Consider the following 72,089-nt stretch of genomic DNA (forward strand, 5'->3'; position numbering starts at 1 on the left):
ATGTTGCCCACTATCCAGTTCTATAAGAATCAAGTCATTAGCCACTGCAGATGCTGACCTATAATACACCCTGAAAAGAATTCAGAGTGACAATCAGGATGAGGCACTCTGTGCTCTGGGAAAACTGGCAGAACTGGCCTTCAGACAGCCAGAGATTTTCAGGAGAAAACTTTAAGAACTCAGTTTCTTGCATCCTCCCATACGTAGAAAAGCTCTAAAACCATTAACTAAGATAGCTGTTCCTCACAAAGGGCAGCAACCTTCTACCAAGATGTGATTGATGGCATGTACCCTCCCCAAGTGACTAACATTTTTAATGGTTCCTTGTAATCTCTCTGATATGGAAACGTATGCAAGTGCATGTGCACTCAAAAAGATTCCTTCTTTCTTCTTTTCATTCCTGTGTGCTTTAGTCAGAAGAAGAAATGTTTTAGGAATGAAGGTATAGTGAGAAACTCGAGAAACCATTGATATTACCTGAGATGAGCTGTGGTTGAGGGGAACCCAAAAGAACGACATGAAGTAGTTCTTTCTTTCCAAGTATAGCCAAATAATGATTAATACATTTATTTAATTCCCTTTAAATGAATCAGGTACCCCTCTTCCATGGGTAAACTGTTGCACCGCCTTTCCCTTGTTTCTCAAAAGACTACAATAAAACCATTCTCCTGAGAGGTTTACTTGGTATATTTCACTACCTTTTTTTTTTTTTTTTTTTTTTTTTACTGCTTTTTATGTTAGATGTACACACTTCACATAGTGGTTGAACATATAAGAAAGATATATCTTTATGATGGCTTGATGACACTCTGCCATCCTTACAGGAGATTGCATTTATTCAGAAACTATGAAGCTGTCTATTTGAAATGATCTCTAATAAAGTTTGTTAAAATATCAATACAGGGACTTCCCTGGTGGCACACTCGTTTGGAATCTGCCTGCCAATGCAGGGGACACGGGTTTGAGCTCTGGTCCGGGAAGATCCCACATGCCGAGGAGCAACTATGCCCTTGTGCCACAACTACTGAGCCTGCGCTCTAGAACCCACGAGCCACATCTACTGAAGCCCGTGAGCCTAGAGCCCGTGCTCCACCACAAGAGAAGCCACCACAGTGAGAAGCCCGCGCACCACAACAAAGAGTAGCCCCCGCTCGCCGCAGCTAGAGAAAGCCCGCGTGCAGCAATGAAGACCCAATGCAGCCAATAAATAAATAAATGATAATAAATAAATTTATTAAAAAATAATTAAATTAAATTAAATTAAAAAAAAAACAATACAACAGATCCATTTGTCAAGCTGCAATCCTCCCCACACCCCAGCCTCTACCCCCGCCTCAGCAAACTTAAAAAAAAATGGAATTGTTATAAAGTTCAGTAGATTCCCAATAGGGTAATGCCCTAGGAAGATAACATAAATAGAATCTGATATATCTGTCTCAAATGGTTTTACTGAATTATGCCCCAATGATTTTGGAATCTTGATAATAATTTATGTGAATTTTATGTGAATTAATTTTATCAGAATTTAAGCTAAAATATTTCATTAAATGATACAATATTCTATAATATACAAATAATAGTGCTTCCCATATGACTTTTGTATTTATATCCATTTATAATATATCAAGGCATAACTCCAGGTTATCTGAAGAACATTGCTTGATAAAGAGCAATGAAGACTTAGGGGTTTATGGAAATTCTGATATTACTTCCACCATCTTCCCCTACCACTGCTCTTATCATCCACAAGAAAATAGTTTGTTCATGACCTCAATTTGAAGTCTTTTACTCAGGTATATAGCATGTACAACAGGTATTGTAGTGTTTTAAAGATGGCAAAATTGCTTTGACACTCCTCCCACCAAGAGGTTGTGTCCATGTCCTTCTTTTCTAGAGTCTGCATACACTTTTTGACTATTTTAACCAAAACAGAATAGCAGAAGTGAGCTGTGCCAGTTTCTGGGACCAGGTCGTAAGAGACTGGCAGTTTTCACTTCCTGTCTCTTGGAGCACTGTCTTGGATCTCCACCTCTGGGAGAAGCCAGCTGCCGTGCAAGAAGCCTGACTATGCTGACACAGTTGTGAATGCCAGGAGTACCTGCTAAGTCTTTGCTGGTCCAGCCATCCCAGCCTAGGCACCAAGACAATCATCAAGGAACCATTTTAGGCCTCTAATCCCAGCAAACACCCCATGAAGAAAAATGAAGATCTCATACATATATCCCCAATCTAGCCATCCCAGCAGCTCCCAGCTATTCAAGCAACCCAGCTGTGGCCACAAACATCATGTATCAGACACAAGCTGTCCCCACTGTGCTTGCTCTAATCCCTGACCCACAGAATCATACGCATCATGGGTACGGGCATCTCACCATTATCTTGATTTTGGTGAGAGTTTCACAGGTATGTATGTATTTGTGTGTATCAAATTGTGCCCTTTAAAAATATGCAGTTTATTGTACATCAGTTTTATAACAATAAGGCTATTGAAAAAGAAGAAATTTAAATTATTGCTGTTCTATACCACTGAGTTTTCAGGTGGTTTACGATCTGATGATAGATAACATGAATATGCACCTTCTATATTTTATGTTTATTTTTTTCTGCTATTTAGTAAAATTAAAAGTATAAATTTGGGACTTCCCTGGTGGCACAGTGGTTAAGAATCTGCCCGCATAATGCAGGGGACACGGGTTCGATTCCTGGTCTGGGAAGATCCCACATGCCAAGGAGCAACTAAGCCCACGTGCCACAACTACTGAGCCTGCACTCTAGAGCCCACAAGCCACAACTACTGAGCCCACGTGCCACAACTACTGAAGCCCACGCATCTAGAGCCCGTGCTCTGCAACAAGAGAAGCCACAACAATGAGAAGCTCACGCACTGCAACGAAGAGTAGCCCGCACTTGCCGCAACTAGAGAAAGCCCATGCACAGCCACAAAGACCCAACGCAGCCAAAAAATAAAATCAAATAAATTTAAAAAAAAATTTTTAAAATAATAATAAATAAATAAATTTGACATATACACTTAAAAGATATATCAAATACTGTTTTCTATAATACTCAATTTGTTTTTATCTAATGTCTATGTGATCAAGACTGTAACATAATTAAATGTGTTTGACTTAAAAAAATCATATTATGGATTGGTAGTAGTAGTATTGGTATTGTTTTTAAGTTGAGTGGTTTTCCCAGCAGAACAGATTCTAGGCATGCAGTATATTCAATCCTATGTTCCTAGATCCCAGTCCTTTCTCTAGACCATAGCAGGTGTTCAATAAATATTTACTAAAATAATAAATGAAGTATGAAATAAACACTTAAGTAGAAAATTGTCCTTTTGTTTTAATATCTTCACCTTGGACATCTTAATTAAAACATATTGCAAATAATTGCAGTGCACCAGCAGAGTATCAGAGGTACTCAATATTAAACCAAAAATGCAGACACTATGGAGTACATAACGATAGCAAACATTGATTGAATACTTCCTAAATGCCAGACATTAGACTTGGTGTATTCATTCCTACTATTTGGCATTCTTTTCATTCTCAGTTTTACACACGAGGACACTAAGACTCAGATAAATAATGTACCTAATATTGTAAAAAGTTTGCATGTGGCAAAGCCAGATCCTTTTTTTTTTTTTTTATAAATTTATTTATTTTATTTTATTTATTTATTTTTGGCTGCTGTAGGTCTTCTTTGCTGTGCGTGGGCTTTCTCTAGTTGCAGCAAGTGGGGGCTATGCTTCGCTGCCCTGCACGGGCTTCTCGTTGTGGTGGCTTCTCCTGTTGTGGAGCACGGGCTCTAGGAACACGGGCTTCAGTAGTTGTGGCTCACGGGCTCTAGAGCGCAGGATCAGTAGTTGTGGCGCACGGAATTTGTTGCTCTGCGGCGTGTGAGATCTTCCTGCATCAAGGATCAAACCCATGTCCCCTGCATTGGCAGGCAGATTCCCAACCACTGCACCACCAGAGAAGTCCAAGACAGATCCTTTTGACTCCAGAACCTAAGTGCCTAATCACTACTTCATTCTTGTGCTTCATTAGAAAATAACGTTATGACCACAAGTCTAACCAACAAGATAAGACCTATAGAAGAACACAAAAGCAAGAAAAGTCAATAATCTTTATTCTGCCCATTTCTTTTTTATTATAGGCCAGATGTGCATGATGGTTATTGCAACTGCATGTTATGAAAGATTACTCAATGGTAAAAACCAAATTAAAGATTCTCATGCAAAGAATTTTTAGAGAAATCAACTTCTGGTCAAAAAAAGTCTTCCTTTAACCAAATCTTAAACCTCATTCCATCATTGTTCTCTATAATCTTAGGAAGCATTCAGAAGATATGATAATATTTTCCAAATACCTCAGGTAGCAAATGAGGGAGATGAACAATTAAATATAGAGGAGATATTTTGTTTAAAAATTTTAATATTAATATTAGCAAGCACACTTTCAGATTTATGCCTGATTTATATATATATTAGATTTATATTAGACTTATTAATAATAGCGAGCATATTTGTATGCTCGCTATTATTTATTATATATATATATAAATTAATATATTGACTACATATGTATTACTTGTAAATATACTTTTGATAACAAAATCGGTATCCAGGACAGTAAGAAATTAGGGAGGAAGTATGCTTTATGAACAACTAGTTGTAATGAGCCTTCTTGATCTAAACCAAAAAATATCAAAACTTTTAATTTTCTCAATAAATATTTATTCTGTTTTAAGTTATGGCAGAAATGTTTCAAAAGAGCTATTCTTAATTTACTGTTACTATGACTATATTTTTTACTAATTGTACTAAATACTTCTTTGTCCACTAAACATTCATAAGCATGAAAAATCAGATTGGTTCAAGATGGCAGAGTAGAAGGACGTGCGCTCACTCCCTCTTGTGAGAGCACTGGAATCACAACTAACTGCTGAACAGTCATCAAAAGGAAGACACTGGAACTCACCTAAAAAGATACCCCACATCCAAAGACAAAGGAGAAGCTGCAATGAGATGGTAGGAGGGGTGCAATCACAATAAATTCAAACCCCATAACTGCTGGGTGGGTGACTCACAGACTGGAGAACACTTATACCACAGAAGTCCACCCACTGGAGTGAAGGTTCTGAGCCCCACGTCAGGGTCCCAACCTGGGGGTCCGGCAACAGGAGGAGGAATTTCCAGAGAATCAGACTGTGAAGGCTAGCAGAATTTGGTTGCAGGATTTGATAGGACTGGGAGAAACAGAGACTCCACTCTTGGAGGGCACACACGAAGTAGTGTGTGCACCAACCCAGGGGGAAGGAGCAGTGACCCCATAAGGGACTGAACCAGACCTACCTGTTAGTGTTGGAAAGTCTCCTGCAGAAGCGGGGCAGGGGAGGGCAGCTGTGGCTCACCGCAGGGACAAGGACACTGGCAGCAGAAGTTCTGGGAAATACTACTTGGCCTGAGCCCTCCTGGAGTCCGCCATTAGCTGCACCAAAGAGCTTCTAGGGTTGAGTGCTGGGTCACTTCAGGCCAAACAACCAACAGGGAGGGAACTCAGCCCCACCCATCAGCAGACAAGCGGATTAAAGTTTTTTTTTTAATTAATTAATTAATTAATTAATTATTTTTGCCTGTGTTGGGTCTTTGTCGCTGTGCGCAGGCTTTCTTTAGTTGCAGCGAGCGGGGACTACTCTTTGTGGCGGTGTGTGGGCTTCACATTGTGGTGACTTCTCTTGTTGCAGAGCACGGGCTCTAGGTGAGCAGACTCAGTAGTTGTAGCTTGTGGGCTCTAGAGCACAGGCTCAGTAGTTGTGGAGCACAGGCTTAGTTGCTCCGTGGCATGTGGGATCAGACCAGGGATCAAACCCATGTCCCCTGCATTGGCAGGCAGATTCTTAACCTCTGTGCCACCAGGGAAGTCCATGGATTAAAGTTTTACTGAGCTGTGCCCACCAGAGCAACATCCAGCTCTACCCATCACCAGTCTCTCCCATCAGGAAGCTTGCACAGCCTCTTAGATAGCCTCATCCACCAGAGGGCAGACAGCAGAAGCAAGAAGAACTACAATCCTGTAGCCTGTGGAATGAAAACCACATTCACAGAAAGACAGAAAAAATGAAAAGGCAGAGGACTATGTACCAGATGAAGGAACAAGATAAAACTCCATAAAAACAACTAAATGAAGTGGAGATAGGCAACCTTCCAGAAAAAGAATTCAGAATAATGGTAGTGAAGATGATCCAGGACCTTGGAAAAAGAATGGAGGCAAAGATCGAGAAGATGCAAGACATGTTTAACAAAGACCTAGAAGAATTAAAGAACAAACAAACAGAGATGAATAATACAGTAACTGAAATGAAAAATACACTAGAAGGAATCAATAACAGAATAACTGAGGAATAAGAATGGATAAGTGACCTGGAAGACAGAATGGTGGAATTCACTGCCACAGAAGAGAATAAAGAAAAAAGAATGAAAAGAAATGAAGACAGCCTAAGAGACCTCTGTGACAACATTAAACACACCAACATTCACATTATAGGGGTCCCAGAAGGAGAAGAGAGAAAGGGTCTGAGAAAATATTTGAAGAGATTATTGTCGAAAACTTCCCTAACATGGGAAAGGAAATAGCCACCCAAGTCCAGGAAGTGCAGAGAGTCCCACGCAGGATAAACCCAGAGAAGAAACATGCCAAGACACATAGTAATCAAACTGACAAAAATTAAAGGCAAAGAAAAGTTATTAAAAGCAACAAGGGAAAAATGACAAATAATATATAGGGGAACTCCCATAAGGTTAACAGCTGATTTCTCAGCAGAAACTCTACAAGCCAGAAGGGAGTGGCATGATATATTTAAAGTGATGAAAGGGAAGAACCTACAACCAAGATTACTCTACTTAGCAAGGATCTCATTCAGATTTGATGGAGAAATCAAAAGCTTTACAGACAAGCAAAAGCTAAGAGAATTCAGCACCACCAAACCAGCTCTACAACAAATGCTAAAGGAACTTCTCTAAGTGGGAAACACAAGACAAGAAAAGGACATACAAAGACAAACCCAAAACAATTAAGGAAATTGTAACAGGAACATACATATCGATAATTACCTTAAATGTGAATGGATTAAACACTCCAACCAAAAGACACAGGTTTGCTGAATGGATACAAAAAGAAGACCCATATATATGCTGTCTACAAGAGACCCACTTGAGACCAAGGGACACATATAGACTGAAAGTGAGGGGATGGAAAAAGATATTCCATGCAAATGGAAATCAAAAGAAAGCTGGAGTAGCAATACTCATATCAGATAAAAATAGACTTTAAAATAAAGAATGCTACAAGAAACAAGGAAGGACACCACATAATGATCAAGGGATCAAGCCAAGAAGAAGATATAACAATTATAAATATGTATGCAACCAACATAGGAGCACCTCAATACAAAAGGCAAATGCTAACAGCTATAAAAGAGGAAATAGACAGTAACACAATAATAGTGGGGGACTTTAACATCTCACTTACACCAATGGACAGATTATCCAGATGGAAAATTAATAAGGAAACACAAGCTTTAAATGACACATTAAACAAGATGGACTTAACTGATATTTATAAGACATTCCATTCAAAAACAGCAGATTACACTTTCTTCTCAAGTGCACATGGAACATTCTCCAGGATAGATCTCATCTTGGGTCACAAATAAAGCCTCCGTAAACTTAAGAAAATTGAAATCATATCAAGCATCTTTTCCAACCACAACGCTATGAGATTAGAAATGAATTACAGGGAAAAAACCTAAAAAACACAAACACATGGAGGTTAAACAATACGTTACTAAATAACCAAGAGATCACTGAAGAAATCAAAGAGGAAATCAAAAAATACCTAGAGACACACGACAACAAAAGCATGACGATCCAAAACCTATGGTATACAGCAAAAGCAGTTCTAAGAAGGAATTTTATAGCAATACAATCCTACCTCAAGAAACAAGAAAAATCTCAAATAAACAATCTAACCTTACACCTAAAGGAACTAGAGAAAGAAGAACAAACAAAATCCAAAGTTAGTAGAAGGAAAGAAATTATAAAGATCAGAGCAGAAATAAATGAAATAGAAACAAAGAAAACAATGGCAAAGATCAATAAAACTAAAAGGTGGTTCTTTGAGAAGATAAATAAATTTGATAAACCTTTAGCCAGACTCATCAAGAAAAAGAAGGAGAGGACACAAATCAATAAAATTAGAAATGAAAAAGGAGAAGTTACAACAGACATGGCAGAAATACAAAGCATCCTAAGAGAATACTACAAGCAACTCTATGCCAATAAAATGGACAACCTGGAAGAAATGGACAAATTCTTAGAAAGGTATAACCTTCCAAGACTGAACCAGGAAGAAATAGAAAATATGAACAGACCAATCACAAGTAGTGAAGTTGGAACTGTGATTAAAATTTTTCCAAAAAACAAAAGTCCAGGACCAGATGGCTTCACAGGTGAATTCCATCTAACCTTTAGAGAAGAGCTAACACCCATCGTCTCAAACTCTTCCAAAAAATTGCAGAGGAAGGCACACTCCCAAACTCATTCTACAAGGCCACCATCACCCTGATACAAAAACAAGACAAAGATACTACAAAAAAAGAAAATTAGAGCAATATCACTGATGAATATAGATGCAAAAATCCTCAACAAAATACTAGCAAACAGAGTCCAACAACACATTAAGAGGCTCATACACCATGATCAAGTGGGATTTATCCCAGGGATGCAAGGATTCTTCAATATATGAAAATCAATCAATGTGATACACCATATTGACAAATTGAAGAATAAAAATCATATGATCATCTCAATAGATGCAGAAAAAGCTTTTGACAAAATTCAACACCTATTTGTGATAAAAACTCTCCAAAAAGTGGGCATAGAGGGAACTTATTTCAACATAATAAACGCCATATATGACAAACCCACAGCAAACATCATTCTCAATGGTGAAAAATTGAAAGTAGTCCTCTAAGATCAGGAACAAGGCAAGGATGTCCACTCTCGCCACTATTATTCAACATAGATTTGGAAGTCCTAGCCACGGCATTCAGAGAAGAAAAAGAAAAAAAAGAAATCCAAATTGGAAAAGAAGATGTAAAACTATCACTGTTTGCAGATGACATGATCCTATACATAGAGAATCCTAAGATGCCACCAGTCAACTACTAGAGCTAATCAATGCATTTGGTAAATTTGCAGGATACAAAACTAATGCACAGAAGTCTCTTGCATTCCTATAAACTAACAACAAAAGATCAGAAGGAGAAATTAAGGAAACAATCCCATTCACCATTGCAACAAAAAGAATAAAATACCTAGGAATAAACCTACCTAAGGAGGTAAAAGACCTGTACTCAGAAAACTATAAGACACTGATGAAAGAAATCAAAGATGACACAAACAGATGGAGAGATATACCATGTTTTTGATTGGAAGTATCAATATTGTGAAAATGACTCTACTACCCAAAGCAATCTGCAGATTCAGTGCAATCCCTATCAAATTACCAATGGCACTTTTTACAGAACTAGGAAAAAAAAATCTTAAAATTTGTATGGAGACACAAAAGACCCCGAATAGCCAAAGCAATCTTGAGGGAAAAAAACGGAGCTGGAGGAATCAGACTCCCTGACTTCAGACTATACTACAAAGCTACAGTAATCAAGACAATATGATACTGGCACAAAAACAGGAATATAGACCAATGGAAGTGGATAGAAAGCCCAGCGATAAACCCACGCACTTATTCTTAGCTAATCTATGACAAAGGAGGCAAGGATATACAATGGAGAGAAGATAGTCTCTTCAATAAGTGGTGTTAGGCAAACTGGACAGCTACATGTAAAAGAATGAAATTAAAATATTCTCTAATGCCATACACAAAAAGAAACTCAAAACAGATTAAAGACCTAAATGTAAGACCGGGCACTATAAAACTCTTGGAATAAAACACAGGAAGAACACACTTTGACATAAATCACAGCATGATTGTTTTTTTACCCACCTCCTAGAGTAATGGAAATAAAAACAAAAATAAACAAATGGGACCTAATGAAACTTAAAAGCTTTTGCACAGCAAAGGAAAGTATAAACCAGATGAAAAGACAACCCTCAGAATGGGAGAAAATATGTGCAAACAAATCAACGGACAAAGGATTAATCTCCAAAATATATAAACAGCTCATGCAGCTCAATATTAAAAAAACAAACAACCCAATCAAAAAATGGGCAGAAGACCTAAATAGACATTTCTCCAAAGAAGACATACAGATGGCCAAGAAGCACATGAAAAGCTGCTCAGCATCACTAATCATTAGAGAAATGCAAATCAAGACTACAATGAGGTATCACCTCACACCAGTTAGAATGGGCATCATCAGAAAATCTACAAACAACAAATGCTGGAGAGGGTGTGGAGAAAAGGGAACCCTCTTGCACTATTGGTGGGAATGTAAATTGATACAGCCACTATAGAGAACAGTATGGAGGTTCCTTAAAAAACTAAAAATAGAATCACCATATGACCCAGCAATCCCACTACTGCGCATACACCCAGAGAGAAACATAATTCAAAAAGATACATGCACCCCAATGTTCATTGCAGCAGTATTTACAATAGCCAGGTCATGGAAGCAACCTAAATGTCCATCGACAGACAACTGGATGAAGAAAATATGGTACATATATACAATGGAATATTACTCAGCCATAAAAAGGAATGAAATTGGGTCATTTGTAGAGATGTGGATGGACCTAGAGACTGTCATACAGAGTGAAGTAAGTCAGAAAAAAACCAAATATCGTATATTAACGCATATATGTGGAACCTAGAAAAATGGTACAGATGAACCAGTTTGCAAAGCAGAAATATAGACACAGATGTAGAGAACAAACGTATGGACACCAAGTGGGGAAAGTGTGGGTGGGTGGGTGGTGGTGGGATGAATTGGGAGATTTGGATTGACATATATACACTAATATGTATAAAATAGATAAGTAATCAGAACCTGCTGAATAAAAAAATAATTAAATTGAAAAAATAAGCATGAAAAATCATTGTGCTCTGTGTAAGAATGTTGAAAAATATAGATTTTTCTCAAGAGATATGAATGACAACTTTCATTATAGTTTTGAGAATAAACTCTAGTATTTGCATATTATTTTGTTTGTTTGAAATAAATACATCATTGGAGTGCTGACAAATTTCACTTCTGGATCAAATGGAATTTTAAATTTAGAAGGTATATACCAATAAATTTTTTAAAATTCTCATTAAAATTTTTAAAAATTCTCATTCCAAAATTTCTACCAATAACTTATGTTTTTAACATATCAAAACATATATGTTAAAAAGAAAATAAGACATTATTTGTACCAGTTTATTCCAATACTTAAACTATAATAGTGCCCCAGAAATGGGAGGAAAATGACATCGTTAAGATAATTAATTTTTCTAGTTAAAAATTAATATTTGGTAATATGACCTGACCAAGTCCATAGGCTTCTTTTCCTTTATAATTTCACTGTGTTCTCATATCTGTTGAAATGTTATCTATTTTAAATACTCAATTGCCTCATCCAGCGCTTGCCAATTTTTTAAAAACCTTATAATAAGTAGCTCTAGTTGGTAGTTTCCTTGAAAGAGAATATTACCTTACGGTACTTAAATTCAACTTCCTCAAAACTTCTGTATAAAAGCAGCCAATTAATCCTGCCATAGGGGGCTCTGGGCTCTACAGTGAGTATAATTTTTCTTTAAAAATTGCCAGTTTCACTGAGCTATGCTCCATCACAGATGTTTTAGTATTCTGCCGGGGAAATTAGTAATGCCTGCCGACCAACATGTTATATTTTGTGTACCGCTTCATCAAGCGCTAAAATGTATGTCTCCATGACTAGTGATTGCTGAGGCTCCTCAAGCTTGTAAATTTCCAGACATGTTTCTTACTACATGGAGTAAAGGGTTAAGTTCATGTATTTTGATGACATTTTAAATGATTACCCAGCAGTAATTATCGGGTAAGAGAAAAAATTGCAATGCTTCCTATTTCTTTGAAATTATGTAAACAGAAGCCTTCTCGACATGACACCTCAACTAAAATTTAGGGGCATGCCCACATTTAAATATGTAAATCCAATTCATTTGAGTAAATATCGAGTTCCATTTATTTTTTGCACACTCCCAAGTAGCATCTTAATAAAATTTAAACTGATTGCATCTACTGAATTCTGTAACTTTAAAAGATAATCTACCATGAGTCAATCAGAGCATTATTTACATTGCTTATATCAAATAAGCTTAAATTGATGAATGTGTAAGGATACTAAACAACAAATACCATCACTGGTCACCTTTGGAGGATATTAAGGAACCAACTCATTATTCCGAATATCAGTAAATAGAGGGAAAGAATCAAACATTTATTCTGCCTTTCCATAAAGAAATGTGCCTCAGAACAACCAAATGGTTGATGAAGGAAAGTTTCTTTTTATAGAGTAGCTGCACAAATAATAGAAAAAGGAAAGACAATTAGAGTAATGCCATTTTACAACTCTAAGTTAAATTAATGGATTTAAGCAAAGATAAATGACTTCAAACATCACAAAAAGAGAAACAACCAGGCATATGTGTCTTCTGATAGAAATATATGCCATCACCTATGATATAGTCCTTTGAACCTGAATCTGACCAAGCCTCTAGATCTATTGATCAATTTACAGAAAATACAAGAAGTACAGAAAAGAGGAAGGAATGTATTAAATGACAGCATGAGATGCAATTGGCAAAATTCACACTGGAAATTATAAGACAAATAACTCAGTTTCTTGCACAAATAAATTGCAAGGAAAATACAAAGAGATGGATAAATTCAGACATAACATTACATTGTATTTTTAGACAATATTTTTTTACTATTCGTGTTTCAGAGATTTTTCCCATCAACTTACTAATAAAGAATTAAGATAGAGATGTAATCTATCTTTCTAATTTTGAAACTATTGTTTCTCTTTTCTAGGGTAAAACAATAATAATAATTATAAAAGTCTCAAGCTAGAAAGTAGTCTCTCTTCCACTGAAGGAGGAGAAAAAGCAAGCCTGTAAAATTCTTTACAACTTCAGCTAAGGACAGACAATCTTTCCATTCTTACCCTGGAGTCCTGTATTTGTTTGCTAGGGCTGCCATAAGAAATACCAGACTGGGTGGTTTTAACAACAGAAATTTATTTTCTCACAGTTCTGGAGGCTAGAAGTCTAAAATCAAGGCGTTGAGAGGTCTGGCATCTTCTGAAGCCCCTCTCCTTGACTTGCAGATGGCCACCTTTTGTTGTGTCCTCACATGGTCTTTTTTCTATACACATGTGCCTCTGGTGTCTCTCAGTATGTCCAATTATTTTCTTCTTATAAGGACATCAGTCACATTAAATTAGGGCTGACCCTAACACCCTTATTTGAACTTAATCACCTCTTTAAAGACCCTGTCTCCAAATACAGTCACATTCTAAGGTACTGGAGGTTAGAGCTTCAACATGAATTTCGGGGGGGGTGGGACAATATAGCCCATAACAAGTTCTTTCAAAAATATAACCATGTTTATTTGTAACATCAATGCCATATTAACTGCTTAAAATTGTTTGAAATCTAGAAAAAACTTGATGTTCAGTAGAGAAACAAATGTTGACTCAAAAGCTAAGCCTTTGAAGCTCATGGAATTAATTACAAAGCTACACTTTGCAAATAGTCTGTAGCCCAACACTTCTAATCATTCCTTGACTCTCACACCCTAATTCTCCAGACATGTGCCCTCCAATATGGTAGCCACATGTGGCCAGTAAACATTTGGAATGTGGCTGGTCCAAACTGAGATGTGCTGTTAGTCTAAAATCACTGAATTTCAAAGACTTAGTAAGAAAAAAATATATAAACTATCTCAGTAATTTTTATATTGATTACATGTTCAAATATCTTGGATATATAGATTATTGAAGTTAATTTAACCTGTTCCTCCTTATTTTTAAAAAATTATGGTTACTGAAAAAGTTTAAAATTACATATGTGTCTAGAATTATATTTTTATTGGATGGTGCTTTCCCGAAATGCAGGTATGTGTCATTTGAATTAAGACTTGCTTTGAGGGCTTTCTTAGACTTCTGATTTATAACTCTCCCCAAGGATCCCTTTCCTTTTCTCACCCCCACTAATTTACCCAGGTACAGAATTCTAGCACTTTATCCAGTCCATAACACACATTTCAAAACTAAGGAACACTTGCCCAATTGTTAGGAAGACAATCTGTAATGCCAACTTAACAAATTCAACTGAAATGTTATATTCATTGAAATTTTAAGTGATGAGTAATCCTGTTGCCTTTCACCTTTCCCTGGAAATGAGAGAAATTGTAAAAAGATCAATTGACAAAGATATTCTCATTTCGCATTTACTAGTAGTACGAAAAAGTGTTATGCTCTAGTTTTATCAAAACACTAGAACTGAGGACTTCCCCGGTGGCGCAGTGGTTAGGAATCCACCTGCCAATGCAGGGGACACGGGTTTGAGCCCTGGTCCAGGAAGATCTCACATGCTGCTAAGCCCGTGCACCACAACTACTAAGCCTGCGCTCTAGAGCCCACGAGCCACAACTACCGAGCCCCGTGCCACAACTACTGAAGCCTGCACGTCTAGAGCCCATGTTCCGCAACGAGAGAAGCCACTGCAATAAGAGAAGCCCGTGCAGAGCAACAAAGAGTAGCCCCGGCTCTTTGCAACTAGAGAAAGCCCGCGCAGCAACAAAGACCCAATGCAGCCAAAAATAAAATAAATAAATTTATTAAAAGAAAAAAAAACCCACTAGAATTGAGATTATCAGGGTTTCTAAAAATTTTGAAGGAATTATTTTACATACTTTCAGCTGCTAGATCTTATGATGGAATAGATATTTTGGTTTGTTTTAAAGTTGATGTTGAACAGTTGGGAGGAAGAACTATAGATAGGAGTATTTCAGGATCAGGAATTTATCACTTTTTCAGGAACATAAAACATGATTAACATTCACATCTTTTAGAAGTATTTATTTTCCATTTTTAAAATAGCATTGTTGGGTGTAATTTAAAGGAGTGCTAGAACTTGAATACCCAGCAGGGACTGGAGCATTTGAAAGCATTTTAAAATTCCTGTTTGCTACACCCTGCTTTAAACATTTTCATATAGCTGGGAAGTGGAGAGGGAAAAAAATGCTCAATTTGCACAGTGAATGATTAAAGGAAAGATAAAAGCTAATAGCCCTGTTACTTAACTAATTTTTTAATTTTCAAAGCTAACTTGGGCTATGTTAAACTACATGCCCCTCCCAGTTGGACCTACCTAAAATATATAAAAGCAAAAAGCACCTTCCCCCAAATCCTTAACTTTAACTGCAGAGTTTTATTAAGTTTATATTCATATAAGGGGAAATATAAATAAATTACGTTTTCTCAAATATATTATCAAGTTCTATCATTAAAATTTTTATTTGACTTGTGAGCATTTTAACTCACCTTCAATGGATATAATTTTATATCCTAAGTATGTCAAGCATACCTTCTAAATTCCTTAAATTGAATAAGTTATACTTACCATCAACACTGAAGATTTTAAAAATTTCTCTAAAACTTGCATTTTAAAATTAAATTTGTAAAAAATCCTATTTTAGCAAGCTTGATTATATCAACTGGTAAAACTTTATTTTACAAGCAATAGGAATTGGATCAAATGATTATTATAATTCAGAGGAATTATTTTATAACCATAGCAAATGCCATTATACATACTGCCAAAACAGATTTAATAGACAATACTGAACTGTACAAGAGTTATTTATTTTTCCTTAATCTCAAAGCTATTTTAGTAATACAAAAAGCCATATTAACATTTTTCCATTAGAAAACAATGTGATGTACAAAACTTTGGATGAAAAGATATATGTCAAATTTCACTGAATCATTTGGTGGAAAACCCACCACTCCATCAATACCACCCAAAGTGTTTTAGGCAATGATTAAAATCAAAGTAAGCATCTTAATCAATTCCAGCTGTTAAAAAAACAAACCTAGCAATATAGTTTGCTACATAGTATTTCTGACTACTCAGGAGTTACTTTTTAAAATCTATTTTTTTTCTGAGTCCTACCACACACCAAGTGCTATACGTGTCCAAGTGGGTATTTGAGAAGAAGTTGGTAAGGTGGAAGACCACATAAAGCGGTCCTTTGGTTACCAGATTTGACTTTTAACTTTCCAACATCCTCCAAGATCAAGAAACACCAACTAAAATTACACACTCCTCCAAGTGTTATTTGATTTTATTAGTGGGGAGGGTAATAGTGGGGAGGGTAAAGAGGTCATGAACTATTATTTATAATCCATTATTCCAATTAAAACCGTATGTCAAAAGCTAATTTATTTTTCTAATGAGTTTAAGATTTGACATTCAGTTATTACAAACGTGGTTCACTACTCACTTGTGAACCCTACAAGGCACACTGCTCAAAAACAGCAAAGCAGGTGTGCATAAACGTTTTTCTTTGCATTTAGTGAAGTAATGATATTTGATACCCATCTTTATCTTAAAATTCCATTCAGTTTAGGGTCCAGTGAAGAAAATAAATCCAGTTATGGGTGGTAAAGAGCAAAGAAGGTAAACTAGTAAGGATTATTACTATACAAGGAAATTTTATTCTCTATTTTTTCCTTTGAATAACAAGATGCTAACACACTACTTTCATTAAAAAAAAAAATGCTTGCAACTATTGAATTGAGGCAAGTACTAAAGGCCCATAAACTGACAAAGTCGTCCATTCACCACCATTACTTCTTTACATAAGCTTGTTTTCCTAAGTATAATGCATACTCTAAGCTATAATTTGGAAATTAGCCAAGCACTAAGCAATTACAATGGCAGGTAATACACCATCAGTTTTTGAAACACATTTGGTCACTTTTCATGACCCACCTGCAGTTTGGATTAAATAGACTCTCACTCAGTATAAATTTGTTTTGGGATCTGCATGACAAAAAAAAAAAAATATAGTTTTATGACATTTTCACATAAGACATTTGAACAGTCTCTGGATCATACCACTTTTGTATTAAGTGATTCATCCTGACATGCTATTAACTACAATAAAAATAATTGTTCAATTTTTAAATGAAAACTAAATGCAGATAAATGGTAACAGATTTGACATGGAATGTTGTAAAATATTCCTGTACGTAATCTGATACTACTGATTACAAATTTCTGAGTTTGAAAACTTCAGATTAAAAACCACAAGAAAATTTACTCTTGATGGCATGCGAGATCTTCTTCAAAATGAAACTAGAACCTCAAAGTCTCAGTATTTTATCAAAACATAAAGAAACACAACAAATTTGTACATTTTATTCACATTTATTTTTCGCTTTTAGTGTGCTCACAGAAAATTAGAACACCTTAAGCAGGAGTTTAATAGCAATTTTTGTAAGCAAAGTTACATTCCATCTCTAAGTCAAATTGGTCAAAGCTTCTCCAGTATTTACAAAACATGATAGACAAGATGCTACACAAAACCATTGCATCTGAAGATTTTTTCCTTATTCTCAAAGACGACTGGAAAAGAAAGCATTGTCTGCTGTAATCAAAAACATACCACAGTATAAACAGTAACCATTCCACTTATCACAGCTTGGTTGAGTTTAAAATTTGTGTTTAAAAGGTCCAAGATGACTGCAGTTTTACAAAAATGGGCAGGGTGGAAAGTTGCAAACTTCATGTGCTTCTGGATATCAAGATTTGTTTTTATACAATAGTCACAGTTAAAAACACCCTGCTGGTAATACATAATTACACTTTATTAAGGTCATAAACCAGCAATAAACAATAAAGCCTATACAACTTGTAGTTCTACTTAATCACTGACTGGTACAGCTAACATGAGATAAGTGAAAAGTTCCTATGGTTTAAATGAACTCCTAAGACTATGATCTTTTTAAAAATCTGGGTATTGGTTTTGTTTTTTTTTTCTCTTTCCTTCTTAATCAAGACTTGTAGTGTTGTAAACCTGCCTCACAAAATACATCGTAATAACTTTTCTTTAAAAAAAAAAAAAAAAAGACTAAGCCTTTACACCATCCTTTCTAGTGGTACATTATCTTGGCAATGTTATGCACCACTAAATTTCTCCATCGTGGCTCCTATCACTTCATTGGATATCCCTTTTTGACCCACCCATCTCCTTCATATATGGGCATGTCCATAGATTGACAAAGAAAGTTTACATTTTTGAATAAAGATGCAAAGTATGCAAAAAACATTAATACTGATGCAAAAAATAAAAATAAAAGAGAAACGAGGCAGAGGAAGGTAACTAAGCTCTCCTCGACCTGTTGGAATGGTGGTAACAGAATGATCTGAGATGGGATCTGTGGGTAGGTGGTTAAAAACAAAATTTGCTGCTTAAAAAAAAGTAAAATAAGAAAAGACATCTTTAAAATCAATCCCTGGTTGTAGACAAGTTCTCCAAAACCAGTACCTGGCACCACTCCAACAAACAAACCGGGGGGGGGAGAAAAGTTCTTCGATTATCTCAAAAAATCTTGCCCTTTTACTCTGCCGCCTCCGCTGGGGGGGCTTCTGGACTGCACTCGGGCTGGGCCTCCTGTGTGGGAGCTGCGCAGGCTGACGACGCCGCGGCGGCCGCCGCCTCCTCCGCGGGCGCCGCCTCCTGCTCCGGGGGCGCGCCGGGCCCCGCGGCCGAGGGCGCCTCGCAGGTGGCCGCGCTGGCCCCGGCCTCCTCGGTCTTCTCCTCGGCCTTGCTGGGCTCCTCGGCCGCCTTGGCCTCCTCGCTAGCGGACGGCTTCTCGGGCGCGACGGCGGCCTCCTCGGGCTTGGCCTCCTGCGGGTCGCCCCCCGCCGCCCCCTGCTCGCCCGCGGCCGCCTCCTCGCTCGGCGCCGCCGCCGGCTCCCCGGAGGCCGCGCCCGCAGCCTCGCCGGCGGCCGCAGCGGCGCCCCCGGCGGCCTCGTCCTTGCCGCCTTCGGCGGAGGCGCCGGCGGTGCCTTCGGCTTCACCGCCCTCTCCCGCTTCCTTCTTGTTCTTCTTGAAGGAGAAGCCGCTCAGCTTGAAAGACTTCTTGAAGGAAAAGCGCTTCTTTTTTTTTTTCGGGGTCTCGTTGCTGGGCGAGGGCGTGGCCCCGTCCTCGGCCTTGGGCGAAGACGTCGAGGAGGCGGCTGAGGCGGCCTCCCCCTCCGCGGCCGTGGGCGAGCCGGGCTCGGCGGCCTCGCCCTCCGCGGGGGCCTCCTTCTCCGCAGGGCTGGCCCCGGCCTCGGGGGCGGCGGCGGCCAGCTCATCTTTCTCGGCCGCGGCGGGCGACGCCGCCCCGCTCCCGGCGGCCGCGGGCTCCTCCTTGTCGGCGGCCGGGGCGCTGCCGTTAGCCTGCAGCTCCTCCTTGGCGCCGGGCTCGGCGGCCGCGGGAGAAGCGTCGCCGTTTACCTTCACGTGGCCATTTTCCTGCGGGGCAGAGAAAGCGGGAGGTCACTGAAGGGGGCCTGGGCATGTCATCCCCGCCCCCACTCCTGGACCGGGAGGGACTAGCGTCCCCCGGGGCCCTTCTGGTTTTGGAGACCTTCTCTTTCATGGGGAGGCGGGATTGGATGCCCAGAGGAGAGTTCCTCGAAGACCTGGGGGCAGTGCCGTTTGGGATGCCTGAAGGCACTGAGGAAGCCTCGACTACGCAATAAATGCCCCCGGGGCCTTAAAAGGGCCGAGTCTGAAACGTGGAAAGCAAAGGGTAACCCATTCTAACCTTCGCCTCAAAGGCTTTGGGATAAAGGAGTCAAGTAATATATGATACGCCAAACGCCCTTTGGAAGGAGGCACAGAGCCCGAGCGGGTGATCTGCGCCTAGGTTACACATCCCCCTTTCTCCCTAAACTCTAAAGGGGCGCCTTCAAAACACCAAGAACTCCCAGGGGGATCCCAGCGTTCCAGCCAGAAGCGCCTGGGCTGCGCGCGCAAAGGCCCTACGCCCGCCAAGGGCCTGGGGTCGGCAGGGGGCGCTGCGGCTCCACGGCGCGGAGCGGGGCGCAGGCGGGCGCGGAGGGGCGGGGCGGCCGGGCCACCCCGCCCTGCCGGGTCGGGCCCTGCCCGCTGGCCAAGGCGCCCCCAAGCCCGGATAGCGCAGCCCAGAGTCCGCAAACAAAGCTCAGGTGGCATCCTGGTCTGGATAAAACTAACAAGGCAGGGGGAAACCGATTATTTCAGAGGTCTCGCTTCTGCTTCCACGCCCACCTTCGCCAGTGATTCTGCGAAGCCCGGGCGCGCCCAGGGGGCCCATTTTGCATTTTTAACGGGTTCAAAACCTCTTGGCAGAGCTTGCCTTCCCTATTAGGTTAGGGCAGGCGAAGCAACACGGCCTCTGCTCTAGGAAAAGAGGCGTGGTGGGTGCCCGGTGTTTGTGAAGCAGCCACCCTTGGCCGACCTCTCGGGCCCACCCAACCGTAGCCATCAGCCTGGGTTCGGGCATCGCAGGGGCAGCCCCCGCAGTGGTCCAGGCGGCACGCACACTAACAATCTCGACCGAAACACAAGAACTGCCTCTTGTTGACCATCTGGACAGGTTCTTCAAGGACCCACAGAGTCTTCCCACCCTAGGGAGACCATTTAAAAGTCAGATGGGTGTGTAATTCCAGAGACAACTACGAATAAAGATTTAGAACAGTGGGAAAAGCCCACCGAAAGGTAGTGAAGCCCTTCTGCCCAGCTCCAGCCAGCCAGCCAGCCAGCCAGCAACCTTTTCAAGAACCCAGGGCACGCCGCCTCGGCATACAATAAGACAGCCCTTCTTCCCTCCTCGCCTTTCTCCACCGCCATCCCTATTCGCCCTCCCCCCCCTTCCCTACCCACATACACACAATCACACCAGTTCAGAAATCTTGAAGGCGACCCAGTCTCGACAACAAACACGAGAGACACTCAAACACCTTTGTGCCCACTAAACACAAATGCAACCTGGCTGGGTGCGGGGGTGTGGGGTAGCACCTAGCTAGTCACGTTCTGCCAAGCTCCAAACACGCCATTTTAGACGATTTATCCTTCATTCCGCCCGTCTACACAAGAATTCACCAGGATTCTCCGGGAACCACTACTTTGGGGTGGGGGGACACCCCACCTATGAGAAATTGACAATTTAAGCTATCGATTTCCATTCAACTTTCAGACTGGAATCTGGTCACGGTCCTCTCCGCCGAAGGCGCTTCGGGCACGACCAGAAGGGAAGGGGAAGCGTCGGGACTAGAGAAAGACACCAAAGAAATGACCAGAACCACAGGTAGAATTTACCTGCCCATTCGCTTTAGAAGGCGACGAGGCCACAGCCGCCTCCCCAGGCCTCTCCGCGGCGGCTTCTCCCTTCGCAGCGGTCTTGGAGAATTGGGCACCCATGCTGGCTTCTTCAACAAAGAAACTCAACAGATCCAAGGGGGGAACAAAGAGCTTCGGGTTGGTGTAACGACGGGGCAAGCAGCAGCGGCGGCAGCAGCAGCGGCGGCAGCAGCAGCGGCACACACACCGGAGGGAGGGGGGAGTGGGGGTGGTGAAGAGGACAGAACAGAACCGATTAAATACACTCCGGATAAAAAAATTTTAGTCGAAGAGATCAAAAAGCAGCAGCGCAGGAGGGAGGGAAAAAGGGTGGAAAAGTCGAGCACAAAAAAAGGAGCCCAAGTGTAGTTTTTTAAAAAAAGAAGTAATAAAAAAATCCCAGATTTGTAGCCGCACTGTAGACAAGAGGAAAATGGAGAAATCTCCCTGGTTGCTAATAAGATGCGGGGTCCAACGCCCAAGTGCACAGATGAATGGGCTCGCGGGCGCTGACGCGGCCCCCGCGCGCGCCGGCCAATCCGCGCGCCGCACACAAAGCAGGGGGCGGGGTCTGCGCTCCCGGCGAACAATGGAGCCGCGCTTTGCAAATGGTTTGAAAATCAGCCTCAGACCGAGAATTAATGTCCTTCAAATAAATAAATCAATTAAAAAATACATGCCTTTCGCCTCCCTCTGCTTGAAAATAATAATGCATTACTTGATTGGCTTGCTTTGTTTGTAATTAATTAACGCGGGAGGGGTGGTACTTGTGGATGGGGGCGGAGAAAGCGTTAACTTGACTCGCTTTGACTCTTGTCGGTCTATATCCGTGTCTGTCTCCCTCCCCTCCCTCCCCTCCCCCATCTTTCCCGTGTGTTTCTGTGTATGTGTGTATGTATGCGAGTTTTTAAGACAATGGTGGGGATATGTGTGCAGCATGTTTTCTGTCTCTGTGTTCCATATTGGTTTCACAGATACTGCACAGGGTTTGTTTTTCTAACGGTTGCAAATGTGACTTAGCCCCAAATTGAAAGGTATTTAAACCAAGAAGATCGAATTTCATCAAACGAGATCGCGAGTTAGAATTAGGTCTGTAGGCCAGATGTAGAAAATGCAAAAGCAGCAAGCAGACGAAGCCACACTCCCTTCTCTATCCCACACTGGCATGAAACAAAATATTTCGAGATTGGCCTGCGGCGCTCATCAACCCCCCGCCCTCCCCATTCCCAATTAGTGATTTTCCCCCCAACAATATAAAGTGAGGGCCATGTACAAAAGATCGAAAAGGTCTGCATTTTATCATTGTATGAAATGACAGTTTTCCTCTATGGTGAAATGAGACACAGCCTAGAGTGTACGAATCCATATTTACAGTTGGGATGCAATTCGCGTCGATATGAATCTTTTTCAGCCTACTGCCAGGATCGGAGGGACTCTTTTCTTCCTGAACATGTGTGAATGTGCACGCAATCGAGTGGGCTCCTGGAAGGGAGGGAGGCAGCCGCGACGAAACTCTGAACAACCGGATTGACTATTACAGTTCTAAGGAGAAATTACATATTGAGAGATAGCAAGAAAGTCCCTGAACGCTCCAAGTCTAACTTGGGTTAGAGAAAAGGCTTCTATAAGGGAATCCAGGGTACCTCCATCCGCACCCCTTGCCACCGAAGTACCAGACGCTTCTTGTGCGTGAAAGACAGCGCACTGATTTAAAGAATGGAGGGGGAGGGGGGAGAGGCAAAAATCAAGGATACACCCTTATAAGCATTCTCCTACCACCTACATTTTTGCTCCCAAAGTTTTCACTCGTGTCCAAATCACACTACTTTTTCTCGTTTACATTTAGTGATCCTGAAATGAATAATCTTTAGCTTATGGAGGTGAGAAGCAGTCGGAGGAATGGTTCACTTCTCCCGGTGCTGGCTCTGAATTCTGAAAGTTTTATTTTCCTGCTCATTGTAGGGAAATGGGTCACACTCTGAGTGAAAAAGACGGTTGATTCAAGCCAATAACTCTTTGTTCAAGTACTGCTTTGAAAATCACCAAGCTGCAGATCGTTACATGTAGCTTCGTCTTCTCACTGTCCACTTCTTCAGATGCGTCATTATTCAATCACGAAGTCATATTCCCCAGAGCCGACGTTAAGACGTTTCCGTAGAAGTGTATCTTGCCAAACTTGTTATCACCCTAAGGGAGCCCGCTGGCCTGGCCCAAGACCCCAGCCGCCGCGATGGTTACGAATCCCTTGTATTAGCGTCGTTCCAACTTGAAAAGCCAACGGGGCTGATCCAAAACCACAATCCAGGCGATTCTCAAAAGCTCTTTTAAGCTGTTGATTTCCCCCTACCCCCAACGTGAATCATGCCCCTTCCTCTGCACCCCCCTCCCAGTTAAACTTGGGGTGATTGCTAGCTCGCTTTTGAATTTTCTCCTGACGTGTTCTTAGCCCTCCATTTGGGGGCTGCTTTTATTGCTCCTTTGTTACCAGGCTGCGGTGTAGCTTTCCCGTCTTTTTCTTTCTCGAATGCCTATTTGCCTGGTATCGGCTTGTCTCCTTGGCAACGGCCAGGGACGATTCGGAGCCCCAGGCGGGGGGGAGGGGGAAGGGGCGGAGCCGACGGGGGGTGGGCAGGGAGGTGGTGGAAGGGAAAGAGACGCAGAGCGAGAGACAGGGAGACAGACAGCGAAGCAGATGGCCGCGCGAGGGGGCGGAGTCCCGGCGGGGCGTGGACGTCGCGAGCTCGACGGAGCCAATCAATTCCCTCAGCTGCTCCGGGGCTAGAAAACAAGGGTAAACACATAGATTCACTACCCACGAGCGGTCCCTAGTTTAGGGTAGTCAAGTTGGTTTTCTTTCGATAAGAGAGCGCATTTTTAGCGTCGGTTGGAAAGCCGACAGTCCCCAGTAACTGGCAGGGGGAGGCGGTTTGCGGGGCTCTGCCGGGGGGTGGGAGCGGGGGCGGGGGGCGCTGGGTCAACCTCTCCTCAAACTCTCCCGGCGTCGGGCCAGCAGGGGGGAAGCCGAGAATGCGCGAGGCGGGTGAAGGCGGAGGGTGGGTGAGGAAGGAAGGGGCTGGGAAATGGGAAGAGGTCACTCTGCGTCGGAAACTACATAACGACTGGGAAGGACCTCCAAACAAGACTGGAACGAGTAGGAAGTTGTACAGTGTAAGTACATAGTTCCTCAGGAGTTCGGTGTTCTTACACCCCGAGCTAAAGGTTTCAAATCAAGTTCTAAGTATATAAATATGATTATATATATATATATATATATATATATATATATATATATATATATATATATATATGACTAAAGAACCCAAGTGGTCACAGTGAAAATGTAAAACTGGTAAATGCCTGTAACCAACTCACCAGGAGGAAACAGTCATTTATTCTCTTTTCACCACGCACAAGGGTATTTCTAAGAGGATGACAATCTGTATATGGTTTTCTCTAGAAAAAGAACGATTTCTTTAGGATACCTCAAAGTTATTTTTTCCTTAAAATGTTAGCAGTAGAAGGGAATTTTTAGATAGTTCCACAAATTCCTTGAGGGCCTGCTGTATCTCTCAAGGCCTTGTTTTCCCATCAGTGAACAAGAGAGATGCAACGCAATCTTTGGCCTCCAGGAGCTTACTTTCTTTTTCTGGCCGCGTGGCTTGCAGGATCTTAGTTCCCCAACCAGGGATTGAACCAGTGCTCCCTGTAGTGGAAGCCTGGAGCCCTAACCACCGGACCGCCAAGGAATTCCCTAGGAGCTTGCATTTTAGTAGATTGCTTTAGGTGAATTGGATTATCTAGTTTCATCTAGTCTCTTACCAGATGAAGAAACAGCCCCGGGGAAGTTGCCAGATTTTGTCAGTTGGTAGAGCCAGGAATAGAGGCTCACCCCCTTGATGATTCCACATTTCCAGCTTCTTCCACTACTCCTGGTGCTGACTAACCTTCCCTTGATGGCACAGATTCATTGGATAGGTTGGTTATTCATAACTAAATTATTTCTTCGGCTCCTGCTAAGTACTAGGAAGGGGCTAGACATCAGTTGACACCAGGGAAGAGGATGAACACGTCTGTCCTCTCATGTAACTTCCACTTCGCATTATTATCTCTTAAAACTTCTTAGAATATGAAGAAAGAGAACAAAGGATGGGATTAACTGTGTGCTTAGAAGAAAGCAAACAAACAAAAAAACAATAACAAAGATGCGGGCCACTTTCTAGATTCCAAATTAAATATGCCTTTTTCATTTGAAAGCATTCATTCAACATTCATTCATTCACAAAGTACAAGATCGCACTGTGTTAATGGTGTGGCGCTCCGTTTTTCATCTTAGGTTTTATATTACCTGAACTTTAATTCCACAGAAATTGATTAGTGTGGAATACAGTGTGGAGCAAAGCAGGTACAGCCCGTCATTCATTCAACAGGTATTTATTGAGTTCCTATCATGTGCTAGGTATGTGGAACATATCAGTGAACAAAAGAGACAAGAAGTCTTTATGGAGCTTACATTCTAGAGTAGGGAGAAAACAAACTTTAATAAATGTAAGTAAGCAGATTATATGGAATACTAGTAGTACGTAAGTGTTGGGGTGGGAGCAAAGTAAGGGGGATATGAGTGCAGGGTTGAAATTCTATATAGGAGGTCAGGGAAGGCCTCATTGAGAAGATAAACTTTGAGCAGATTTGAGGAGGTGAGGGAATTGATAAGGTGCACCTAACCTAGCAAGAGAAGGAGAAATCAGAGTTGAACAAAAAGATCACAAATAGATAAGTCATTATAAATAATCATATGTGTTCTGAAGGGAAATGTAGGGTGCTATAAGATAGTCTAATTTAGTTAAGAGGGTTTCAGAGGGCCTTTTAAAGGAGTGACATTTTAAGAGGAAACCTAAAGGATAAGTAAGCATTAGCCAGGTGAAGTGGTGGAAAATTGTGTTCAGTTGGAGGAAAGCCCCTGAGGAGGGAAGAGTTCAAATGGGTTTGGGGGGAACGTCAAGAGATTGGTTTGGCCATATTTTTGGGTGCCTATAAAATGTTCTAGTGGAAAAGTTAAATGTGCAGATGTAGGAGTCTGGAGCTCAAAGACTGGTTTGGAATGCAGATATAGATATGTGATCATTCCAGATGTAAATATTTTCTGAAGCCAAGTCATGAAAGTATACAAAGAGAGTGCAGAAATACCTAAATACCTAAATAACTCTAAATACCTTCTGCCTTAAGAGGCTAGGTAGATATTTGTCAATTATACCTTAATAAAGCATAACATAACATAAAGTAATAAAGTAAAATAAAAATCAATGAATAGAAAAAAAGAGAGAGGTTGGGTAGAAAAGGAGGCTAGCTGGCAAAGAAGACTGAGAAGGAACCTCCAAGGAGGAGACAGAAAACCAGGACATTGTGGTGTCTGGAAAATCAGTGAAGACAGTGTCTCAAGGAGGAGTGGTTAGTTTTGTCAAATGCTGTTGAGAAGTCAAATAAAGACTGAAAAGTTTCCATTGGCTGTTGCTGGTTACAGAACAGCATTGTGTATACAGAATACAGAAGAAGTTACTAGTTATGGGCTCCAGAGCAGTTTTTATCCTATGTTGAAAGTGGAATCCAGATTTAGTGTGTTAAAGAGTAAATGGGAGGTGAAGAAGATGACAGCATAAATAGTTCCTTCTTTATGAAGCTTGGCTGGGTAGAGGGTGTAGAGAGACAGGGCAGTAGCTGGAAAGGGATGGTATAATGTTTTTTGTTTGGGTTTGTGTTGTCGTGGATGGAAGATATTAGAGCAAAGTTAACTACTCTGGAAATTAATCCAGTAGAAAGGAAAATGTTACAGATATAAGAGAGAAAAGGAATAGTGAATGCAATGAGGTCCCTACGAATGCAGGAGGGAATGGAGATGTAGGGCACATGCTGAGATACTGACTTTTGAAAGACTCTACTCCTTTCCTGTAACAGGGGAAGAAGAGGATGGTCAAGATTGACTGGCTGGAAGATGAGAGAGCTCCCTCCTGATGGTTTCTACTTGCCTTTGAAATTCATCAGCTAAGGGTAAGGAAGAGAAGTCGGGGTGTGATTATATTATAGAAGGTATGGAATAATAATTGGGAAGCATAGGATTGAGACTTTTGGGCATAGTAAGATTTTAGAGCAATAATGAGTACCCATTTGAGGTTGATAAATCCAATGATGCTTAGTCAGTGTATCAAAGTTTCTCTCTCAAACTCTTAAGTGAAAAATAGTATCTATTACAATCCTCTTTAAGATTACCAGCTATTCACTTTCCCAGCCTATACCCAGTTTTTAAAAATTGAAGTATAGTTGATTTACAGTGTTGTGTTACTTACTGCTGTACAGAAAAGTGACTCAGTTATACATATATATGCACTTTTCCATATTCTTTTCCATTATGGTTTATCGCAGGATATTGAATATAGTTTACTGTGCTATACAACATGACCTTGTTTATCCATTCTATATATACCAGTTTGCATCTGCTAATCCCAAACTCCCAGTCCAACCCTCACCAATCCCCCACCCCCTTGGCAACCACCAGTCTATTCTCTATGTCCCTGATTCTGTTTCATAGGTAGGTTCATTTGTGTCATATTTTAAGATGCCACATATAAGTGATATCATATGGTATTTGTCTTTCCTTTTTTTTTTTAAATTTATTTATTTTTGGCTGTGTTGGGTCTTCGTTGCTGCACGCGGGCTTTCTCTAGTTGCGGTGAGCGGGGGGCTACTCTTCATTGCAGTGCACGGGCTTCTCATTGCGGTGGCTTCTCTTGTTGCGAAGCTCAAGAGATGGGCTCTAGGCACACGGGCTTCGGTAGTTGTGGCACGCAGGCTCAGTAGTTGTGGCACACAGGCTTAGTTACTCCGCGGCATGTGGGATCTTCCCGGACCAGGGATCGAACCCATGTCTCCTGCATTGACAGGCGGATTCTTAGCCACTGCGCCACTAAGGAAGTCCCTGTCTTTCTCTTTCTGACTTACTTCACTTAGTATGATAATCTCTAGTTGCATCCATATTGTTGCGAATGGCATTATTTTGTTCTTTTTTATGGTTGAGTAGTATTCCGTCGTATAAACGTACCACATCTTCTTTATCCATTCATCTGTTGATGGACATTTAGGTTGTTTCCACCTCTTGGCTATTATGAATAGTGCTGCTATCCAATTTGTGTTATGCCTATACAGTCAATATCTGCACAAAAATATAGATTAAACTAGTTCTGCTTTTATAAAACTCCATTTCAGTTAATCCTGTATGATTTTGTACAGATACGTATAAACAGAATGGAAAAGGGAAGAGAACCTACTGGGTGCTAGGCACTGCACCACGTGAGCCTGTGCTAGGCTTGTGTTTCACCCTTACAGCAAACCCATGGACTTGAATCATTATCCCCATTTTATAGATTTGGAAATTGATGTTCAGCAAGGTTTGGAAAGTGAAATTCAACTAGTGTGTTAACCATTGTGTGCTGAGGGATATCTGATTTTAGGAATCTAATAAAATCTCAAATGGTTGTAATAGCAAAGTGGGATCTCATATTAGGAGCTTTATTAATTTTTTAATTGGTACCATGTACTGAAATTTTAACTTTAAACTTTGCTTTAGTGTTCTTTATTAACTATCCAATAGCACTCAAATAGAAAGATTCTTTCATGGTTAGGAAACATCAGAGTCATTGATTATCTGATCTGAAGGCTCAAGGACTAACACCTAGAATAGGAATGAAGCTTCTGGAATGTTAGATCCCCTCCAGATACTTAGGTGATTACTACGAAACCACTAGAAGCTTGAGTATATTTTTAATTACTGCTCTTCAGGCGTATTGATCGACTTAGCAAGAGTTTTTATATTTGAAAAAATCCCAAAGGGTAAGATACACTCTAGATTAGAGAAAGGTTAAAAAAAAATAAAAGCAGGAAAACCCCCAAAATTTTAAAGAATAAGTTTTCTCCAGAAATTTTGAATCAAAACTTATCTACAGTAGCATTTTCTAGAATTTGCAGTATTACCCTCTAAGGGACAGGCTGAAAACTTTCCATATCAGCTTTTGAAAGAGCTGAGTTGGGAAAGGGAGATAATTCCCTTCCCATCTTTGTTTCCAGAGGTAACAGGCAAGTAAATAAAGAAAAACAATCAAAGTTTACATTAAAAGGATATGGTTCCTAGTCTTATAGAGTTATCTAACTAGTCAGCCAGAAATGAGAGTAGAAAATTCACATGGAAAAAAAGTTGAATTTTCAGTGTGACATCATAGGAACCATGCAAAGGTTAGTTTTTCGTTGTTATTTCAGAGTCATGGGGCTTCCCTGGTGGTGCAGTGGTTGAGAATCCACTTGCCAATGCAGGGGACACGGGTTCGATTCCTGGTCTGGGAAGATCCCACATGCTGTGGAGCAGCTAAGCCTGTGCACCGCAGCTACTGAGCCTGCGCTCTAGAGCCTGCGAGCCACAACTACTGAGCCCGCGTGCCGCAACTACTGAAGCCTGTGTGCCTAGAGCCCGTGCTCCACAGAGAAGCCACCACAATGAGAAGCCTGCGCACCACAACGAAGAGTAGCCCTCGCTCGCCACAACTAGAGAAAGCCCACGTGCAGCAACGAAGACCAAACACAGCCAAAAATAAATAAATTTATAAAAAAATAAAAATAAAGTCATAGATACTTTCTGATATTAAAAAGTAGATTAAATCCCTGAGATACTTGATCTATTCTATGGCTCAAGAAATTAAAGCATAAAATCATATCAAACATTTTTCTTTATTCCAAATGATAATGGAGTTTTTAAAAAAGGATATGTTAACCTTTAGAAATCACTTGTTGCAACCAATAAATTGACAAGTTTTTATTAAGCTGCCGCTAAACCAGACTTCATTAAGGCCCCCTCCAGTCTGATGGACATTTCAGTGCCTTTAGCGCTCTGTTAGGCTTTCTGATGGGATGATTGGGAAGGATGATGACATTCATTTGTTCAACCGATATTTATTAAGCGCCTACTTTATACCAAGCACTGGGTGATAGTGCTTTGCCTACGATAGCTCACTGAATCCGCAAAGTAATTTTATAAGGTAGAAACCATTGCTTCCTATGTCTTCACAAATCAAGTCCTGCAGAGGTTACATAACATGCTCAATTTTTTGCTGCTTTTAAGTGGTCCGGGCTGGGTTGGGTTCTGAATCCAGCTCTTGGTGGTTCCAAAGCTTGTGGCACTGTTTCCCTGGATACCATGCTGTCTTAGAGTAAGAATTTTATGGGCTGTTTCCAGTTCTCCTGGAGGTTACAAAAATGCCCAAGAGACACTAAAAATTAACCAAAAGGCATGCAACTTCATTTATGCATTGTGAGAGAAGTATTTAGGGCCACGTCTATAAAATGAGAATTAGCATTCAGAAAATCACACACACACACACACACACACACACACACACATACACACACACACACACGCACTCAAAATCTGACAGATCAGATTCTTGAACCTGGAAACATCCTTAGTAACTTTATCCAGAATATTGTTATTGCAAATCAGATATTGGTGTAATTAAATAAAAACATGGTTAAGTTGCGCTCAGATCTCACCTCTATCTTTTCTGGAGGCAGAAGTGTGAGTCTGGCTGAGGGCAGAGTGAAGCCATTGGAATGTAGGTAAAATAGAGTGTAGAACTAGAGAGAGGAAGTTACAGTTGGGAAGGAAATCAAGATATGAGATGGGAGGTGAGATCGGAGATGAGAAGGTGCAGGACCACTGTAGGAAGACTGTAAGTATTCCTGGAAAGAAAGCAAATCACAGCAGAGAATGTAGGGGTGATGCCAATGGGGCATTCTTCCATTAAGTCTGCAGTTGGAATTTGATTTACATTGTGGTTGTAGGTTTTAAAATTTAAAGCAATTTTACATATGTTTCATTTAATACCCACAGTAAATTAAGGCATCAATTAAGTTAATTCCCAATTATAAGAGAGTTAAGTAATTTCCTTGAGGTCCTAACTATAGGTGCTCAGACCAGCCAGTGTCTTGTGGTCGGCTGGGACAAACAGGGACTTTCTCACTGCCCCATCCTGCTGTCTCTGCCCTTGTGTAGCATTTTTCCACTCCCATTCCACCTTGATACTTAATAAAATGATAGTCATGCTGCGTTTCTAATTGATTTCGAGTTTTGTTCTCATTGCTTCAAATACTACTTCTATGCCAGTGACATTAAAATCAGAAATACCTGTCCTAACTGCCACCCCAAATTCCAGATCTGTATTTTCTGCTGTCTCCTTACTGATCTGGGCATTGCTGTGTGTATATTTCTCACCACTCCCTCCACTCCCTCAAACTCAGGTTATCATTTTCCCACCCAAACCAGCATCAAATTCTGAAAGGATTTCTTTAGCTTTCTTGGAGACGTTTTTGACTCATTTTTCTCCCTCACTTTCCAGGCTAAGAATAGAACCAGATATAAGACCTCCTTTAGGATTCAGTGGACACTCTACACAGTATATACATATATTAAATCCTTACATTGTACACAAACTAATACAATGTTAATATGCCAATTACATCAATAAAAAAAAAGACACACACAAAAAAAGAATTAAAAACTAAAACAAACTAACAAACTAAAACAAAGCCTGAAGCTTTTGCCTGTTTGGTCAGCTCATAAACTTTTCTTTCCATCTCCACATCTTTCTTTCACATCTTGGACACATTTTTCCTTATGTTACCTTTTCTCTCTTTAAAATTACCATTCGTTAGACTTTACAAAATATAAAAATAATTCAGTAGCAAGGAAAGTTCTGGAATTCTCATTGTATGATTTATTACAGCTCAGAACACCCCATGGATCATCTTTGTCAAATTATGTTGATTTTTTCCTTTCAAACATCTTTGGTATTTTCTCAACCAGTGCTAAAATTGAAATCAAGGTTTTCGATGTGTTCTGCCCGAATTACCTCCTAGGTAGTTTCTCCCCTCTCTAGGGCATTCTATGCCACAAATATTTCCCCTCTAACTCCCTTGGTCAAAAACTGACTTTCAGTTGCCTGGGATCTAACCCTCCTTTCCTGACTCCCAAAATACTTTATAATCTGTCCCCATAATCTCCAGGCAGAGGAGTAGTTTGGGTCATTGAGGGACAATTTATTAAACTCTTCCCTGTAATTGTTTCATCCACCTCCTGGCAAAGAACTAGTAATTACGAGTTGTTAGTATAGCCCCATTAAATATTCTTTATAGAGAGAAGGTTGAAGAACTTCTTCTTCAAGGTATTTCATGATTTAAAACAACTTAGTAAGCCAGTTCTCCACCGGCTTCTCTTCTTAGGGGTGAAAAAGGAGCAGATTTCAAGGAGATGGTGAACTGATCTCCCTTTTTGTCGAAGAGAGAGTCCTGACTTTGAACTTCTCATGTCCTTTTCCAGTCTCGTATGTTTGACCCAACCACAAGAACCATTGCACCAGAAGGGGCAAAAACCCCCTAAGAGGGAGAGAAGAGAAAACAGCAACTGGTAAATCATAGACATTTCCTCCTGATTATGTAGACAAGACCAGTTTTTCCTTCCTGATGAAAATATTTTTTCATGTCCATAACATTTCATTTTCTCACACTAACACTTAATTTCCTTGGCTGGATCTCCTGTCTTTTTCTTCCCCCACCATACTTTAAATGTCCTAACTACTTTTAGTGAATTTAAACTACACAGTGTCTGTTAATTGACTAAAACAGGTAATATTTCCCCCGTATTTGTTTTATATTCTTTTCACTAAATGGCAAAAACTATCTGCAACTTTTGAATTTACAAAATCCATGTTATTATAATTGTGGTTTCTTGAGAGTATCCCATAATAAGCAAGAAAGAATTGTTATATTTTAGATTTTAGACTTCATCACTACTTTTTTGAAAAGAATTTGATTTTCACTTGATTCATTCAATTTAATGGTAGAAAACAGTAAAACATTATTTGACACCAGATAGGCAAACATCTACTTATGTTGTTATGTCCATATCTTTCAACTTAATTCTTTTTTAAGTCCTTAATGAGTCTTCGGATGATTTCATAAAATATATTAAGATGCAGTTTATGTCACTGTTTGAATATATATATTACATTATATATTATTTATAGTTACATTATATATATTATATATCACATATGATTATTATAGTGTAGTATGCATGGGGTACAATAGGAAGTTGAGAACATTGATTTTCATTGTCATTGTATCAGCACTCATAGGAACAAGCAACTATCCTTTGAAATGATCACTTTGTCAGAACACTCATCAGACAAGTGCCAATCTTCAAATCAGTTTGGGGAACATTCCTCTTTGGGTCAGGCCTCACAAGCCACACAAGAAACTCTGCCTCAATATTTTATAACTGTGTTTTATGATGATAATTTTTATTACTCTAAACTGTATACCACTCTGATCACTGACTTTAATAATACTAACACCTTCTAGGTACATGAAAAAGTGTGCAGTTAACTTTCAAAATATAATTTTATTCACTGTGCTTTTGGCTGTCTTTAAAATTAATACTTGTCTTTAGAGAGTGTGCCACTCTTGGGGTGAAGCAGCCGTGGTGTAGTGGGACTGCGGTGTTTGAGGCTATAGGTTCAATTTCAGGTTCAAACACTTGGTAGCTATGTTGTGACCTTAGACAGTTGACTGAGGTTCTCTGAGCCCTTTGCAAGATATGGATAAAAATTCATATCTTAAAGAGTTTTTAGGGTAATGTATTATTGTTGGTTTAAGATGTACTCTGTAAGAGGTTTTCTGTTGAGATTTGAATGAAAATAGGCAGGAGATAAGAGAAATGTTTTGAGATAATACATGTAATAGCCTGGGACCCAGCACTTAGTAAGTCCTGGATAAATGCGGGGATTCTTTTTCTTCTTGGAATAAGGGGGAATCAGGGAAAACCTCAGAAGAGATTTTGAAGTAAAAGGGAAATAAGCAAACATATATCAGCAGAGCTGTTACTAAGTACTCGTTTAAGTAAGGATTTGCAGTGAACCCATATCTTGACTTCTCTCTTGGGCAGAATTCCTGAAGGAATTCTGAGAGAAGCTGACTAGAGACTAGAGAAGGTGCTAGAAGGCAGTAGAATTGGTAGTTGTCTTTTTCTTCCAGTAAGCCAGCTGCTCTCATGAGGGAGGTGGGATTATATTTCTTAATTAATGTTAATTTTAATTGATGTTTAGAATTTTACATGATTAAGCAAATGCTATATCTCCACATTTTGCTTTTCTTATAACTGTCTTTTCTCAATCTGTGCTTTTCCTGAAATATGCTACAAACCAGAGCTGTTTAATATAAGTTGGCGTTTTGCCCTCCTTCCTTGGACATCTCTTCATCTGAGGCTTAGCCAGCAGAGAGATGTCAGAATAAACCACAATTTGAAAAATTTGCAATAGATTTTTTTTAATCCCATCCTTCTCATAGAAAAAGTCCAGATAGAGTAATGAGTATCTTCAGGTTCTCTCTCTTTTTTTTCCTAAGTGCTAATTAAAAATCTTGTTAGCAGCAATCTATTAATAATTTATTCATGCCCTGAATTTCTTTGGGCAGTATTTTGTTATCCATATACAAATTCTATTTTTGCAGTTTTTGCTTTTTCCTCCAATTTTGAAAAAAAATATTAAAAAGAGGATCATAATTTATAACAATTATGATCCTCACAAGGATTATCATCATCGTGATGATTACAAAATGTGAAACACACGTACACCAGGAGGCAGGAAGCATCATTCATTCTGCCTGGTGTAGCAGTTAAGAGTTCTACGATCAAATAAACTTAGTTTTGGGTCTAGGCTCTGTGAAGCAAGCATTGGTACCATTTCAATGACGGGAAAGATACCAAGGTTTGGAAAGGTGAAGCGATTTTGCTTAGATCACTGAAAATAAGCAGCAAAAGTACTCTCAAGGGCCTGGAAATTGCATTTAAAAGTGCCCTTTCCCTTACAGAGCAAGAACCTTAGAACTTCATGGACGATTGGACATCACATTCAAACTGCGTTCTTGCTATGCAGCGCCACCAGTATCATGTGATTCAGGGTTGATGTCTAGCCCGAATTTAAACGTACTTTCATGTTGAATAATGAGTCTGACTGAAGGAAATGTAGCATAATCTCATAAGTCTCTGAATCATAAGAAATTGGAGCAATAGACTCTTACAAGGTTAAAATTTCTCAAATTGGAGTAATACTTACGTTGCTAGAATTTTGGGATTTATTTATTTATTTATTTTTGGCTGTGCCGCACGGCATGTGGGATCTTAGTTCCTCGACCAGGGATTGAACCTGTGCCCACTGCATTGGAAGCCCAGAGTCTTGACCACTGGACCACCAGGGAAGTCTCTGGGATTTATTTTTAAACTAATATTTCTTTAAAGGCCTCACGTAAGTGAAACCTCAGCAAAATTTCTTAAATATTAATCTCAAACTTCACCTACAAAATAAAGCTATAAAATGTCATCACATTCATAAAATTGAAAAACATTATAATTAAGCTTAGCATTTGTCTTTTATTTATTATGGTTGCAAAAGCATAGTAGTAGTTTTAGCAATTATCAGTACAGCATGACTCTATCATCAAGTGCTTTGACACTAGGATAAATCTGCAAATATCAATAAATAAAAGTGATACTAGAGTTCTCTTATCAAAAACTTAAATGGAAGTAAATGGGTAGATTCTGGCTTAGTGATGCATCCTAACAATTTCTACAGGTGGATAGTCAGGAGGAAGCCTGATGCATTGTATCCCTTGATTATACAAAAGTCTCCAGCAGTTTCTCTAGAATAAGTAGGTATGTATTGCTAATTCCATATCACAAGGAGAAGAACTCTGAAAGATTTAACTACCTCTGTATCATTTTTCTATATTTTTAAGCACAGGGCCTTAAGTAAAATGCAGTTATGCCTGTTAGATTAGATCAAATGTAACAATAAAAATTTGAAATGTGTAGTGTAGTCAGCCCATTTAAATGTTGATCCAGTCAAATATAGATTTAGTAGATGATAAAAATCTGGCTTGTTCTAAATACAGAAAGGGTAGGAAAGGCATTGACTGAAAGGATCAAAGATGAGGGGATCCAGGTTACCCAGAATGGAGGCCAGTTGAAGTAAAGATCACAAAATAAAGAAAATATGGTTTGTTTTGGCTCAGGAGGTGCCTGAATTTGCAGTGCTTGTGGAGATACTCATCAGATACTGGAGAGGGTCTGGGTGTCTTCTTGAAGCCGTATGTGAGGATGAGGATTCTGACATCCTTGTTTTCAGGGGTGGCTCCTATCTTAATAATGAATCAGTTATGAAGCTTCCTTGATACCTGTTATGCAGAAGCCAAGTGGAGTGTCCCACAAGTGAATGATGGGACTTAAAGAAGTATTGTATTTTAGTGAAACTCTTATATCGCTCTACACAGGGGTCTCACAGAATTTTTTGGCTCCGACTTTTGGTGTCTGTGGCTCTTTGGTGAAATCGAGCCTGGGAAGACATGGTGCAGAAAGTGATCCAGTACATTAAATACTATTTCTGTTCTTTGTTTTGCTGTCTTTCATCCAGGTCCTCTTCACAGGAAATTTATTATTATTTTTTTTTTATTTTTTAGGAAATTTATTTTTAAAAAAGAAGTGTTTCATTTTGAAAACGAAAATGTTTATAATAATTACATGTCAGCTTCCATATCTCTACTATTTGTTCCTTGTTCTCATTGCTGCTCACCTGAAACCCTCAAGCTCAATCAGGTAAACCTGCACTCTTTCATGAGGCAGCCACACCTGGAATGAGAGCGCTTGGGATCTGGTATCCAGACAGGAGGTGGAAGTAGCCCTCTCAGGATACCAGTGTCCCAGCTTTTCACAGAGGAATTGATGCTTCTTTGGCTGACCCCTGTTTTCTCTGCCAAAGAACATTTGGAAGAGAGCTTCGCATCATGTAACTTGCCTCGTTGGCAATTTTGTTTCTTTCCTAGCCAAGAAGAAGCAAGGGGTTCATCAAACCAAATTTGAACCTTCAGCTACTCCACTTGAAAAATCATGATGGTTGGTGTAAGAATCAGCAAGGTCTTTGAAGTTCTCTGGCATGCAAGGCAAATTATAACTGACTTCTTAACTGAGATGTATGTTTCCTTTTGAGTTGTTTGGTATCCTGGGCACAGAGTTCCCAGACTTCCATAACCATCACCATGGGTATTTTTATATTACAATTATATATTATGTTTCATCTTTCTCTCACTAGGTATGTTTTATCCTTTATTTGAATAGTTAGGCCAAGAGAATACAAATTTAGTCTTGAGTCGAATAAATTCAAGTTGCACAAAAATTAAGTGATTACTGAGAAAGAAGCATTTCATTACCCTCATACTGGGTTTTTATATCCAGTAGAGCACCAGTAATGGAGTTTCTTGTAATCAAGTATGATAGAAGTTCACTAAGAACCTGAATCTTCTTTAGATATTACCAATTAATAGAAATGAATATTCCATTTAAAGTTATTATAAAATATTGGCTATATTCCCTGTGCTGTACAATACATCCTTGTAGCTTATTTATTTTATACATAGTAGTTTGTACCTCTTAATCCCCCTCCCCCTTCCCTCTCCCCATTGGTGACCACCTGTTTGTTCTCTATATCTGTGAGTCTGTTTCTGTTTTGTTATATTCATTCGTTTTATTTTTTTTGGATTCCACATATACGTGATAATGTAAAGTATTTGTCTTTCTCCATCTGATTTACTTCAGTGGGTGTGATACCCTCCAGGTCCATCCATGTTGTTGCAGATGGCAGAATTTCATTCTTTTTTATGGCTGAGTGATATTCCGTACACATATATATGTATATACACTCATATGTGTGTGTGTGTGTGTATGTGTGTGCGTGCGCCGCATCTTCTTTATCCATTCACCTGTTGATGGTTGCTTGGGTTGCTTCCGTGTCTTGCCTGTTGTGGATAGTGCTGCCGTGGGCATTGGGGTGCATGTATCTTTTTGAATTAGTGTTTTCCTTTTCTTTGGATGTATGCCCAGGATTGGGATTGCTGGATCATATGGTAGTTCTATTTTTGATTTTTTGAGGAGCCTCCATGCTGTTTTCCATGGTGGCTACACCAATTTGCCTTCCCACCAACAGTGTACAGGGGTTCCCTTTTCTGCACATCTTTGCCAGCATCTGTTGTTTGTGGTCTTTTGATGATGGCCATTCTGATGAGCATGGGGTGATATCTCACTGTGGTTTTGATTTGCATTTCCCTGATAGTTGGTGACGTTCAGCATCTTTTCATATGCCTATTGGCCGTTTATATGTCTTCTTTGGCAAAATGTCCATTTAGGTCTTCTGTTGGGCACTGCTTTTTTGTAGTTCTTCTTGCTCATAGCCTTTACTGTCTGGTGGGTCCCCTGGATTTCTCTCCACTCTACTATTGGCTGAGTCTATGCATCTCAAATGCCCCAAGTCAGGGGATCTTCTAGAGAGTCAGTCACTACCCATAGAGCACATCTGTTGGACTGGGCTGTAGCATCAGGTCAGCACCAGCATAGAGACAGATGGTTATCCTGGTTTAGGAGTTGCTCCAGGCTCTGCCCCAAGCAAACGTGGCCAGGGGATTGATGTCGTGATGGCTACACTGGAGAAACTCCTCAAAGTGGTCTGTGGACACACTTGGCACCAGTGTAACTGGCAGAAGAAATAACCCTTCCAGGAGAATGACCTTTGAGGTCACTTCTATCTCTAAGAGTCTCTGACTGCCAGTTCTGAATGAGATTCAGTTAGTATGTGTTGGATGATTGCTGCATGCCAGGTATTCTCCCATACACTGTCTCATTTATTTCTTGTAACAAACCAGGGAGTGTTTTTACCTTAGTTCATTGAATCTAAGATGCTACTAGTTATAAGCTGAACCATCATTTTATGTACCATTAAGATTGAAAGAAAATTGCCAGTTAAATTTTGACACAATATTCTCTTATTACTTAGCTTTTCATTGAAGTGTGCATATCAAAACAGCTTTCTTAGACTTATACAGACATAGTTTCTTATTTACATGTCATTTTTTGTATATACATTGAAAAGAAAATATAGTAAAATAAAGCAGTTAAGTATTCTGGAAAAAAAATAGAAATGGATATTCAGTAAATCAATCAACATGTATTTATTTAATGCTTCTTTTTTTTGCAACATTCCAGTTTTTTTTTTTTAATATTTATTTATTTATTTATTTATTTTGGCTACACTGGGTCTTAGTCGCAGCATGTGGGATCATTTTGTTGCGTCATGCGTACTTCTTAGTAGCGGCATGCAAACTCTTAGTTGTGGTATGCATGTGGGATCTAGTTCCCTGACTAGGGATTGAACCTGGACCCCCTGCATTGGGAGCACGGAGTCTTACCCACTGGACCACCAGGGAAGTCCCTATTTAATGCTTCTGAGTTTAAAGGTTTTAAAGTACTGCTGTCAGACTCTGTCGTGATGGCAACAGAGCTTCCTAGAACCTGGAAGGGATGGCATTCTCACTGCGCCCAATTTGAGTGCAGTTATAGTGGATCATTCTTTAGTGAGAGTCAGCTAACCAACCCCTCCCCTCAACCCCTACCTTTGATCATTGGCCTCACACACTAAAACATTGACTTCCTGTTATGCTCACAGAAAATAGAACCATGAGGTGCTCATGAACTTTTAAGTTGAAGTACCATTATTGAAATTCATGCACTGTGACGTAGGTGTGTGATCAACACTTGAAATAAATGATTAGTATTCTTTTCTTCTCTGAGATTAAGAAAAACTATAATATGAGCATATGTGATAAGAACTGCCCTCTCTTCTAATTGCCCTGCTGTCTCTAAGTGCTTTTATGCCCTTTCTGAGCCCAGTTTTGCCCTCGCTGGTTAGCCTGTGGTAACTTAGCCTGTAGGAATTTTCTTCCAGGGCACAATCTTCTGTACCAAGAATCAGCAACATTTTTATGGAAAGGGTCAGATATATTAGTTTCCTAGGCTGCCACTAAACATACCACTAAACAACAGAAATTCATTTCTGTTAGTGTTTGAAAACAACAGAAATTTATTCTCTTACAGTTTGGAGGCTCTGAGGAAGAAACTATTCATGCCTCTTTTTGAGCTTCTGGTCATTGCTGGCAATCCTTGGTGTTCCTGGGCTAGTAAATGCCTCACTCCAATCTCAGCTTCTATCTCCACAAGATTCCTTCCGTGTATTTCTGTGTCTTTTCTTCTTATAAGGACACCTTATTGGATTTAGGGTCTCCTCTATTCCTGTATGACCTCATCTTAATTTGATCTACTAAGACCCTATTACCACATAAGACCACATTGTGAGGGTCCAGGCTGACATGAATATTTTGTTTTTGTTGAACCCACTACAGAGGGCCATGAAACTACTCAACTTTGTTGTCACACAAAAGCAGCCATAGACAATACATAAACAAATGAGTGGGCTGTGTTCCAATAACATTTAATTTATAGACACTGAAAGTTGAATTATATATAATTTTCACATGTCCTGAAGCACTGTTCTTCTTTTGATTTTTATGCAACAATTTAAAAGGCATTTCTCAGTTTGTGGGCCGTATAAAAACAGGCTGGGGTTGGGGACAGCCAGATTTGACCCATGGGCCATAGTTTGCTGACATCTGATATATAGTGTTGGTCAGCAGACAGAGGTAACTATAGGGTAATATTTCTTCCTTCTGCTCATAAACAAAAGAACCAAATTCTGAGAAAATCTGTTTGTGATTTGCATCAAGCAATTTTTGTTAGATAGCTTTGTGTTTCAGCAGAGAGGAAACCAGACCGGTCAGTAGTGATGCCTGTTTGGCAGCATCATTCCCGGTGTGCTTGCCAAAATTTTGGTGAGGATTTTGCTGTCAAGATTAAGAGGTGATGTACGCTTAAATGAAGAACATGACCTGGAGTCCTTACGTTGAAGGATTAGAGCATTTCCCTCATGGGCTCATAGTACTCCCAGTGCCAAATGTTTGAGTATGCTTTTGAGGTGATTTTAAATTAAAGGCATTTTGTGACTTAGTACGACATGGCATTCTGGTGAGATGTTGTCAATCCCTAGATACTCATTCAAGGCCAGTTATTAGATAATACTCTGCACATCTGAACAGACTTTATCTTCTAATGCTAAGAGTTGTTAAGTCATCCGGGGGTAAAAATAAATCTAAGCATTCTGGTTTATCATGAAAATTGTTTCTAGTAAAATTTATGTGATAAAAATTTGTTGAGGCTGTTATTAAAGATTGTGATTATATATTTGCTTTTTCTAATTATAAAACCAATACATGATCTTTGTAGCAATTAAAATAATTCCAAAAATTAATAATATAAAGAGTGAAAGTTTCCCATAATCCCAATTTCCAGAGATAATTTCTGAAGAGACGTTGGTAGTTATTTTTCCAAAAATTTCCACCCCATGTTATTGTGAAAGCAAATGAAAAAGTATACTGAACAGATATTTTACATGTTTCAAGAGATTTGGGGACGAAGTTTATGAACATAAAGAGCAAAGTATGATTAGGTATAAATACCTAATTACACATTAAACTCATAGTATGCTGATAATAGGATATGAAAAAGTCATATTTCCTGTTCTTAAGACATATATCTTTTGTTTTGTTTTGTTTCCAAAAAGTAGAGAATGACTCAGTGTAAATAATAACTTGTATATATATATATATGTGTATATATATATATATATATATATATATATATATATATATATATATATATATAGTGAAATCCTGTTATTCAGAAACTTACTATGCCTTGGGTTCAGTGATAGATCTTTTCTCTCTACTACAGAGAGACTCTAAACAGATATCCAGCTTCTTTGATGACATCAACATTTTAATGAGGTTTTACCATCCGTAAAACATATTAGTAGAGGTTTTATCTGGCTGGGAATTGAGAAAATCCTGTGAGCTTCAATTTGGTGTAGGGAAGAGTTGATTGCCAGCATCTCAAGTGGATTTCAGTGATGACTGGTGTGGTTTATGCACTTAGCAGCCCAGAGCAGAATGGCTGAATTATCATTATTCCTAGATGACATGGAAATCTTGTATACAAAAGTGGATAGATAATCCTCCACTTGTACACAAAATGGGTAGATAATCTTAACACTTACAGTATGCCTACAAGATGCCAACATACTCTGTTACCAGTGTCTTATGGGCTTTGGAGCCAGACAGACCTGGGCATGAATCCTAACTTTATTCTCATTATCTATGGGAGCCTTAAAAACTGAGTCTTGGTTTTCTTATCTACAGAATGGGTATAAATAGTACCCACTTTTGGTACTATTGTAAAGAGTGTTGTAAAGATTAGTGTTACTGTGTGTGTAAAGCACTGAGCCAGTGTCTCACATTTAGGAGGAGCTCAAATAATGTTATTTCTTTTTTATTGCTACTATTTGAGAGATCTTTAGATGATTGAATCCAACCCTCTTATTTAACAGAAGAAGAAATTGGATTCAGAAGGCTTATTGCTCTTAGGTTGCTCAGGTAGTTGGTGGCAGACCAGAAAGGATAATTTTGACACTCTGATCCTTACTTCAGTTTTCTTTCTGTTATTCATTTATTCATCCATTTATTCTTTATTCACCGTTTATTATGTACCTGTTAAGTTCCAGGTATTGTGCTGAACCTTGAGAAGATAAAGGAGATAACATATAGAATGTGCTGAGAAGCTCACAGTCTAGTGGAAAACAAATGTATAAACTGATAAATTATCGGTCAGTTTCTTAGAGGCTATAATGGAATGATTTTATACATATTTATAAAAAACAGTTGAGATAGTTGTCTAACTCAGCTTTGGGGAGCCATTAAGGCTTCGCAGAGGCAGCATGATATTTGAGTCTAGCCTTGAAGTATATTTTGAAGATTGCAAGGCAGTTAAGTGTGTGTGTGTGTTTGGGAAGGGATTGGTTGTTGGAGGTAGTACTTTAGATAAAAGAAATAGCCTGTGCAAAAGTGATGGAGGTGTTAAAACATGGCATATTCATGGCAGCTTTGATAGTTTGATGTGGTTTGGGTTGTGGGAAGAGGTGAGACCAGAGGATGTAACGCAGCATCTCTTATTCAACTGAAATGCTGTCATGCATTGTCTGGTAGCTGGAGTACTAATGAGAGTTAAATGTACATAAGGGGATAAATGAGCTTCTGTGAACTGATTTGGGAAACTGCTTACCATTTATAGCACTGCTTGGGGATAAAATATGGTCCAACTTCAAAATAACGGGACCAAAATAAACATTTGGAACCCAAATTGTACAAAGAAACTCCTTATAATGGTCGATTTACGCATAGTAGGAGCTGAATAAATACTGGCCTAATATTTTTATACAGTGGTCCAGTTATTATAGAGTTACTTTTGATATGAAACTTTAGAACGACATAATAATTTATGCAGTTCCATAGAGTACAGTAAGACCTTATTGACCTCTATTACTATTATAGGTCTCTGGTTATTAATTCACCATTACAATCTGATGTTTTTTGACTCATTTTCCTGGGACTTAATCCAGATAAATTTGATATTGATGGTTGCTAATTGGGCAAGGGGAATAGTCTGTACTGTCATAACTCTGTGTCCTTATTTAATTATATTATATCTCCATATCCAGTTGAAATTTTGTCTCATGTACTCAGTATTTTACTACTTTTGTCTATTCCCTGTTTTTGATTTTGTTGAGGTGACTTATAGAATTTTTTTTGGTGTGCGTGTGATTAAAAAGCCCCACCATGTGTCTCTTTTTAGTGTAATCTAAATTATATCATCTTTGGAAAATAATATGTTTTCAGTCTATTGCTCTAGACCTGCTATCCTAACATAACCATATTTCCACATTCCTTCTTATTTTGTTGATTCCGTGATTTATTATTTTTCTTCTTGGTTTTTCATGGAGTTATCACTGGGGCATGTTTATTGCATTGCATTGACTCAGAAGATCTTACAACTTTGTGATATAATTCTGAATATGATTTAATTATACATATTTTAGGCTTTGTTTTGTTAAAAAAGATTTCTTATTTACATTCACTAATGTATATCAGTCAGGATCATCCACAATTCAGAAATAAGAAAATTTAGATAGGCTGGACAGAGCTGCTCAGAACTTTGCTGTGCTAGGGACAAGGGTAGATGACGAGTGGGTGAAGAGGGTGGCGTAAGGTGTCAATGTCAGGGTTTAGTTGAAGAAAAATGTCAGCTAAGGGGGTCTCTGATAACATTTTTGCAATTGGTTTTAAACAACTTCACCAAACTACTGTTTACTTCCTGAGTCATCTTTAGGGATTCTGAGTCTTAAAGGATTTGCTTGGTCCCTTGGTTCCATTAGTTGAGTAACTTTTTTCAGATAACATGATAACTGCACACAAATATAGTGTTTTAAAGTCTTAGAGGTCTTTTGAGCATAGGAATAGTTATTCCCTAAACAAGTCACTGAAGAGAAGTTTCTGGAAATTTCTGTAGCTATGGCAACCACTTCAGGCCAAGGCATCAGTTAGCTTTTGCTACATAACAAACCACTGTAAAACTTACTTGTTTAAGAAAACAGCATTTATTCCTTCTCCTTTTTTGATGGGCTGGCCTGGTTGAGGTTGGAAAGTTGAGGATGGCCTCACCCACTCACATGTATGGGGCCTCATCTGGGCGGCCTGGACGATTGAAATGCCCTAGGCCTTTCTCCATATGGCATCATCCAGCAGGCCAGCAGGTCTGGACTTGTTCATAAGGTCCCAACAGCAAAAGAACACAAACACCAATGTGCCTTTTTCAAGTCTCTGTTGTGTCATATTTTCTAATATCCCATTGGCCAAAGCAGATCGTACAGCAAAGCCCAGATTCAAAGGTGAAAATATAGACTCTATCTCTTGATGGGAGGAACAGCAAAAAGGGCTTGAACAGAGGACTTAGAGAAATTTGTGACCATTTTGAAATTGATCCCAGCCAATCACTGTAGAAATTATCCTACGTGTTCAATAAGAGGTTATAACAGTGAGCACAGCTTTCTATGGCTTCAAAAATTACCACACTCACATACAATATTTGCTACAAGCTAAGTCCATAAAATTTTTTTTCAAAAAACCTACCAATTTAGAAGGCTGGATTTAAGAAGGGAAATAAGAAAATCCACTAACATTTCTGTATTGCTTCACATTTTACAAAGTACATTCACATATATTGCTTTTTAAAAAAATCTTTCAAGCTTCTTGGTGAGGTAAGTGTTAGATCGTTATCCTCATTTCGTAGGTATGTAAACTGATGCCCATACGTGTTAAGAATCTTACTCAAAATCACTTACCTAGTAAGAGAGGGGCGTTTTGGACTTAGTTCTTTTGGTAGCCATGCCTCCAAGCTGTACCCAGGTGTCTCTGGCGGTGCTCCGTTAATCATTTAATGCAGCAAGGGACAAATAAAAGTAATTATTAGCGACCTCTGTAATTCTTTAAGCCATACCACATATACATCAGGCTCTCATTCAATGAAAAGTCTGAAGATCGGTACTTTTTCATTTTTGGAAAAATGTGTGTATAAATGATACTCTCATTAAGAACTTAGTGGATTCTTTTTCTGTCTGTGTTTCATTTCTGAAGTTTGTTAATACGTATGTTCAGTTGTTTCCACAGCACACTTATATGTTTACTGAATATCACAAGAATTGCTGAATTTCACAGATTTTTTTTGGATCCTAAATATTAACAATTCCTACATCCATTTTACTGTACAAAAAACTGGTTTATCTTATATACACATGTATACTGAAATTATGCATATATATGTATATATATGTGTGTGTGTGAGTATATATATACGTATATATACGTATCACCTTATGTCTTTTATTTCACTCTGCACAGGCGTGGTTCTCCAACAGAACTTTTGGGCTTTCCACGCACTCAATGTATAGCATCAGGGAGAAGTAGGTTCCCAAAGATTTCTTTAGTGAGAGATCAAAATTCCTTAAGCCTGTACTTTCATACAATGTAATACCTTACATGCTTGACGGGAGGTTCAAATTAGGTAATGTAGGTAAAACTCATTTGTAGACCCTTAAAAGCTATAGAAACATGAGCTATTAATATAAACATGCCTTAACAAAATACCATTAAGAGGAGCCAACATAATTATTTTAAATTCTTAATTACTAGATTTATAAAAATTCAAGGACTTTTGGAACCACTGTCTGTACCTTTCCTATTTCTTTAGGCTCATCAATACTCAAGAAGTATTCTGGGCTTCCCTGGTGGCACAGTGGTTAAGAATCCGCCTGCCAATGCAGGGAACACGGGTTCGAGCCCTGGTCCAGGAAGATCCCACATGCCGCGGAGCAACTAAGCCCGTGCGCCACAACTACTGAGCCTGCGCTCTAGAGCCCGGGAGCCACAACTACTGAGCCCACGTGCCACAACTACTGAAGCCCGCATGCCTAGAGCCGGTGCTCCACAACAAAAGAAGCCCCTGCTTGCCGCAACTAGAGAAAGCCCGCGCACAGCAACTAAGACCCAACACAGCTAAAAATAAAAACAAATAAATATATAAATAAAAAAAAAAATTCCAAGTCTGGGAATAATCACAACTGCTCATGACTGTACAGAGCCAGGAACTTAGTCTAGCAGTGAAATTTTTATGGTTAACTTCTCGTCCCCATCCCTGGGCCTCACCCCCCAAAAGAATGGAGAGGGCCTGCAGCATCTCCTCAGGGGTCTGTTCAGGAGGCAATTAACATTCCTACCTGACCACTCTCCAGTTGCTCCCTTCACACTGTGCAGTACTTAGACCCGTCCTCACCCTTGGTCTGGATTCTTTTAGTGAGTCCTAATTATATTCATGCCTTGGCTTTCAGGCTGAAGTAACCTTTATAGCCAGTTTATGGGCTATTTTCAAAGAAATTTCCTAGTGTTTTATAGGGACTTTATTTACTTTTATAAGACCTCTTCAGTGTATTCATTATAAAGAACCATATTGGTTTGCTTTTCTACTCTTTCCTTCATGCTGCCACCTCTACAGGAAATTACATTGCAGGCAGAGGCTTCATGCAGAGAAAAGATGTCTCCTTATTCAGTGGAAGCAATTTCTGTCTTATGTGTTACTTTGATTGTCATAACATTCTCAGGCATGAACTTCACTCTCTTGATTAATGTTTATAACCTCCTCTTTAGGAACCTGTAATGTCAGTGCCTGTGGAGGTGGGAAGCTCAGTACACGGCGGGCGGGAGAGTTGATACAGTCAGTTAATGCATAAAGAGACTGGGGTTGCCAAAAGGTCCCACTGTCAAAGGAAGCCCTGGGACTAGTTCTATCTGCTCTAAGCAGTCAAAATTGGACTACTTATGGGCTCTCATGACCCACTGGACTTGGGACAGGATACCCCAGCCCTCTGCAGATACGTCTACTTGCTACTGGTTTGCTCTGTGACTTTGGGCAATTCCCTTATGTTTGATACCTTTATTTCCCCAACTGTAACATGGAAAGTGTCTACATGGGGCTTATTATAAATAGGACAAATGGTACGTCTGTGAAGCTGCCCTCAAGGTCTCCTGCTCTCAGAAAGATTAAGACTAGAATATCTTCCTCCCCCTGGAAAGAAGAGATTTCCAAGAGCAGCGTAGAGTTACAGGCACTGGAAAGGCATGCCTGTATCCATCATTCCACGGGCTCTCAGATACTGCCCACCTCTGGAAGGACACAACTATGTCACATACCTCTAGTAGATCGTGATGCAAGATCTGGGCAGACTTGAAGTTTAAGGAAACACAGAAGACTGGAATGTCTGTTGGATTGATAACTGCTCATGAGCCATTTAGATAAGCTTTTCTAATCTTTGTCATTAAATTCGTGGGTAATTTCTGATAAATCACCTTGTACTTGGTGTCCATTTTCATTATTCATTAATTCATTCATTCATTGTTATTCAGTCAGCACATATTCTTGGAGAACCTAGTATGTCTAAGACACCATAGAATGCTATCCTAATTTTAGAGTTCAGGTCTAATGCTCCATGAATTTTTTTACCTGATGCTCTCAGTTGCAGGTAATCTCTCTTTGCTCTGGTTTCCTACTTTCTACCTTTCTTATAGTACTTACCACATAATGATACATATTAATTGTTACTTATGTACATGTTTCTTTCTTATACTATAATTCTTATATATCATTAAATACTTAAACTGCCTAGCACATCCCCTTGTATTTCACAGATAGATATGTAATAGGAGACGTATAGAAAAATAACAAGTATAAGACAGTATATGATGTTATATGGACATATAGTGCTGCATGCAATAAATGCTTAGGGAATTAAGAGAAGGTGAATTGACGAGCAGGGAAAGACAGTTCTAAGTAGTCAAGGTGGTAACAGGTGGAGTTGGGGTGAAGGCATTCCAAGTAGTGGAAAGGCATTAACAACAGGCACATATGGAAACAATACATCTTTGGGGAGCCAGGGGACATGACAGACAGTAGCCACTAGAGGATGGGACATTGCAAATGCCAAGCTAAGGCAACTAGATTCTTCTGAGGGCAAAGGCTACTACTCAAAAATTTTTGAGCAAGTAAGTGACAAGATCAAAGAGATATTTTAGGAAGATTCCTCTGGTAGTATGCAAGGTAGCGAGACAGCCTGGAAACTGGGGGTATTAGACGAATTTGTTACTAGTGCAAGAGTACGTGAGAGTATGTGAGCACCTGGGCACAGATATAAAGGCAAGAGGCAGTGAGACTAGAGCAGAAGAGTGCACTCCAAAGAGTATGAAGCAAGGATCAATAGGAAGATGTGATTGAGTTTGAGGATAAGGAAAAGGGTGGAATAAAAACTGACTACAAAGTCTTGTGTTTGGATGACTTTGAAAATAGTGATACCGGGACTTCCCTGGTGGCATAGTGGTTAAGAATCTGCCTGCCAATGCAGGGGACATGGGTTCCAGCCCTGGTCTGGGGAGATCCCACATGCCATAGAGCAGCTAAGCCCAGGCACCACAACTACTGAGCCTGCGAGCCACAACTACTGAGGCTGCGTGCCACAACTACTGAAACCCATGAGCGTAGAGCCCATGCTCTGCAACAAGAGAAGCCACCGCAATGAGAAGCCTGCACACTGCAACAAAGAGCAGCCCCTGCTCGCTGCAACTAGAGGAAAGCTGGCGTGCAGCAACGAAGACCCAATGCAGCCATAAATAAATAAATAAATAAATAAATTTATATTAAAAAAATAGTGATACCATTTATAAAAATTGGAAAATCAATTTTAGAGGGAAAACAATGCATTCAGCTTTAGGCATTTCAGCTTGAGAAATGCATTAGACTCTGTGGGTGCAGAGGCGGCGGGAATTAAGCAGCTTGTTAAAAGGTCAGGACTGAAGCTTAGGAGGGAGGTCAGGGGTTAGGAAGTAAATACAGATAAAATAGAGTTGTCCAGCTACTTGCCTTTGTTATACGCTCCTTGATGGCAGGACCAAGTACTGTTTGCTTTTGCTATCTACCTGGCGGATAGTAGGCATTTTGTGAATCATTTTGCTTGAAAGCTACCTAGAGTCATAAGCAACTCTGTGCTCCCTGTGCCTGTGATTGAGGTGCAAAGGAAACACGTGTGAAATTCGCGTAACAGTGAAATATTCAGGAAACGGTCTCAGTCTTTTCTGTCTCCTGGGAAATATTTTATTAATACAAGTTACCAAATTAAAGTTTATATTTGATTTAAATATAAAATAACTTGAAAGGCTTTAGGCCTGTTACAGGTAGGATCCCTCGGTTGATTGGTATTTTGTACTTGCTGACTTCTCAGCTCCCTTAAACTTCTAAGAAATCTATGTTTCTCTAAGTTAGGTGGAAAAAACTCCACCTAGATAAATCTGCTAATCCTTGAAATATTGAGAGTGTCCATTACATTGAACATCTCTATTTTTTTCCCCCATGTTTCCCCATAAATTCATCCAGTACTGAGAAATGATTGCAGAGCCTTGAGAAAGGGTACTTTTTGGTTCAGCTTCTGTAGCTTTTTCATCTGCTTCTCCTCTCCCAGCCTGGGAGAGCTCAAGCCATGCATCTTTCCAAGTGTGGAGGGAAGAAGTCAGCTTCCCCAGCTCTGTCAGTTCTCAGAGGTGCTGGACTGGTGCCTGGTCGCCCCTGGAGAATTGCACGGCCGCCAGTGCAGCTGCGTTCCTAGTTACACGGTGACCAAGAAAAGTCCCTTTCTATGCACTGATTTCTTAGCCCGTAGACATTGAGGCACCAGGATGTTGTAGGGATTCGGGAGGCCCTCTGCCCTATAAATATGGCCTCCTCAGAGATGCCCCCTCCTCCTTGCTTTAGTCAACCCTACAGTTTACACTGTAACACAGCAAAGAGACTGCAGCTGTCTTTTCTCTCTTCAGGAGAGAGACACTCATCCCTGCCGAAGTGCAGAGAAGGAAGGAGGATAGGATAGAAAAGGGCCTTTTTTTGGGTGTCCCTTCAGTGGCAGAGCCCTGGATTAGGGCACAGCAGGAGGTCTGCTACTTCTAGCTGTGTGACACTGTTCAAGTTTCTCTACCACTCTATCTCCATTTCCTCTTTGCAAAATGAGCAACTCTAACTAGATGATCTCTAAAGCCTATTTCCTCTCCTAATATTCTAGTTTTTAAAAATTTTATGGGATGAAAGAGAATAAACATTCCAAGTTGGTCTTGTCATAATCCCACTGGAGTACTGGGCAATGTCTAGCTCACAGATAAACACTTCTTTATGCTTTTTAAAGTACTTTGGGAAGAAGAGAGTAAAGAAAAAGTAAAGTTCAGAGGGTGAAATTGATCCAGACAATTCCATTAAATTCAGGAAACTACAACCTTGAAGTAGTGTTCCTAAATTGGCCAGAACTTGAGTTCTGAGGAGGTAACCACTTCCAGGATGAATTTCAGACTTATGCTGGCCTTGAACAAGCAAGAGCTTCAGCCTGAAGGACTGTGGTACAGTAAGGAGGCAAACTGGCTTCGGATTAAACTGTTCCATCTAGCTTTGCTCGTGGTTGTTAGGGGTTATGCTGTCAGTTACCACTGTGAGCAGCAGGGTCCGCGTGGATACTTGGCAAGGCTTGGTATCTATAGGGTCATGTGCATTGTTTGTGCTGAAATCCCATAATGTCCCCAGGCAGTTTAATTCTGTGGTAGAACCAACTTGAATAATTAAACAAAGCAAAGATTTGACAACACTGTGCTTGTGGTACAACACAGCTGTGATTCCATGAGCTCAGCAGGGAGAAGGAGTTGGGGGCATCTGTCATAGCAAAAGCATGCTTTGTAACAAATAACAATTTAACAGGCATCCAAAGTGCTACAGAACAGAAGCTACAAAGAATATGGTCTGTCAGGATTGAAGAGGTCATGGTGTCTGTTTGGGGCATGTTAAAGGGGTAGCTGATCACATCTGCTTGGTCACCAGCATCCTTTGAAATGAAACTGTGCCAGGGGAGAGTCACTACACCTTACTCCCCTTTTATAAACACTTTTTTTTTTTTTAATTGAGCATTATACAAACTGGTTTATAGATGATCAGTAAGTAAACAGCTGTGGGGAGAAAAGATCACTCTTTGGAACACTAAAAGTTTGATACCTTTTTTGTGTATCTGTGATAATCCTAAAGATAGACAAAGACTACAGACTCTTTGTCTATTACATGTAACAGAAGTTTGTACATTTGAAAGGATTTCTTCCCTGCTGCCTTTTCTTATTGGGTAAGGCTTTTTAAAAAATAAAAAGATTCTTAAGAACTAACTAATTTGCTGATGCTAGACCCTGAGATCTGTATCCCCAAAGGATTCTTTTTTATTTTATCCTGAATGTGATGGCTCTTTGTGTTCCGGAAGAGTACAGGGGATGCCTTCCAATAGCTGTTTCCTCCCCAGTCACATTCATTCCCGCAGAAGCCATTTGTACAGCAAGTGAGAACTGCAGCATGTTAAGCATCGGAATAATTCTACTGCACGGTATTTCCACAGAGCAGAAATGATCTTGGATCTTAATGTTCAATACCTTTGAACTGCGGGGCTCAGCTACATAAGTAGATCAGCATATGTGATTTGTGTGTTTTGACTTCAGAAATCTCCAAGAATAATTAAGTTGCTGTCATACTTTTGTTTTGTGATTAACATAACTGCAATGACAGTTTTCTCAAAAAATCAATTTACATCAAAATTCAACTTTTTTTCACTTTTAACATGGGCAATGTATGTAGTTTAAGTTCACAATAAAATGAAATGACGTATTTCAGATTTTATGGAAGGTGTGTGAAAACAAATAATCAATACTGATTTTTTAAAAACTCTTTGAAATCTTCCTTTTGATCTGGGCTGTCATGGCATTGATTATTTTTCTCCTTCTGTTCCTATTTATTTTTCCCTTCTTGACTCCCTTACTCCTCTTTTGGAGACATCCCCCCTGTCTATGGAATGAGGTTTCACTACGAGTCCACACTCTTTTCGTTGCACAGCTTCCCCACCGTACAATGTCGTCATCCTGGTTTGGTGACCGTGGCACCATCCAAATATCTGTCCATCTCTCCACTTCCTCCTCCTTCAGACTTCCGGCCTCTGCTGCACAATAGCTGCCTGATGGGTCAGTCTACACAGCCCAAGTCATTTTTTACAGAAAGTTCTTCACTTTACTCAATTCCTACAGTCTGCCACCCTCCTCAAAACGCTGAGCTTTTCTCACTTGGCCGTTCCAGAACTCTGGCATTTGTGTCCCTGACGGCTCACCCTCCCATTCTTAGTTCTCTCACACCTGGATATTTTCACTTGGTCTCCCAGTCTGAGGTTTCTCAACTTTGATCACTACAAAATATTTCAGAACAAAAATTTCTTTTCTCTCTGGTGTGTTTGCAGCCCGCTTTGCTTCAAATTCATCAGATGTTTCTCATCTTTATCTTTAATTTATCTGTACATAATTTTTAGGGCAAAGCTCCCAGATTCCCACTACTTAAATTTCTTCATTGTGCTACTTGTCCCTTGTCTATAAAGTCTTGCCCACTGTCGGACACATTCCTTCCACAGGCTTACTTCCAAATGTGTTTAACATCTTTTCCTCTGTTCTGGAGCGTACTCCTTCCTTTTCTTTGCCAAACCCACACCTATGCCGGGTACTGGTTTAAAGCCTGGGTGCTGGGGCCAGATTGCCTGGGTTCAAATTCTAGCTCTGCCATTTACTAGGTAATTCATGTTGTTCAGGACACAATCTCTGAGCCCCTGTTTCTTCATCTATAGCCTGGGAATGATAACAACAGACCTTACTTAATAAGGCTGCTGTGAGGAGTGAATGAGTTTACACACACGAAGTGCTTAGAATGCATCTTCACAGAGTGAGCACTGCTTACGTGTTAGCTCTTATCATTCACCCACATTCAGTGTTTCACTGGCTTTTACAGTCTAAGGCCGCATCTCTCTCCCCAATCCCTTTCGTTTTCATCCTCTGAGGATTGAGCATAAGATTCTGCACATCAAAGTTGATCAACAAATATTTGTTGAAATAATCTAGACAGTGTTGGGAGACAGCTGAATTCCCTGGATTTGGGACTTGACTTTTAGTTGCCTGAGAATGGAACAATCATATGTCATTGTCATATGTCATATGTCTTATACTGTGTCCCTGGCCCCTGTAAGAGGGCCTGACATATGGTAAATGCTCAAAATATGTTTGTTATAAATGCTCAAATAAATGAATGAATGAAGTGAATTGTGAAATTTCTCTAAGTTTAACTTAGGAACCTCTTGGATCACAAAGAAATAATATAATTTATTTTTAAGTTAAAAATAATTTGTATTATTAGTAATAATAGTATATGTAATATATAATATAAACATTATATATAAATATATAATATATATACACATACAAATTATAAGTACAATATATAGTATATCTGGTAAGTATATATATTGTAAAACTATATACATATAATTTTTATATATATATACTTTTGAAAATTATAAAAAAAGATAAAATGTATACAGTCCCATAACCAGAAATATCTATTTGGTATATATATTATTTTTTCAGATATTTTCCTGAACATGTATGCATAAATTTTTAAAACTAAAATTGGATCATACTGTACCTAATATTTTATAAACTCTATGACTTTGTTTATTTAAAACTGTATTGTGCACTAGATGTCTACTGTGTAATGAACACCAAAAGTGGGTTAAACAGGCCATCAAGCTTTTTCTTTTTTTTTCCTTCACATCTACCCTGTCAGTCCCACTTTCTTACCCTTATGGTGCCTACTTTGAAATATTATAATTTAAAATGCAATTTCCAAGGTGGTGGGGGAGAGAGGGTGGGTCTAACTTATACTAGAACATAATTAGCCTTCCAGAAAATGCACTTAATAACTTTGTTTAACTCTACAACTTTGATTTTCCTTTTAGAATGATTTTTTTAATATTTTATTTTACCTGAATTTATAGCTGAAATTCCCCATTGATTTTAGAACAAACACTGAAATTAAGGATTTAATAATAGAGCATAAACGTGATACACACCTAGATAGAGGTTTTCAAGGAGATCAAAAGCATTTTTTTTCTATTCAGAAACTATACAGTTCAACTGTATTGGGGGGCCTCACCACTAGCTCTCTCTCCCTCTTAATAAGTGTCAAGAGAGACCAAGGACACTGTTGCTTCTTCCAAATTCCGTTTTTGTTTACAAAGGACTCCCAATTTTAAAGGTCAATATAATGTCAAAATGGCTGAGCAAAAAGGCACAAAAATTGACAGAAAAATGACCATGATTTAATCAAGAAGCCACCATTTACATTGTAAATGAGATAAAGTAATAGAAAATATGCTGAATCAAAACAATAGTTTGGGCCACACTAATGAAATCCTCAGGTGGTAAGTCCTTGAGTGAACACACACCTTTGCTTGGCCTTGTGCAGTCAGGTCTGGGAGAGCCCCAGCTCTGTGCTGTGAACCAGGAAGTGTCAAGTTGTCAGTAAGTTATCTTTGCTTTCACAAATATTTACCAACCACCACCCTCTTCTCATGAAAGGAAGAAACAAGGGGAAAAGCAATTTAAAAAAGGAACATGAATTTCACGTTTATGAGGTATCATAGATAAGGAATTACAGTTAAGGGGACTTTTTTTGTTTTATTTTAAAACAGTAAGATTTTTGGCTCTCTTGATTCTCACAAACAACATTTGCAAGTAAATGTTTAACAAAAGCTCAAGGTGTAAGGAATGATTCTCAGGTAGAATCTATAAGTGAAATATACATAAATATCCAATTTACTTTACAAGTTTAGCTGAGTTTTGAGTCTGCAGGCTAAGAGGATAGAAGGAGGGGAAAAAGTAAAAATATATATTAAGGCTTATTTGTGTCATTTAGTTATGATAGAGATAAATAATATTTAATGAAATGCCAAAGCTAACTAACCCTGCAGAAATAGACAATTTCTATAAGATCCCTACACTAAATTATACCTTTAAACAAATAAAAATTATAATTTATATACCAATCAGAGTGTCCTCCTAAGAGTTTGAATTATTGTTTATGTCATGTTTTCTTAGTCCACTGGTTAATATTATGCTCAAGTCAGAGATATTTATTATTCCAAAGGTTTTATTAAATGAGTTTTTGGTAATGTCTCTATAGCTATTGGTAGACAAGTACATTTTTGTGACATTAAATTTTATTTGCTTAGAGTTTGTCTTCTAAATGTGTAATGTCTAAAGAGAACAACAATCTGAAAGGACAGTGCTGCTTCAGCTGGTCAGTTTCATTTCTCCCTCCCTTTAAATCTGTCTTTTGCTTTTGCAACACCAGAGTGGACTGATTTCTAAAGTATTTATTTACTTTGTAAAGATACTAATTTTCCAACAGACTTTTCATATATCAGAAGGTCCTTGGGAATCAAACCTTATCTCTCTTCTTCCTTCTCCCCACCCTCCCCTGTTTGGTAAAACTTGTGAATTGTTTCATTGACCTTGAACATTTTGTTCACATCCTCTGAAGAAAGGCAAAGGTACAAAATGAGTTTTGGAAAGTACTGTGTTACAAAAGAAAGACTACCTACTAGTCCATGTTCTGGGTAATACTTCTCAGGCTTCTGATTTGGGAATGCACAAATAACTAGAATATTAAAGTTAGGTGGAAAGAGTTTTAGTGATAAGTTCAAAATCCTTTGATTTACTAGAAGTAGAAGACCAGGGAAGGGGCCACCAGGGAAGTCCACCTGTATAATATGTTATGTACAATTGTACAATCATACAATAATCATACAAAATGTACTATTTTATAACTGGCTTCTTTCACCCAATATTATATCTGCTAGACACTGTATGTAAAAATATTGTTCTTTTTCATTGCTATGTAGTATTCCACTATGTGAACATTTTACAATTTTCTATTCTGTAGTTGATGCACACATGGGTTCTTGTGTTAGACTATTAAACATTCCTGCCATAAGAATTCCTGTACTTATCCTTTGATGGACAATAGTCCTTACTGTCCCTGCATTTATAGTCAGGAGTGGAATTTCTGGGCATAGTTGTATGTATGGTTGGCTTTAGTAGGTATAGCCAGACTGTTTGGCAAAGTGGTTGCACCAATATATGCTTGGAATAACAGTGTGTGAGTTTCAGCTGCTTTATGTCCTCATCAACATTTGGTAGGGTCATTCCTTGAATTTTAACCACATTTTATTAGATTGGTCTATATGAAATCATCTTCTCATAGGCAATTTTATATGGTTTAATCTAATATACTCTCATTTTTTCTTCAATTTGCATTCTCTTGGTGACTAATGATGTTGAACAACTTTTTGTAGGCTTAATGGCCATTCATAAATTTCTTTTATGAAGTGCTACTATTTTTTGCTCTTTTTTGTTTTTTTTTTTTGATTGTCAGTCTTTCTGATTTTGATTTGTATTTCTTTATATATTATGGATTCAAGTCCATTGTTAGACATATGTAGTATCTTATTCTGGCTTGTGATTTGCCCTTTCATCTCTACATGATGTCTTTTGGTAAACAGAAGTTCTTAGTTTTAACGAAGTCCAATTTATAAAATTTTTTATGGTTAATGTTTTTTAATGAAATCCAATTTATAAATTTAAAAAATTTATAATACTTAACATTACACAAAGCTTCATGTTTAAGAAATCTTTGCCGACTCCAAGGTTGTATGTTTTCATTTAGAACTCTGTTTCAACTTTCATATTTAGGTCTATAATGCATTTTGAAATTTTATTTTTTTTCGTATATGGTATGAGGAGGTCCAGGTTTATTTATTTATTTATTTATTTATATTGATATCCAGTTGACCTTAGCACAATTTATTGAAAAGATCACTTTTTTCCTACTGAATTGCAGTGACATCTTTGTCATAAATCAGATAATTGTGTCTGTGGATCTCTTCTATGTTTTCTGTTTCATCCTATTAGTATATTTGTGTCCTCTCTATGTACCTTTTGATAGATAGTATTTCTAAGTCTAAATATAGTCAGATATACAGTCTTTCTCTTTATAATTTGCACATTTTAATGTCTTCCCTAACTCAAGGTAATAAAGATGCATTTTCATATTATTTCCTAAAAGTTTCATAGTTTTATCTTTCAAAATTTTAAGGTTTTTTTTTTAGAATTAAAGTATTTAATGAAGTTGCAACTGATTTTTGAGACTGGTAGAGATCCAATTATATTTTATTCTGTGTATATTCCAATTGTCCCAGCATAGTTTATGGAATAGTCCCTTTTTTCTTCTTTGAGCTGCTATTCCAGTTCTTTCACAGATTAACTTTCCATATACTCATGGGTTTGCTTCTAGGCTGTATGTTTTGTTCCATTGGTCTGTTTGTCTATCCCTGTGTCAGGATCACACCACCCTAATTACCATAGCTTCAAAACCTCCAACACTGGGCTTCTTTAGGAATATCTTGGCAATTTTTGGCCATTTGCATTTCTATATGAATTCAGAATAAATCTGTCAATTCCACAAAAATCTCTGTTAGGATTTTGTTTGGTTTATATTGGATCTGTAAGGTAATATAGTGAAAAAATTTATTTATTTTTTAATTTAAAAAAATTTTAATTGAAGTATAGTTGACTTACAATGTTGTGTTAATGAGAAAATTTATAATATTAGATTTTCCTATAGATATGTGTAGTGTATCTCTGCAGATTTTTTTATAGGATTTTCCTTAATGTCTTTTAATACACTTTTATAATTTTCTTTATGAGGGTATTATAATTTATTTGTTAGATTACTTACAGGAAACATATTTTTGTTATATAAATGATATATTCTTAACTATTTTAATCATGAAGTCTAGTGTATGTTTACAAAGACCCTAGCACACACATATGCAGTTTAACAAATAATTATAAAATGAACACCCTTGTTATCACTATTCAAGTCAAGCTATAGAATATTTCCAACCCTGTAGAAAATATTCCAAGTTGCAACCTCCCAGCCTCTCCCAAGAAGTAACCACCATAATGCCTTTAAAGTAATCAGATCTTTATTTTTACTTTAGTTTTCACACCAAGATATGCCATCCTAAATGATGTAATTTAGTTTTGCCTGCTTTTGAACTTAATATGGATGGAATCTTTATGCATTCTTCTGTCATGTTTCTCTTATTCAATATTATGTTTTGTGATTCATCCATGTTGTAATGTTATCTTTTTTTAAAAAAATTAGATTTTTCTAACTTTTTTTTCCTGGAGTTTAGAAATTCAGTTGATTTTGCCTGTTGATTTTGTATAGGAACTTCACTGAACTTTCTTACTATAGTTAATTTTTCTGTGGTTTCTTTTGGATTCTTTGTATAGATGATTGTATCATCAGCAAATTATGAAAGCCTAGTTTTTCCATTACAATCCTTATGCCTTGTTTATGTATTCAGTGTTTTCATTCATTTCTGCTTTACTGTGCTGGTTAGGATTTCTAGGGCAATGTTGAACAGATTTAAGAGGAGCTGATATATGTATTTGTTCATGGTTTTAAAAGGATTTCCATTGCTTATGATGTTTATTGTATTTTTTATAGATATCTTTTAATAGGATAAGGAGGTTTCCTTTTTTTCCATTTTGATATGACCATTTAAACAAATCATGAATGGATTGAATTTACTCAAGTGCTTTTTTTGCATATATTGAGATAGTCATATAGTTTTTCCCTTACATCTGTTAATGTGGCAAATAAAATCACATTTTCAGACATTAAACTATTTGTTTTCTTGTGGTAAACCTAACTTGACCTTTATATAATATCTTTTATATACAGTGTCAGATTTATAGTGAAGCTAAGAAAATTTAAGCTTCAGGACCCCACACTTGCCCAAACTCTCTCCAGCATCTGTCAATCTATATGTATATTTCTGTTCCCAAAGTATATCATTTTTATTTTATTCCAGGATTATAAGATTGCTTAAATGCCACATAGGGCAAGATTTATTTTATTTTTTTTCAAAAATGTCTTGGCTGTTTGATTGCATTTTTGCTTTTAGATATATTTTTAAATCAGCCCTCCCTCATTTAAAAAAAAAACCAACAGATCCTGTGGGCTTTTGATTGGGTTATATTAAATTTAAGGTTTAATCTGGGGACAACTGACACCTATACAATCTGGCCATGGTGGAGTAACAGGGGCCAGATTTACCCGTTGTGTTAAACAACTAAAAGCAGGACAAAATATGTAAAATAATGATGGTTCAGACATTAGACAACAGTGCAGAACTGTGACCCCTGAGAGAGGAAAATAAATGAAGAGGGCCCTACAAATAGGTTGCCATGCAGTGGAAGAGAACCCACACAGAGCCTGGTGGGCTACTTGAATTCTGGATTTTTAGCTCAGAATTCAGGGGTGCCAAGGCTGCTAGAATTCATAAGGCAGAGTACCAGAGGAAAGAACTGAAGAGATCTCTGGAGTTCTGCAGAGGGTTCTTCTCAGATCTGCAGCTGGGTAATGATCGGCACACATGTGTGAGGAAATTATCTAAGGCCAGGGAAAGAACTTCATGAAAAGATCAAGCGGACAGTCCCCAAATCTCATACAGGGCCAAGAATAGTTTGTGTTCCCATCATCCAGTGTCAAAAGACCTAACACACAGGATATCAAGTAGAATATTCACAAGGGGTACTTGTTGGTGAGACAGTCCTAGACCAACAGGCTGTTCTGGTCTCACCTAAAAAGCAGGTTTCAAAAGAGCCAAGTAACTTAACCATGTCCCTGAGCAAGATCAAGAATATTTATAAGAATACAAAAACATCCAGGACCCAACAAAGTAAAATTCATAGTACCTGGCATCCAATTTAAAAATTAACAGGCATACAAATAAGCAAGAAAATGCAATTCATAATGAGGAAAAAGATCAATCAATTGAAATTAATCCAGAAATGACACAGATGAAAAATTAGTAGAAAAGAACCTTGAAATGCTATTGTGAATATACTCAATATGTTCAATAAGGTAGAGGAAAGCATGAACCTTATAAAGAGAGAAAAGAAAGATATTCTAAAAATTACAGATCAAGTTTTAGAGATGAAAATAGTGGCTGGGGCTAAGAGCAGATTAGAAATTATAGAAGAAAAGACCAGTGAATTTGAAGACAGAGCAATACAAACTGTCCAAAATGAAACATACAGAAAAAAAATGAACAAAGGATTCATGGGGCTAGCTCTAGAACAATGTATAGAGGCTAAATATGTATCTAATTAGAGTCCCAGAAGGAGAAGTGGATGAAGTGAGGTCAGAAAAAAATTTTTTAAGAAATAATGTCTGAAATATTCCAAATTTGATGAAAATTATAAATCTAGAGATCAAAGAAGCTCAGTTAACACAAAGGGCAAGAAACATAAAGGAAACTTCATCAATTCATGTCATAATCAAATTGTTTAGAACTGATAATAAAAAAATCTTAAAAGTGGTAAGAGAAAAAAAACCATAAACAATGTAAGCAGAATACAGTATTCTGTGTACAGAATACAGGGCAACATCTCTAAAGTACTGAAAAAATAATTCATCAACGTAGAATTTCATACCTGCCAAATTATCTTTCAAAAATAAAGATTCCTTCAAACAAACAAAAGCTGAAAGAATTTACTGCCAGCAGGCTTGCGCTATAAGAAACATTCGTGGAAGCCCTTCAGGCAGAAAGAAAATGATACCAGGTGTAAATCTGGATCTACGCAAAGGAATGAAGAACACCAGAAGGAGTTAATAGGTAGATAAATATAAATGACATTTAAACAAATCTCTTTAAGTGATAATTGAATGCTTAAAGCTAAAATAATAACAACATATTGTGAATTTTATAACAACAGCAACACATGTAGATATACAATATATGAAACAATAGCACAAAGCCTGGGAGAGGGAAATTGTATGTACACTGTTGGGAGATTCTAATACTATTCATGAAGTGTAGACAATATGGAGCCTTCTTTTCCAGGATCACTGCTTATTTTTATATTTCTTCATGTTTTCTTTAATGTCCTTCATAAACAGATTAATTTTTTTACGTAGGCCTTGCATGTTTTATATTAAGTTTATTTTTAATTCAACTTTAATTTTTATCAATGAACACATGTACATAATTTGTCATATGATATTACAAAAACAGTATTCTTCCAACTTTCTCCATCTCTATTTTCTATTCCACTACAACAAATGTTTTCCAATCTTTAAGTTATTTCTAATAATATTTATTTTCATATTTCTAATATCATTCTTATGCTGCTATTTTTAATTTTTCCATTGATTTTATTTCCTAATTATTTCATGCTTTAGGAGAGAATTTAGTGCTCTTACATTACCCCCACACATACTGCTCCATCCCCACATACTCCTATTTGTTACATCATAAATTTTTTGTTAAATAAATATTCAATGTCAATATGGACATGATCGTAAAAATTTTGTTCACAGCTAAGCTACACTATGTACTATAATTACACAAGTGTGTACTTGTACAATCTTATTTTTTCTCATTTGCTGAGGTTTTTGTATACCTATCGTTAATTGAGCCTCAGACTTCCCAACAAAGCTACAAAATTTATTTCAGTATGGTCAGTTAAAGTAATATGTATATTTCACTTTTTCTTTTAAAAATCTTCCCTTTTGGCCTGATTTCTAAGTGACCGTAGTAAGCATAGATTGTCTGCTAACAAAGTTAATCTACAATGAACATGTAGAGTGAGAGAGAAATTAATCTCGGTCTAATTAACGGATTTTGAGGAGGGTTGTTTATTACTGTAACATAACTTAGCCTGTATTGACTGTTGTAATATTCCTTTAGGTAAAAATAACTGCTCTGTCACAGGCTGAACTTCAGTCATCCCATGCTTTGCCTCTGCCACCAATCTAGGGAGCCCTTTGACCTTTTCATTTTCTTTCATCCCTGTTTTTTTGAACCTCGTCTTCCTTTTTCTTATTTTACTCCCTTGTTTTGGTGGCACATATTCTTCAGTAGCTTCCTTAGAAACACTCGTGGAAAGCAAAGTTTTTGAGACCCTAAATGTTGAAATGTGTCACACTAGATATGATTTATAACTTGGCTGAATTCAGGTATTTATGTTAGCAATATTTTCCCCTCAAAATTTAGAAGACATTAATTCCTTAATTACTTGCTGAAAGTGTTATTATTTGAAGTCCAATGCCATTTTAATGTAACCTGTTTTCCTTTCTGGAAGTTTGCAGAATCTTCTCTTTGTCCTAAGTGCTCTGAAATTTCACAGTGATATGCCTTGGTGTGCCTTTGTGCTTTGTAACTGAATCTGGAAACCCATGTACTTTAGTTCTGGAAATTTTCTTACTTTGTTTCTTTAGTAATGTCCTCCCTACCATTTTCTCTGAGCTCTCTTTAGAATTCCTATTATTCAGATACTGGATTTCCTCGGTTGATCCTCTAATTATTTTATCTTTTCTCTACCATTTTCAAACCCTTCATCTTTCTCTTCTAGTTTCTTGGAGATTTTCTCAATCTTATCCTCCAACCTTTCTCTTGGTTTTGCTTTGTTTTGCTTTCCATATATATTTTTACATTTCCAGATCATTTTTATGTTCTCTGAAGGTTGTCTTCCTCTCTTTTTCTTTCTATAAAGATTTCTTTTGATGTGGACCATTTTTAAAGTCTTTATTGAATTTGTTACAGTATTGCTTCTGTTTTATATTTTGGTTTTTTGGCCACAAGGCATGTGGGATCTTAGCTCCCCGACCAGGGATTGAACCCACACCCCCTGCATTGGAAGGCAAAGTCTTAACCACTGGACTGCCAGGGAAGTCCCAAGGTTGTCTTCCTTTCTTCCTTCTTTCCTTTTTCCCTTCTTTCCCTCCTCCCTCCCTCCCTCCCTCCCTTTCTTCCTTCTTTCTTCCCTCCTCCTCTCTACAGTTTTTTTTTTTAATAAATTTATTTGTTTGTTTATTTATTTTTGGCTGCATTGGGTCTTTGTTGCTGCACGTGGGCTTTCTCTAGTTGCGGCGAGTGGGGGCTGCTCTTCGTTGCGGTGCTTGGACTTCTCATTGCGGTGACTTCTCTTGTTGCGGAACATGGGCTCTAGGCGCATGGGCTTCAGTAGTTGCGGCACGCAGGCTCAGCAGTTGTGGCTCACAGGCTCTAGAGCGCAGGCTCAGTAGTTGTGGCGCACTGGCTTAATAGCTCTGCGGCATGTGGGATCTTCCCGGACCAGGGCTGAAACCCATGTCCCCTGCATTGGCAGGCGGATTTTAACCACTGCGCCACCAGGGAAGTCCCCTCTACAGTTTTTTAAAAAATCGTTTTATTGTTCTTCTGCTCCCTGCATTTTTTCCCTATGTGCTTGTTTATTTTGATCTTGTTAGGAATTTTAACCAAATGTCTAAGGATCCTTGGCTATTCATTCATATTATGAGTGAGTCACTAAAAAGCTAACTGGAATCTCTGGGAACGTGGGATTCACCATTATATTTGTTGTAAAATTCTGGTAGGTTCTATACAATGCATTTATTTAAGAACATTTATTTCCGTTACTAGCTGGCTAAGATGAAATAAAAAAAAAAAGAATGGATTTTGTATTTCAACAGTGCTTTCTTGGCATCTATTGAAATTGTCATGTACTCTTTAATGTTTAATCTGTTAATGTAGTTTCTGAATGGCAGGGTTTCTAACAGCAGTACTTCAGAAGGGCTTTGTTGTCCTTCTCTAAGGAGAAGCTAAAATTTTCTGCTAAAAAAGGGGAAACTGGGGCGGGAAGGCAGACACTGCTGTCCGTCCTGCGCATGTTTAGGTCTGGGGTTGCACTCTCCTTGCTCTACGCGATGCACAAGTTAAGAGTTTACTTTTCAAAGCAAAGATTTGACCCTAGAAAGGCTATGACATATTTTAAGGAGTCAACTAAGTTTGTTGTTATTCTTAGACTTTTTGTGTTTAATATAATTTTTTGCTTTATCAACAGCCCAAATGGAATTAAATCCCTTACAAGTGTGTCGTCTAAAGCATTTCATTTGACACATTTTAAGGGTAAGAAAGGGTGTTTACAAGATGTTTTTTCAATGAGCTCTTCATCTGTGGTTTAGCTACTTTCCTTACCACAGCATAGCTTTCCTCCTACTCTTTATCGTCACATGGCAATCAAAAGACCAAGACTTTTTTTTTTCCTTCTGCAGTATTTTACTATTTTACATACTTCCCCAAAGAAGAAGGAAGAGTAAGAGGCCTGTTCTGATCGTTAGCATTGGCTACAAAAGAGTGTCTGATTTGCCTGGTATGCCAAAGGATATTTAGCTAAGATTTTTCCTTAAGCATTAAGCTAAAGTCTTAGAAATTATTGGTAGATTGAAAAAATGAAAAGCAGCCTACAGGTGTCATGGAAGAGACTTAGATCTTGGAACCAAGCCAGGAGGTGTCAGGCTCACTTCTCACTCACTGGCAAGTAACTAGCCTCTCTGGGCCCTCATTTCTTTGTACCTAAAATAAGGAGGTTTGACTTCACCAGGTTGTCTCTGTGGTCTTTTGGGGCTCTAACATTCTTTTGTACTCAAAACAATAGCAACTCTAGAAAATATTCAATAGGTGGACATATGCACTTCATTGTTTAATTAAATGTAAACTTCATTAATATTACAATATTTCAGAATTGAATATTTTTCCTTTTTGTTCTGAACACTTTCGTTTTAATTTTTATTTATTTATTTAATTTTGGCTGCGTTGGGTCTTCGTTGCTGCATGTGGGCTTTCTCTAGTTGCGGCGAGTTGGGGCTACTCTTCCTTGCGGTGCGCGGGCTTCTCATTGCGGTGGCTTCTCTTGTTGTGGAGCATGAGCTCTAGGCGCACGGGCTTCAGTAGCTGTGGCATGTGGGCTTCAGAGTTGTGGCTCGCGGGCTCTAGAGCGCAGGCTCACTAGTTGTGATGCACGGGCTTAGTTGCTCCTCGGCATGTGGGATCTTCCCGGACCAGGCCTCAAACCCATGTCCCCTGCATTGGCAGGCGGTTTCTTAACCACTGCGCCACCAGGAAAGTACTTTTGTTTTTAAATAGATGGAATAGAAGGCTTCCTGGAGAACTATAAAATATCCCCATAGTAGGCAGAATAATACTCCACAACCCGAGATGTCCATGTCCTAATCCCTGGAATCTGTTAATGTGTTACCTTGCATGACAAAAGGACTTTGCACATATGATTAAGTTAAGGATTTTGAGATGGAGAGGTTATCCTGGATTATCCAGGCGGGCAAAATCTAATCACAAGGGTCCTTATATGTCAAAGAGGGAGGCAGAAGAGGTCAGAATGATACGATGTGAGGGATGAACCTGCCATTGCTGGCTTTGAAAATGGAGGAAGGGTGCTCTCAGCCAAGAATGCAGGCAGCCTCCAAAAACTAGAAAAGCCAAGGAAACGGATTCTCCCCTAGAGCCTCCAGAAGGAATGCAGCTCTGCTGAAACCTTGATTTTTAGCCTCATAAGACACATTTTAGATTTCTGACTTCTAGAACTGTAAGATAATAAATTTGTTTTGTTCTCAACTGCTAAGTTTGTGATAATTTGTTACAAGCAGTGGTAGGAAACTCATATTTCTATCACGTTTTTCACATAGTAGCAAACACTGTTCTGCCTAAATAACCAAGAATTGTGCTATATTGAGCTATTTGTTTATATTACAGCTAAAGGACTAATTAGAAAATTAATTAATTATGCTTCTGTGTACCATTATATTCCTAAGTTTACTTCCTGGGACTATGTTTTATTCTTAGAATTCACAGAACGTTGGATCTGGAGAGAAGCATATATATAATCTAATGAAGTCTAGTACTGTCTTTTTACAAGAGAAGAAATCGTGACCCACTGAAATTAAAACCCTGAGTTTCTCCATCATCATCCAGCTAGCTGCCTATAACACTAAAATTGCAACTGAGGACCTCTGGCTCCCAGTCTAGCAGTAGTTCCACTACACCATACTCTTTCCAACTGAAAGTGTTAGGACATGAAGATGTTTAATAAATCTCTTAGTGTGAAATGTGGAGTATGAAATTCAAATGCACCTTGTATGACACTGCATTCTCACTTGAGAAGCAATGTAACTGAGTGGATCTGATCTAGGACCTCGGAGCAAGATTGCCTTTATGCACCTCCCATCTCTAGTACTTCCCAGCAGTGTGACCACTGACAAGTTACTTAACCTTTCCCTGCGTTCATTTCCTTATCTGTAACATGGAGATGGCAATACTACTGAACTCACAGGGTTATGGGAAGATTTAAATGTATTAATAACGGTAAGGCTCACAGAAAAGGGCCTGGACCATATTTAGTACTAAATAATTATGAGCAATTACTATTACGAGCAGTAGGCTGTGTAATAAAGACAGACTATTTCAGTTAAATAAAAGAACATTTTTTATTAATATTTTTAAAATTTTGTATTTATTAATATTATTCATATTTGTTCCTGCTGTGGTTTGAGCCACCTCCTATGGTGAAGGCATGAATACTTAATCCTAAAACAGGGGCCAGATGTTCTGGTAAGTGGCCTGTAGACTGAAAGTCTTGGCCTCTTCCATGCCTGCAGACGTTCTGTGGACGGTGAACACATGACTGTCATGAGTGCTCTTGCTAATTAAAGTCTCATTAATTCCAAAGAGCTGTACAGTGACTAGTTCTATGCTGTCATTTCTGCAAGCTGCGTTGTTTCAAGGACAAAGCGGCTGATGTTCTGTTTCGTTTCTTTCATAATGCTGAGCATGGGGTATCTGATAGAATTGCTTAGGCTGGCAAACTTGTGAGCAGAAGTGCTAGATTTGTATGCATCTTCAAGAATGAGGCAGTTCAAAGCTAAAGTGAGCTAGGAAAGAAACAGGAAGTGAAAAAGTAGAACGGAAAGACATAGGTAGATAGAGGAAGAAAAAAGAGGAAGGAAGAAAGAAGGAGCCATGAAAGGACATGAAAGATAAATGAAAACACTTAAATGGAGAAGAGACTTTAAGAGGCAGTTTAGGCAAACAGGAGACTGTTTTATCTGAAGTGTTTCTGATGCCTAAACCCGTGCTTCTCAAACGTTAACGTGCATCAGAATCACGTGCATCAGAAGCCTGCAGGGCTTGTTAAAATAGTTCCCTGGGTCCCATCGGCAGAGATTCTGATCCAGTAGGTCAAGAGTGGAGGCCAGTAATGCAGTAACGCAGATTCTAACAAGCTCAAAGGTGATACTGATGCTGCTTGTCTGGGGACACTGAGAACCTTTGGGTTAAACCGTATTCACACAAAGTAAGTATAATAGCGTTTAGTGTCATTCTTATTTAGTTATATTTTACATACAGTAAATCGCAAGGATATTAATGTTCTTGGTTTCCTAACGTAAGTAACTCCCTACTAGGTCATAAAAATATCTACCTGTTCCCATATACTGTCTCTGTCAAGGATACCAAGAGACTTTTTTGAATAAAGTCCTAGTGGCCTGATATTATTTTCCATCAGAATGAACTTCAGTAAGCTTTTTAGCTTTTTGAAGAAAAACATGTATTTCTGTAATCTGGAATTGAATGCCAAAGAACTAGAAAGCACCTGTATTTCTTTGACTACACCTGGAATTCTTCTGGTCTCATCTAAACTACAGCCCATTTTCTGTCTCGTATTTGTGATCCCATTTGAAAGGAGGATATTTTGGTGTGTTACATTGAATTCTCTCTCATTCTTTGGGTTAGCAATTTACTGGATGTCTATAATAAGTAATCTGAGATGTTGGGCAAGAAAGCTATTGAGTTGAAATCCTTCAGCTGTGCTTCTTGAACTTCATGTACATCTGAATCCCTAGGGATCTTGTTAAAAATGCCAATTCTGATTCAGTGGGTCAGGTGTTGGGTTCTAAATTCTGCATGTGTAACAGGCTCCCAAGTGATATTGATGCTGCCAGTTTGCCGCTCACATTTTCAGTAGTAAGGCCCTGTATGGTGTGTGAGGGTGGTTCTCAAACTTAGCGAGCGTCAGAATCAGTGGAGGACTTGTTAGAACACGGATTTTTGGCCTCTACACCTGAGTGTCGGGTTTAATGGGAGTGGGGCCTGAGAATATGCATTTCTAAGTCCTCAGATGATGCTGGGGAAAGTGCAGGGAACACACTTTGACAACTGCTAATCTGTTGACCAACCTCTTCATTTTGCTGATGCTCATTGACTTCCCAGAAGTTTACACTGCTGGTCATTAAGATCTACCCTTAAATGTCTCTGACAAAGTCACCAATGGTCTCTTCATTGACAAATCCAATGGACTTCTCTGAGTCTTACATTACCTGGCTTCTCAGTGGCTTCTGACTATTGTTATTCCCCTCGTGATACCCTCATCTCTCTTGGTTACTCTCATAGAATTTTCTTTGTTTCCTTCTTACTTCTCTAACTCAGACTCTATTCTATCTCAGATTCCTTTGTAAGTTTCTCTTTTTATCCGCCCCTGTGCTTTAATCTCGCAATTGTGCCTGACATCAGCCTCTTATCCTCTGTTACCTAGACCACATCAGTGCTCTTATCATGAATCTCTCTGCCTTGAGTCTCTAAGCCCCTCTTCCCACCTCTACCAGAGCGATCTTTCTAAAATACAAGAGTGGTGATATTCTCACTATGCTTAAAACCCTTTAGTAGCTTCCCATTTGTTCCCATTGTTCCAGTTGGATGCATTCCAAACTCTTTAGCTTGGCTAATGTGGCTCTCTATAATCTAGTTCTTATCTACCCTTTCCTCTTGTCACGCCTACTTTGGAATCTTAGTGGACATACTTAAAAACAACCAATTTCAGTAGAGACTACATGACTTCATGCCTCCATACCTCTGTTCATGCTCCATTCTCTTCCAACAATTCCCTCCTTCCCATATCCGTTTAGCCAGCAGACACCTTCTCAACTTTCACATGTCCCTCCTCTTTGAACCCTGGATGACCATGCCAGGAAGCAGTGACCATTTTCTTCTTGTGCCCACACATTATGATGACATCAGCTATCCTTTATTTGTACTTCTTAGTTTACATGTCTGATTCTTTCTATCAGATTATAAAGCTCTTGAGAGCAAAATTAGTTTTCCAACTCAGGGTCCCTGTGCATTGCTCAGTGCCTGACACATTTGCCTGTTTGTTTTCTGAACAAATGAATGAATAACAGAGTTTGAGGAAACAGCAACTGATAAAGACCTTGGGTGACTGTATTAGTTTACCAAATCTGCTGTGACAAATGACCACAAATTTGGTGGCTTAAAACAACAGAACCTTATTCTCTCATAGTCCTGGAGGCCAGAAGTCTCAAATCAAGGTGTTGGCAGGGTCGCACAATCTCTGGAGGCTTTAGGAGAGATTCCTTCCTCTCTGTTTCCAGATGCTGGGGGCTCCAGCTGTTCCTTGGCGTGTAGCTGCATCACTTCAAAATCTGTCTCCGTTTTCCCTTTTTCTCTTCTTCCTCTTCTAAGGACACTTGTTGCCTTTGGGGGCAACCTGGGTAATCCAGGATGATCTCATTTCAAGACCCTTAACTTAATTTCATCTGCAGAGACTCTTTTTCCAAATAAGGCCACATCCACAAGTTCTGGTGGTTTGGGGGCCACCATTCAACCCACTACAGTGACTATGAAAAACATAAGGATGGTATTCATAAGTAGAAATAGGAAAGATGCAGAAACTCCTCTTCTGCCCTCTGGATCCCACTTAATAACAATGAATAGAATGTGGTAGAGGTGCACTCTGTTTTTTCCAATTATTTTCAAACCAGTTATCACCACAAGATCTTCTTAAAAAAAAAAAAGTACATGTGTGTGCATGTGTGTGTGTGTTTTGAGGGGCATGGGTCAAGCACTAAGAATATTCTCCTTTCTGCCTAAATCAGACCAAACCTCCTTAAGCTTCAAAAGAACAAGCAAAAAAAACAGCAGAAAGCGAAAGGATCTCATCTATTTGTCTTTGAAAAGTAATACTTTCTGAACTGATTTCGGTTTTCTTGTCACTTTACATTTGTCCTGGAAGAGAGGGAACTGTTTCACTTCTTGTTATAGTACCTTGCCTTCTTCACCAGTTAGGCTCTTAAATACTTTTGATGAGAATATGAATTTGTATTGGATGAGAACAAGCAAAGAAGTAAGGTTGGGATAAGCAGTTATGGAAATTGTGGGAGTGGGAGACTGGGCAAAGGCCTGGGAACGCTGGTCCAGATTCCAGCCTCACCACTTACTCTGCAGTTTGCACATGATCCCCCAGCACTGAAGCCAGGGTTTCCAGAGCCAACAGCTTTCATTTCCATTAGTGAGTGACTTAGTCGCCAAGATCAAACCTTTTTCCCTCTGACTTTGCAATTGAAGGTCGAAGGCTTTCTCATGTAGTCTACAGCTATGGGAGAGCTTAGGAAAAGTGGGGAAAACGTAAAAATACAGAATGAAGAATCTATAGAGCTACAGTTCCCTGTATTTTTCCACAAGACAGGAGAACAGCACAGGATACTGTAATTTGTCAAACCCCCAAACAAAACAAAACAGGTCTGTTGTTAATACAGACAAACGGTCACAGCTGCAGAGAAGTTTCCACATAAAATCTTTCAGTCCTAAATAGTCGTTTTGCAGTTTTGTGATCGCTTTTCCAGGATTCTTTTTCCCCCTCAGAGTTTATTCATGTTAACTGTTTGTTCCATGTTACAAGGTCCCTCCTGTTAGATATATTTCTGATAGTGCTGCTTTCCATACAGTAGTTTTAAAAAATATTAAAATATTCTACTCAGTTTCATCAGTACATTTCAGTTGACACAATAACTTTAGCATTGAAATGTTTTGATTACATAGAAGAACTGCTGTTATACTCTCCCTCTGTACCCCCATTCTCAGCATTTGGGTGATACAGCTCCCCCCCTGCAACCCCCAGAAGCATGTGGCTAACTGCTGTACCACAAATTCATGCAGTGAAGCTTGAAACCCAGGTTGTCATACAGCTCAAATGTAGGCCAGGTGTGTTGAGAGGTTTCCAAGTGTTTGACTATATTTTGGTTAAGTTAAATTTTCTAAGCTGGCTTGAATTGCTGTAAAAGTGAGAAAGCCAGGCCGAAAGAACTGGTGTTTGATCGTTTAAGGCTGAAATTTAAACCTCAAGCAAAACTTAGGGAATCCAAAACCGATTCAAACAGAAAGAAGAAAGTTTTATGTGACATTGCTCTGATGGAAACTGATGAGTTATACATTTTTACTGTT

General features: G+C 38.8%; 1 protein-coding gene and 1 long non-coding RNA gene across 3 annotated transcripts; one reads left to right on the forward strand and one right to left on the reverse strand.

Moving 5' to 3' along the window:
* Positions 1-17,472: 17,472 nt before the first annotated feature.
* MARCKS (myristoylated alanine rich protein kinase C substrate) lies at positions 17,473-21,936 on the reverse strand. The gene is made up of 2 exons (XM_068551204.1): positions 21,418-21,936; positions 17,473-19,587 (listed from the first exon to the last, which is right to left on the reverse strand). The coding sequence occupies exons 1-2, from the start codon at positions 21,517-21,519 to the stop codon at positions 18,685-18,687; spliced, it is 1,005 nt and encodes a 334-aa protein (XP_068407305.1). The 5' UTR covers positions 21,520-21,936; the 3' UTR covers positions 17,473-18,684.
* A 2,191-nt stretch (positions 21,937-24,127) lies between these two features.
* LOC137769672 (uncharacterized) lies at positions 24,128-35,549 on the forward strand. 2 transcript variants are annotated; one of them, XR_011075036.1, is made up of 4 exons: positions 24,128-24,229; positions 27,388-27,480; positions 32,849-32,935; positions 35,398-35,549. It is a non-coding gene; the product is annotated as an uncharacterized lncRNA (long non-coding RNA). The 2 variants fall into 2 exon arrangements; XR_011075037.1 differs by lacking the exon at positions 24,128-24,229 and adding an exon at positions 24,520-24,606.
* Positions 35,550-72,089: the final 36,540 nt, after the last annotated feature.

This window comes from Eschrichtius robustus, chromosome 9 (assembly GCF_028021215.1).
Source record: "Eschrichtius robustus isolate mEscRob2 chromosome 9, mEscRob2.pri, whole genome shotgun sequence".
NCBI classification, from domain to species: Eukaryota; Metazoa; Chordata; class Mammalia; order Artiodactyla; family Eschrichtiidae; genus Eschrichtius; species Eschrichtius robustus.

What these genes read in the sequence shown, in the direction of transcription:
- MARCKS (XM_068551204.1), bottom strand. Translation starts at nt 21,519, where the DNA reads ATGGGTGCCCAATTCTCCAAGACCGCTGCGAAGGGAGAAGCCGCCGCG. An exon ending in CTTCTAAAGCGAATGGGCAG is followed by an intron (nt 19,588 to 21,417) that starts GTAAATTCTACC and finishes TCTGCCCCGCAG; the next exon opens with GAAAATGGCCACGTGAAGGT.